This window comes from Maylandia zebra, linkage group LG6 (assembly GCF_041146795.1).
Source record: "Maylandia zebra isolate NMK-2024a linkage group LG6, Mzebra_GT3a, whole genome shotgun sequence".
NCBI lineage: Eukaryota > Metazoa > Chordata > Actinopteri > Cichliformes > Cichlidae > Maylandia > Maylandia zebra.
This window is the reverse complement of record NC_135172.1, coordinates 10,137,148-10,193,203: the sequence shown is the minus strand read 5'-3', so window position 1 is coordinate 10,193,203 and position 56,056 is coordinate 10,137,148. Positions and strand designations below refer to the sequence as shown.

Sequence of the window (56,056 nt, the reverse complement as noted above, 5' to 3'; positions counted from 1 at the left end):
GGTTTTTCTGATGTAAGTACAGTTTTAACAACTAGTTGCTTTTTCCCTCTGATTTCTCCACCCTCGGTTAATTGATAACTGACGATTTCAGCCACATCACAGTTAACTAGAAACGCTCTCGTTCTTTGTGATTCAGCCTGCTTATATGGGTGTATTTCTACAAAAAGTGCGTAGTGCAGATTTAGGGGAGGAGGGGTTGCTGGGGCAGACACCTGGCTTTTGCTGACAAGACATCGTGTAGATGAAGAGAAGACAAGGGGCCCTGAAGGAGGCAGAGCGGGGAGTTAATGATCTTTCTGTATGCAAAGGCCACGGTTCAAAAGGCACTGGGATGATAGGAAGTGGCAAAACCCCATTAACTCCACGACAGAGTCTGCCACGAGTAATATGCGGTCTTCCGGCTTTGTTCTTGTCTACTCTCTTTTGCCTGTTGCCCAGTCTCTGCCTCTCACTCCGATCCTCTCCCGTCCTGTCTCTCTTCTCCATTCTGTTCCTGCCTCATACTTCGGATGTGTCTCTGTGTCGTTCTTTTAACACCTCATCTTTCATTTTCCCCTAGTTTATCTTCATTACTTGTGTTTTCTTTTCTTTCTGTTCAATTCTGTGGCCCTTCAGTGTCTCTCAGTGTGTTTTCCACTTTTCCCAATTTAACCGTCTGCCCGTCTGTTCATTTCTGTATCAGGTCTTTGATTGTGGTCCTACTTTTTACCATTTGACTTTGAATAAACATGATTTTTTAAAAATAAACTGATGTCATGCCTCATCCTTAGTATTAGTGGTGTGTATATGGCTACACTTAGGAGAAAGCATATTTGTCATGTTTGCATATTTGTTAGACCTGAAGTATCTGCGAATTGTTAATACAGGTGTACATGTGGGGCTGGTGGGGATGCACTCCACGGAAGACCTTTTTATTTGAAGTTGGAGAAGTTACTAATATATTTACCTCAGTACTGAAATGAATCAAAAATGTATATAGAATTCCATTCTTTTGAAATCACTAACCCAAATCTCTCACCATAGTTTATATCATTGACTATTATAGGCTTCACCATGGGAAAAGTGCTTTTAAATAAATGTCATACAAAAGATCAACAAAAAGAATTTGATGTGATCAAATTCCCTTATATTCCATAGGTTCCTCTTGTGCTGCTGAAACAGTGCTGACCCGTCCATGGACAAAGGACCTCCGGGGATATCCTGCGGCACCAGGGTACAGGCAGCAGCTCGTTTGAGCCCTGGACTGAGCTGTTTATGCTTGATTGTATTGTGATGTGGTTTCTTGATCTTTTAACAGTTTTTGCAAAGGTGCATTGCTCTGCCGTTGGGAAGGTGGGCTATAGGTTAGTTGTAGCAAAGTTTAAAAGTAAAAAATATGTTGCAATGAGAAGATTATTGTTATTTACTTCACCTGTCAGTAGTTTTTGTTTTGGAGATAATCAACATACAGCATGTTACACATAATACTAACCAAATAAGAATATATTAATGAGAAAAATGCAGCTCCCAAAGTGACACATTGATACTGGTCCCAGTTACGACAGGATGTTTATTAGCGAGCTTTTGTGGCGTAGTGGTTTAAGAACACACATTTTTGTCTTCGGTGGCATGGAAAACAGTGAAAGGGACCTTTTCCATCTTTGTGGACGCAGGTCACCAGAACTTCTTGCTCTAATACTTACACAGCGTTAGAAAAGCCAACTATTTCCAAATTACAGCTATTGGGGGAGCACTCTGCAACAATTTCCTTGTCATATGTGAATGACTGTCTTTATCGTCACTCAGTTTTTACCTCTCGAATAAAGACTTTTTAATCCCCTTACGCACACTAGCTACATAAGTCTAACAGCCCAACAGAGTGAGCCTGGGACAGTCCAGTCTAAGGATAAAGGCTGCCCTATGCTGAGATATGTCAGGTTGGGTATCAGACGCCACCTCTCTGGGGACATCTCGGGCCCTCCAAGGTTTGGAGGCCTATCTCCACCCACCACCACTTCCCCTGCCGGTGGCGGACTCCCTCAGGTGTCGGTGTGTTGGTGGTTCTTTGTGTCTGGGGGTGGGCATCCGGGTACACACCGGCTCACTCCTTGGCGGCCGCTTGTCGGGGCCTGGGGCCTGGGGCTCGCTCGGGCCCCTTTGGAGGTGGGGTGCCCCCGGCCTCTCGGCCTGGGGCTCGGTCACTCAGGCGCAGCTGGGGGCCGGCGGAGCTCACGGGCGCGTCACTGCAACTCCCCCTGACTTCTGCTCCGCGGCTGCTGGGCGAGCCCTCATCTGGGACTCTCCTCAGCTCTTACTGGAACAGTGGCGCGGCTGCCCCTCTGTTGGTCTTCCTTGGTCTCTTGTGTTCTGGGGGCCTCTGGATGTCTGGAGTTTTGATCTCCTCCATACCTGCTTCACACCCTGGAGGACGGGGCTGTGGCCCCCCCACACTCCCTAGCAGATCATTACATGGAGAAACCTTTGGAATGCAAGCATGCTGATCCACACAGGTATGCACACATGGGTATTCACAGACGCGGACTAAAGCTTTCTTGGCTGCTACCTCAAAGCACACTGTGCGCTGTCTATCTTGCGTGCTGCACAATATCGTTTATTATTTAGTAAATATTGATATCTATGACTAGCTAGTTTATTGTGATGGTGCTTTGTTTTCTCTATTATTATGTTGCTCTTTGTTGTTTGCTGTCTCCTCTGTTTTTTTTTTTTGTTTGTTTTTTTTTTTTCTCCATACAGGTGACCCAGGAGTTCTTTTTTTTTTCTCTCTCTTCCCCCCCCCTTCTCACCGTCTCTTCTCCCCTTTGGTTTTCTTTCTTTCTCTCCCCCTCTTTCTCTCATTCATTCCCCCTGTCCTATTTATTAAAAAAAAAAAAAAAATGACAAAGGATGAACTGAAGCTCTGCCATCACGTAATGTCGCATACTGCTGTTTCTGATGTCATTTATAAAAAAAAAAAAAAAAAAAGGAATTAGGGCGGGTATGCTGTCACTTTGCACTGCTCTGGTGGCTGTATTCGAGAGCAGACTAACCGACACATGAACTCCACCAGCTGGTTAAAGAAAGGCTTCTCTCTGTGCTCTTTGTAAAACTCCTCAGCCATCTCCCTTGACAGCACGGTCTCCTTTAGCCTTGTTACAGAGAAACCTCGGCCACGAATCTCCTCCAAAATAGCCTCTGTCAGAATGAGGAGCAAAAATATATGAAAAATATGTCAAAACAAAAGTAATGTCAAGCATTTCTGTGTCATAAAAAGACCTTTGTGTTCCTCCATTGCATCTGGCTTGATCACTGCCACAGTCTGTTGTTTAGGGAAGAAGAAGCTGATCTCTCGCTCTGCCTCTTCGCGGCTTCCACTGCCGTGGAGCTGGTTGATAGGCTTATTTTCCACTGCAAACTGGGCCCTTAGACTGAGTACGAGGGAAACAAAGAAGAAAATTACAAGTGTGATTGTACTGTCTGGCACTATCCACGTCGAAAAGAAAGTATTGATGGTTTCCAGAAATTATTTTCAAAGGAAAGGATGTAATTTAATGAGTAATTTTTGTGTAATTTAACTGTCATTTTCTTCACTTCAGTTCAGACTGCCTTGTTTGATTCCACTCCAGTTAGAAAGAACAGAAACATATGGTGCATTGCAGACAGAGAAAGACAACAGACAATATTTAATTGTGTCAAAGCACTGCTGTTTGAAAATAAATACAGATAGTTCATGCGTCTGCAAAAGAAAATGTTCATCCTTTAACAATGTCTTGGAGCAGATATATATGGGTCAGGGAATGGACAATTTATCTAAGCTTATATAAAACAAAGATCTTTGTCACTGAGGCTACCACAATCCCAAAACAGATTTAGCTTTGCTAAAGTAGCATAAAGACACTGTAATGTCTGTATGGAGCCAAGGAGAGAGAAAAAAAGAAAGAAAAAAAAGGAGAGAAAACAAAGAAAAAAAAGAAAGAAGAGATATGATGGACAATTGCTATAATGGTATTTTAACTGTATTACTGCATATTCTTCTTTTTAATCACGGTTTGCCTAACCCGTTTAGAACATTGCTCTTATTAGACATGTACACAACGGGAACACAGAGAGGCAGATCTGCAGTGCTGCAGTCACATCAGCTTAAATGTGCAGTTGGTGTAGCAACAACCACCCACCAGACTTCATTTAATGAGGCCTGCTGAAGAGTCATTACAATAGCTCTGCATTACAGAAAGTTCTGTAACACTCTGAAATGAGTAAGTCTGGTTTACAGCAGAATCCAACAACTGAAATAAAACCAAAAAAACCAAAGAACCTTTTAGAAGGATTTTCTGAGTTAAGAACCCCCGCTGCTGTGAACCACACAGGCAAAGACTCTGTGATATTTTCCTGTAATTCACATAACACATGCTAGGTAAACATGGTCATTAAACAGCAGTTGCACTTTAAAAAGCAATCTATTTGTTGCATCTATATGTGTAGCAGTTAGTTCAGAGTGCCATATTTACATACTGTGTGCTACATATGATCTTGTCGGCCTGATTTGTGTTGACAATTCCTGATCAACTTGTTCTTAGGGCTCTCAGTCCCAGTGAGGCTACCAGTTCAGTGAATGACAGTCTTTGCCTGCTTGATGTGCTTTTATTTCTGCTTTTACCCTTGATGCCTGCCAATACGGTTTTCTGCCTGCTAGTGCCAGCTCCTGATTGCCTCCTGTTTGTTGGATTTTCTAAGCGCTGTAACCATGACTGGTTGTACCCTTCCTGACATGACGTCAGAGTTGAGCACTGTTAAAAATAGAAAGTCTTCAGCTGTTCGATTATCAGTCCACATTGATTTCAACTTTCTTGGACTCCTGTTGCTTAATCTGTGGCGATATATCACATAACAGTCCAGACTCAAAGGCAGGGCCACGCGCAGGGCATGATATGTCAGCAGCACCCAGCAAGACACATACTAATGGCCTGGACTTCCTGCCATTTAGTCCCTGTCATACTCAGTGAGCTTCAAAATGCCACCAACTGCGTGCATATAAATCATCAGAGGGAGGTGCAGAAAAGGGATAAAGTGGGCATTTTTAGCTCCAGTTGTTGTTACAGATAAGGGGAGGATTTACAACCATATATGAGACTGTCAAAATGTAATTATGCTATAAAGAGTGTAATGCATGTTGTCACTTTGAAGACTACTGGGGCAATAAGTGTCTGCTGAACTGATTAACCTTCAAGTGACCAAGTTGGTTTACTTTATCACCCCAGCCCTCTAGTTAAATGTGGCACTCAGATGTATTCTTCTTAGTTTGTTGTGTTACAGCATCACCAGTTCATCTACAGTGGCTTGCAAAAGTATTCGGCCCCCTTGAACTTTCCCACATTTTGTCACATTACAGCCACAAATATGAATCAATTTTATTGGAATTCCACGTGAAAGACCAACACAGAGTGGTTTACACGTGAGAAGTGGAATGAAAATCATACATGATTCCAAACGTTTTTTACAAATAAATAAAGTGGGGTGTGCGTAATTATTCAGCCCACTTTGGTCTGAGTGCAGTCAGTTGCCCATAGACATTGCCTGATGAGCGCTAATGACTAAATAGAGTGCACCTGTGTGTAATCTAATGTCAGTACAAGTACAGCTGCTCTGTGACGGCCTCAGAGGTTGTCTAAGAGAATACTGGGAGCGACAACACCATGAAGGGATAAAGTTACTGAGAAATTTAAAGCAGGCTTAGGCTACAAAAAGATTTCCTAAGCCTTGAACATCCCACGGAGCACTGGTCAAGCAATCATTCAGAAATGGAAGGAGTATGGCACAACTGTAAACCTACCAAGACAAGGCCGTCCACCTAAACTCATAGGCCGAACAAGGAGAGCGCTGATCAGAAATGCAGCCAAGAGGCCCATGGTGACTCTGGACGAGCTGCAGAGATCTACAGCTCAGGTGGGGGAATCTGTCCATAGGACAACTATTAGTCGTGCACTGCACAAAGTTGGCCTTTATGGAAGAGTGGCAAGAAGAAACCCATTGTTAACAGAAAACCATAAGAAGTCCCGTTTGCAGTTTGCCACAAGCCATGTGGGGGACACAGCAAACATGTGGAAGAAGGTGCTCTGGTCAGATGACACCAAAATGGAACTTTTTGGCCAAAATGCAAAACGCTATGTGTGGCGGAAAACTAACACTGCACATCACTCTGAACACACCATCCCCACTGTCAAATATGGTGGTGGCAGCATCATGCTCTGGGGGTGCTTCTCTTCAGCAGGGACAGGGAAGCTGGTCAGAGTTGATGGGAAGATGGATGGAGCCAAACACAGGGCAACCTTGGAAGAAAACCTCTTGGAGTCTGCAAAAGACTTGAGACTGGGGCGGAGGTTCACCTTCCGGCAGGACAACAAGCCTAAACATAAAGCCAGGGCAACAATGGAGTAGTTTAAAACAAAACATATCCATGTGTTAGACTGGCCCAGTCAAAGTCCAGATCTAAATCCAATCAAGAATCTGTGGCAAGATCTGAAAACTGCTGTTCACAAACGCTGTCCATCTAATCTGACTGAGCTGGAGCTGTTTTGCAAAGAAGATCGCTTGAACAGTGCTCCGTGGGATGTTCAAGGCTTAGGAAATCTTTTTGTAGCCTAAGCCTGCTTTAAATTTCTCAATAACTTTATCCCTTCATGGTGTTGTTGCTCCCAATATTCTCTTAGACAACCTCTGAGGCCGTCACAGAGCAGCTGTACTTGTACTGACATTAGATTACACACAGGTGCACTCTATGTAGTCATTAGCACTCATCAATCAGGCAATGTCTATGGGCAACTGACTGCACTCAGACCAAAGGGGGCTGAATAATTACGCACACCCCACTTTGCAGTTATTTATTTGTAAAAATGTTTGGAATCATATATAATTTTCGTTCCACTTCTCACGTGTACACCACTTTGTGTTGGTCTTTCACGTGGAATTCCAATAAAATTGATTCATGTTTGTGGCTGTAATGTGACAAAATGTGAAAAAGTTCAAGGGGGCCGAATACTTTTGCAAGCCACTGTATATTTAGGTGTTAAAAGGGACAAGCATACAATAACACGGACTTCCGGTTTAGGTGACTATGGCGTAGGTCGCACCGAGCGTAGCTCCTGCAGAGTCTAGTTATTATCTAGCATTTCCAGGCACATTTTGACGGGTTTTTTCTTTTTGTATAGTTCCGAGACAAGACTGTTTTTGCTTTTTGTGTTTACAATGTCGCGTAAGGTTAATAAGAGCGCAAGCACCTCTCAGCCAAACTTGCGGCCTGCTGCTAACACTGCATCCGCGCCTCGTGGTAAAACTTCGCCACTGCCTGGGTCACCCGACACGCCGCTCGTCGATACGGAAAAATTCACGAAGGCTGAACTCCTCTCTGAACTTCGTGAAGAAATTTCAGCACTGTTTAAAAAGGAACTGACGGCAGCGTTTGCGGAGAATCTCACGTCTATCAGGTCCGACATACAGCAACTAAAAACGGACCTTTCCTCAGATATAACTACCATGCGGCAGGAATTCGCTGGCCTCAGGAGCACAGTTACGGAGATGGAACAGTCTCTCTCCACATGCATGGATGATATTGTCCACCTCCAAGCCAAAGTGGATGCGATGTCAAAGGAGTTGGCCAAATTGGAGAATAAATGCGAGGATTTGGAGTCCAGGTCTCGCCGCAATAATATACGCATTGTTGGTGTGCCAGAGGAGAACGTCCTGTCCGCTACAGATGTGTCCGTGCTGTTGATGGAGGCATTTCAGCTTGGGAAGGAGCCGCTTGTAAATAGAGCCCACCGAACTTTGGCCCCCAAACCTAACACCGGTGAACGCCCCCGTGCTATGGTTGTGAAGCTGCACTATTACGCGGACTGTGCTAGGATTCTCCAGAAGGCCAGGGAGCTGCAGAGGGTGCAGATAAATAATATGACCATTTCTGTGTTCCCCGACCACACCGCTAAGACAGCGCGGGCCCGTGCGGCTTTCAATGAGGTCCGTCGCCAGCTTCGCGGCATCCAGGGAGTCCGATTTGGGATCCTCTATCCGGCAAGACTACGGATCACTTATCAAGGAATGCAGCGCGACTTCGTCTCGCCAGATGAGGCCAAGGTGAGTGTGAGTGTGTTTTTCCCACTTGTTCTTTCTTTGGGGGTGAAGAAATAAGTATTTTCTCTTTTATCTTTCTGCAATGACCAGTACTTCAGGTCAGTCCTTAGGCAATTGTGGTATTAGATTTTTAACTTGGAATGTCAAAGGTATGAATAGCCCAATTAAACGATCTAAAATATTCTCGCATCTTAAACGTTTAAAGAGTGATGTAATGTTTTTGCAAGAGACCCATTTGCGAAATCGGGATCATCTTAGGCTCAGGTGCCCATGGGTGGGTCATACTTTCCATTCAATGTTTAATTCAAAAGCCAGGGGGGTGGCGATCTTAATAAACAGAAGGGCACAGTTTACAGCCTCTGAGATTAAAGCTGACAAAAACGGGAGATATTTGGTTGTTGTAGGCACCATGTACAATGTACCCGTCCTCTTAGTCAATGTGTATGCGCCAAATTTTGATAATCCAGGTTTTACAGATGCACTTTTGAGTAGTCTCCCTCCCCTTGATACTCATCTTTTGATATTGGGTGGTGACTTAAACTGTGTTATTGATCCTGCCTTAGATCGCTCGAATCCTCGGACCCTGACCCAATCCTCTATGTCCAAGTCTATTTCAGAGTTTATGTCTCAGAATGGTTTTGTAGATCCCTGGAGGTTTTCTAACCCTACTACCAGAGCGTACTCTTTCTTTTCTCAGGTACATCAGTCCTTTTCGCGGATTGATTATTTTTTTGTGGACGGTTCCCTTATTCCAAAAGTACTGTCATCTACATATCATCCTATTGTCATTTCCAATCACGCACCACTTAGCGTTGACATCAAGCTCATAGCCCAGTCCTCTTTTTCCTCACCCTGGAGATTTAACTCTTTGTTGCTTTCGGATGAGGGGTTTGTTACCTTTATCAAATCCGCAATTGATGAATTTATGGTGTTTAACGACAGCGATACTGTTACGAGGTCATTGCTTTGGGAATCTCTTAAGGCATAGGTGCGTGGGCAAATAATTTCTTTCTCTGCCCATTCCACTAAAAGCCACAAAGCCAAACTTCAAACTTTGACTACACAAATTTGTGACATAGATAGACAGGTTGTTGACAGTCCCACTCCTGATTTGCATAAAAGACGACTTGACTTGCAGACCGAATTTGATTTACTTTCTACAGCAGATGCTGAACGACTCTTACTTCGTGCGCGTGCGACTTATTATGAACATGGTGATAAGCCCAGAAGGCTTTTGGCCCATCAGTTAAAACGTCAGGCCTCTTCTCGATTAATTTCTCAAATTAAAGATGCGGCAGGCAACTTGGTCTCTGATTCAAAGGAAGTCAACGAGGTGTTTAAGACGTATTATTCCTCCCTATATGAATCTGAATCTGCTGCTGACGCCTCTGAGATGGATTTCTTTTTTAACGGTCTTATAATGCCCACTGTCGATCCTGTTATAGCTGAACAATTAGATGCCCCTTTTAGGTTGGATGAAATTGTGCATGCAATCAAGACCATGCACAATAGTAAGGCACCAGGACCTGATGGGTTTTCAGTTGAATTTTTAAAAACATTTGTAGACAAGTTAGCCCCACTACTTCTTTCAGTGTATAATGAATCTTTTGAACGTGGTCTATTGCCCCCTACATTGTCTCAAGCACTAATTACTGTTCTCTTAAAGAAGGGTAGGGATCCTACGTCTTGCACCTCGTATAGGCCTATTTCACTGCTGAATGTTGATGTTAAAGTCTTGGCTAAAATTTTAGCAATTCGCCTTGAAAAGGTTCTTCCTACTATTATTTCAGATGAACAGAATGGCTTTATTAAAGGCCGCCAGCTGTTCTTTAATGTCCGCACGCTTTTGAATGTCATTCTTTCCCAACACTCGCCCACTAATTCAGAAGTAGTTATCTCACTTGATGCTGAGAAAGCTTTCGATCGTGTGGAGTGGAGCTTTCTCTTTGCGGTCTTGCAAAGATTTGGTTTCAAGGACAGATTCATTTCATGGATTCGACTGTTGTACAAGGCACCCCAAGCCAGTGTCTATACAAATGGTGTTTCCTCTGGCTACTTCTCATTGTCACGCGGCACGAGACAGGGTTTTCCCCTGTCCCCCCTACTTTTTGCTATTGTTTTTTTTTCAACATTATGTTTATTAAAGTTTTACATATATACATATATAAAGTACATACACAAACAAATTTACACAATAAACGAAACACAAGGTACATTCAATGAAAGCACTTGAGTCCATGAGACCTCTGACAGATTTTAAAGAATAATTTTCAGATTGCAGCATATGGTTGTGGTCCTGTACAGGGAATAGCTAGGCTGTCCCTGTCTCACACAGTAAACCAGATAGATCTTTATTCCCAATATACTGGATGTAGCGCCCCCAAATTTTCTGGAAAATTTCTTGTTTATCTTTTAGAGTATATGTAATTTTCTCTAATGGTAAACATAAAGACAATTCTCTGAACCAATGTGAAATACTTGGTTTGCCAAGACTCCTCCACGTTAGAGCTATCACTCTCTTTGCTTGTAGTATTCCCATGTTTATGAAGATTTTTTCAAAATGATCTATGTTACACCCTACAGGATATAATCCCAGTAGGAAAAGTTTGGGATCCATCACAAGTTTAATTGACAAAATCTCCTTTATCATTGCCCCAACCTCTTCCCAAAACTCCTTTATTTTTGGACATGACCATAAACAGTGGAGCAATGTGCCCTTATCTTCTTCACATCTATTACAGATATCAGGAATCTGCATATTAAATTTGTTAAGTTTTTCTGGTGTTATGTACACTCTCATCAACCAATTAAATTGTAGCAATTTTAGACATGTGTTCCCTGTCTGTGTTTGGGCTAGCTTACATGCTCTACTCCATTGTTCCACTGTCAAGTCCTCCTGTAAGTCATACCTCCAAGCTTCAAGCTTAGCAGCAGATGAATCAGGAGAGGATGTCATCATCAAGTTATATAATTCTGATATCATCCCTCTACCACTGGGGTTTTTGGTTCTCTAATGTGGACAGCGGGGGAATATGTGTAAAATCATTATGATAAGACCTGATAAAACTCCTAAACTGTAGGTATTTGAAAAAGTGCTTTCGGGGAATATTAAATTTAGAGATTAGTTGTTCAAAACTTAAAAGTCTTCCATCACCCCCGAAAGCATCCTTCACCAGTCCCAGCCCCGAGTCTGCCCACATTTTAAAACCACCGTCCGCCCTACCCGGGGCAAAATAATTGTTGCCCCAAATCGGGCTAAAAACGGAGAGGGGAGGTTTTACATTTAAATATCTTTGAGTGACATGTAAGATATAAATCATGTTTTTAACTATAGGATTAAGCGTAATGTCTTTGAGTTTATTATATTTATCAGAGTATACATATGTAGGAAGTGGAAGCCTAAGAGAGAGAGACTCAATAGTTCTCCATGCGGGGGGCTTTTCTGCAGCATAATAGAACATTATAGTTCTTAACTGGGCTGCCCAGTAATACCAAACCATGTTAGGACATTGCAGCCCTCCTGCATCAAAGGGCAAGTACAAAAGTGATAAGCGAAGTCTGGGACGCTTGTTATTCCATAAAAACTGATTAAACAGTTTTCTTATTTTAAGGAAAAAGTCTGAGGGGGGTGGCAAGGGGATATTCTGAAACAGATACAGAAGCTTAGGGAGCACGTTCATCTTTAGTATATTTATTCTACCAATCAGTGAAATTTGGAGACTCGACCATCTCTCCACTGATTTGGATATGTCAGTCATAATTGGACTATAATTATGGTTCACCACCTCTTCCAATTTCGGGACAATCTGAATACCTAGATAAGTAAACTGATTCACATTTCTAAAATGGCAGGTGTATTTAGGTGGATTCATCCTTTCTTCTGAGTTCAAAAGCATTATAGAAGATTTTGATTTATTGATTTTATAACCAGAAATATGTCCAAATTTTCCAATTAGGTCTAAAATGGCTGGAATAGATTTTCCCAGATTTTTAAGAAAGAGGATCACATCGTCAGCATAAAGAGCTATTCGATGGTCGAACCCTCCGATCTCTATACCCGTGATCACACAGTGTTCTCTTACAGCAATAGCAAGTGGTTCAATTGCAATTACAAATAAAAGGGGGGATAGGGGGCAACCTTGTCTACAACCTCTTCCAATCTCAACTGGTTTTGAGATAACATTATTGGTAATTATTTCTGCATATGGGTTATTATATAGAAGCCTGACCCAGTTACAGAATCCCACTCCCAAACCAAAGCGACCAAGAACCTCAAGCAAATAGGGCCATTCCACCCTATCGAAAGCCTTCTCGGCATCTAGTGCCAAGAAAGCTGTATCTGAAGACCCCCCTTGCTCGTGTAAAATATTTAACACTCGTCGAACATTGTGGAATCCCTGACGCCCAACCATGAACCCATTTTGATCTTCCTTGATGATGTCTGGCAAAAGGCCCTCCAGTCTCTTTGCTAGAATTTTACAGAGTACCTTTAAATCTGAGTTTAAGAGGCTAATTGGCCGCAGGTTTTCACATTTATCATTAGATTTTCCAGGTTTGGGAAGAAGTGTAATTAAGGCCCCTCTCAGAGTGGGTGGGAGTATCCCCTTTTGAGCAGATTCAGAAAACATTTCCAAAAGGGGTGCCTTTAATTTGGATACAAACTTCTTATAGATATCAATTGGCAGACCGTCTGGCCCTGCAGCCTTTCCAGAATTCATACTCATTATTGCCTCTGAGATTTCGTCCAGAGTCAATTTAGCCCCCAGTCTCAAGGATTCCTCTTCTTCTATTCTGGGGATATTCATATTGTCAAGAAAAGAGAAAAAATTGGGGTCTGGTTCACCTGGGTTTAAGTCAGAACTGTATAACCTTTCATAATAGGCCTTGAAAGAGTCACTTATTGCAGCAGGGTCAGAGATCGTTTCCCCTTTATCATTTTTAAGTGCAGTGATTGATCTTTCCAATTGGAATTGTTTTATACGCCAAGCCAGAATTTTACCTGATTTCTCCCCTTGATCAAAAACGGACTGCTTAAGTTTTAATAAGTTAGCTGTAGCTTTTGAAGCTGAGATTTCATTATATTGGGTTCTTAATAACAGCAAACTTTGGTGCAGCTTGGGACAGGGGTTCTTAAAGTACATATCCTCAGTAGCTTTAATTTTTGATTCCAATAATTTCAGCTCTTGTCTGGCCTTCTTAGATTTTGAGCTTGTGAAGCTAATTATTTGGCCTCTAATGAAGGCTTTGAATGCTTCCCATCTAATACACGGAGATGTTTCAGAAGTGAGCTCAAAGTAATCAGTAATTTGTTTGTCAAGGTACGCCAGTAGGTCTTTGTCCTTTATCCATTTTTGCTGAAATTTCCATTTTGGGGGATCTCGTACTAGCCCTGGATCCAAATAGACCAGACTGGCTGGGGCATGGTCTGAGATAAACCGCACCGGTTTGTCCTCGTAGAGTATTTGCTTTTTGATTTTGGTCGCTTTCAGCACCATTGCCTTATCCCTATCGCTCAGGAATTTCATGATCAGTGTTCTTGGGGGGGCGTTTGGGTCGTTTCTCGGGCCGATTCGATGCGCCCTTTCCAGGAATAGCTTTGATTTCAGCAGAGGGATGTCCAGCGTCTCCGGGATCCAGGTTTCCAGAAATGCGCAAGCATCCGTTCCCTCCACCTTCTCCGGTAAATTCACCAGTCTCAGGTTAGCCCTCCTGGCCCTTGTTTCCAAGTCCATTACTTTGTCCTCCATATCTCTGGTTTTCTTTTCGAGACTCTGGACTTTTCTCTGAAGGCTATCGACCGTGTCCTCAGTGTCGGAAATGCGTGTCTCGACATTTACAATACGCTCCTTACACTCTTCGACCTCGTTTCTCACTCCCTCAATTGCAGCCATTATTCCGTCAAACCTGTTGGAGAAGTCGGTTTTCAAGTCTTTGATAGCTTCAAGAATCGGAGCGTGACTTGGTCCTTCCTCTTCAGCGCTAATTGACTCTTCCGACATGGCGCTAGCTTTAGCTTTTCCACTTTGTTTAGTTGGTCCGAAATCAATTTTAGGTTGTGAGGGTTTACCACGACCCCTGCCCGATTTACCTGGTGCAGACGACATAAAAGAGTCCTAAGCGCGGATACCGTTAGAGTTTAACTTCAAAAGTTGATTTTACGTTAGGTGTCTTGGCAAAGATTCACGGAGGAGGGAAGTGTGCGTCTAGCTAACGCGCCGCCATTTTAGGAGTCTACTTTTTGCTATTGTAATTGAACCCCTATCTATAGCTTTGAAGGCTCTTCCTCATTTTCGTGGTATTTCCCGGTCAGGCCTTGACGTAAAATTGTCTTTATATGCAGATGACCTGCTTCTATATGTTTCTGATCCCTTATCTAGCATACCATCGATTGTGTCTCCATTAAACAAGTTCGGCTCTCTGTCAGGTTACAAAATAAATCTTCTTAAAAGTGAATGTTTCCCCATAAATTCTTTAAGTCTTACACTTAAACAATCTGACATTCCTTTTAGACTTAGCCCTGCCGGCTTTAAGTATTTGGGAGTTAACGTGACTCGTACTTTGTCTTCTCTATACTCTTCCAATTTCTCCCCTTTAATGACTCAAATTCAATTGGATTTTCAGAGATGGAAATCGCTACCTTTGTCCCTAATTGGTCGGATCAATGCTGTAAAGATGAACATTTTGCCTCGATTGTTATTTCTGTTTCAGAGTATTCCTATATTTTTACCTAAAGTTTTTTTCAAAAAGTTAGACCAGCTAGTTACATTGTTTTTGTGGGGAGGGAAACACCCCAGGGTGAGGAAATCATTATTACAGAGACTGACATTTGATGGTGGTCTTGCCTTGCCTAACTTTTTATTTTACTATTGGTCCTCTCATGTTCACAAATTGACCCATTGGCTTGAATCTCAAGATCTGCTGTGGTGCAAACTGGAACGCCTGTCGTGCACTTCCTCATCCTTAGAAGCTTTATTGTTCTCTCCACTACCACTTAAGCCTTCTCATTTCACCCAAAATCCCGTGGTACAGTCTAGTCTAAGGGTCTGGTCACAATTCAGGAGTCATTTTAAGTACATCTCTGCGTCAGTACACATGCCCATCACGCAGAACCATCTGTTTACTCCTGGCCTCATTGATGGTACCTATGTACAGTGGAAGCATCATGGTATTAATACGTTTAAGGATCTCTATAAAGATGGTACTTTCTTAACTTTTTTAGACCTGTGTTCAGAAACAAATCTTCCGGCTACCAATCTATTCCGTTATTTTCAGGCACGGCATTGCACTTCTGCTCTCTTCCCCTCCTACCCTCTTCTTCCAAATGTCCAACCGTGGGAGGAATTCTTATCCCTTAAACCCAATAAGAAGTCAATTATATCTTTAATATATAAACAACTTATGGATTTAAATGTCCATTCAGTTGCTAAAATTAGGGGGGCTTGGGAGCGGGAGTTAGGAGTAATTTTTTCGGATCAGCAATGGGAGAAGGCAGTATCCAATGTCCGTAGTGGTGGGCCATGTAAAATCATGGCAGAAGGTTGCAGAGGTCACAAACTTTCTGCAGAATCAATAACTACAGACCTCTAAACTTCATGCGGCTTTCAATTATAACATGGCGGCGCGTGTAGACTCAGCGACCTCACGCTCTCCTGAAAATGCGATGTTTTGTTCGTCAAGTAAGTGTCTTTCTGCAAGTGTTTCTCGCCAGTCCACGTCGGAATATGTGTACAGTCGTCAGGCTCTCTTACACATTCGGAGAAGCAAGATTTGCCAAGTTTTGAACACTAACGTTGAGATGCTAAGGGAGATAGGACTTCTGCGACAGCCTGCTAGCTGGCCTAGCAACTCACCGGACTCGCCTGCTAACCCTCCCCGGGCAAGGAGGTGTCGAAAGCGGTGCGCTAGGACAAGGAAGCGGGGCAAGCGCGGAGGTGTCCGAGTCAGGCTTGAGGCTAAGCCAACTCGCCCAGCCATACCATCGATCCTCTTAGCCAACGTACGATCTCTGGACAATAAAATGGACAACATACGACTTCTGAGATCAGCGAATCGCAAAGTAAGTGACTGTTGTGTGCTAGTTTTCACCGAGACATGGCTTAATGACAACATTCCGGAGTCGGCCATACAACTGGAGCAGCTAGCATGCTACAGAGCCGACAGGGCTCTCGTAGACGGAGGCAAGACCCGAGGTGACGGGGTCTGTGTTTACATCCGTGACGAGTGGTGTCGTGATGCCACTGTAGTACGCAAACACTGCTCATCACTGGCGGAGTTCATGATCGTGAAGTGTCGCCCTTTCTATCTGCCCAGGGAGGTAAGTTCGATCTTGTTGGTCGCTACCTATATACCTCCATCTAGCAACAACAGCGATAGAAATGCGGCGCTGAACGAACTGTATCAGGCCATCAGTGAGCAACAAACAGCACACCCAGACGGTTTCATCATCCTCGCAGGAGACTTTAATCATGCTGATCTTAAAACTGTTCTCCCAAAGTTTCATCAGCATGTACATTTTCCAACAAGGGGAGACAACATATTGGACTTGGTCTACACACAGGAAAAAGGAGCATACAAAGCCATCCCCCTCCCCCACATCGGCACCTCTGATCACCTCACTGTTATGCTAATGCCAGCATACAGACAGAGAGTGAAGGTCATCAAACCTGTTATGAAAGAGGTAAGAGTGTGGCCACAGGAGGCCACCTCTGCTCTTCAAGACTGCTTTGGGTCAACTGATTGGGACATATTCAAGGAAGCAGCCACCTACAATAACATCATAGACATCGAGGAGTACACAGACACGGTGAGCTCATACATCACCAAATGCATTGATGATGTAACACAAGTGAAAAGTATCACAACTCGAGCCAACCGGAAGCCATGGCTAACAGGAGATGTCCACAGGCTGCTGAAGGCCAGAGACAAGGCCTTCAGAGCTGGGGATGAAATAGGCCTGAGAACAGCGAGAGCCAACCTGTCCCGTGGCATCAGGAAAGTGAAACAGGACTACACACACAAGATAACCTCCCACTTCAATGATAGCAAGGATGCAAGAAGCCTATGGCAAGGCATCCAGGCTATTACAGACTACAAGCCTGTAGCGCATAGCTGTGAGAGCGACACCACTCTGCTCAACAACCTGAACAGCTTCTTTGCACGATTTGAAGCACAGAACAACACACGCCCACAGAAAACACCACCACCTCCACACGACCAGCCTCTGTGCCTGTCTGCTGCCAGCGTGAAGAGGACACTCATCACCATCAACGCCCGGAAAGCAGCGGGTCCAGATAACATCCCTGGTAGTGTGCTGAAAGACTGCGCAGAGGAGCTGAAGAATGTCTTCACAGACATCTTTAACACCTCCCTGAGGCAAGCCACTGTCCCATCATGCTTCAAGACTGCCACCATCATACCTGTGCCAAAGAAACCATCCCCAGCCTGTTTCAATGACTACCGCCCCGTGGCACTGACACCCATTATTATGAAGTGCTTTGAACGACTAGTCATGTCACACATCAAATCCACCCTACCTCCCACCCTGGACCCACACCAGTTCGCATACAGAGCGAAACGATCCACAGAGGATGCAATCTGCTCTGCCCTCCACCCGGCCCTAACTCATCTGGACAAGAAAGACTCATATGTGAGAATGCTGTTCATAGACTTTAGCTCAGCATTCAACACCATAATACCACAACAACTCATCTGTAAACTGGACAGACTGGGCCTCAGCACCTCCCTCTGCAACTGGCTGCTGGATTTCCTCAGCCAGAGGCCTCAAGCGGTGCGTGTGGGCAACAAGGTCTCAAACAGCATCACCCTGAGCACGGGGGCTCCACAAGGCTGTGTGCTCAGTCCTCTGCTCTTCACCCTGTTGACACATGACTGCACACCAACCTACAGCTCCAACCACCTTGTGAAGTTTGCGGACGACACAACGCTGGTGGGGCTCATCACCAAGGGCGATGAGACCCACTACAGGAAAGAGGTTGAGCTCCTGACCACGTGGTGTAGAGACAACAACCTCCTGCTAAATGTCAGTAAGACCAAGGAGATTATTGTCAACTTCCAGAGAGGCCACACCTGTCACCCCCCATTGACCATCGACGGCGCTGCGGTGGAGAGGGTGAGCAGCACCAAGTTCCTGGGGGTGCACATCAGTGAGGACCTCTCTTGGACCACCAACACAGCATCACTGGCCAAGAAAGCACAACAGCGCCTCTACTTCCTGCGCAAACTCAAGCGGGCAAGTGCTCCACCACCCATCCTGACTACATTCTACAGAGGAACTATTGAAAGTATCCTCTCCAGCTGCATCACTGTGTGTGGCGGTAGCTGCACTGACTATAACAGAAAAGCTCTACAACGCATTGTTAGAACAGCTGAGAGGATACAGTGGGGCAAAAAAGTATTTAGTCAGCCACCGATTGTGCAAGTTCCCCCACTTAAAATGATGACAGAGGTCAGTAATTTGCACCAGAGGTACACTTCAACTGTGAGAGACCGAATGTGAAAAAAAAATCCATGAATTCACATGGTAGGATTTGTAAAGAATTTATTCGTAAATCAGGGTGGAAAATAAGTATTTGGTCACCTCAAACAAGGAAGATCTCTGGCTCTCACAGACCTGTAACGTCTTCTGTAAGAAGCTTTTCTGTCCCCCACTCGTTACCTGTATGAATGGCACCTGTTTGAACTCATCATCTGTATAAAAGACACCTGTCCACAGCCTCAAACAGTCAGACTCCAAACTCCGCCATGGCCAAGACCAAAGAGCTTTCGAAGGACACCAGGAAAAGTATTGTAGACCTGCACCAGACTGGGAAGAGTGAATCTACAATAGGCAAGCAGCTTGGTGTGAAAAAATCAACTGTGGGAGCAATCATCAGAAAATGGAAGACATACAAGACCACTGATAATCTCCCTCGATCTGGGGCTCCACGCAAGATCTCATCCCGTGGGGTCAAAATGATCATGAGAACGGTGAGCAAAGATCCCAGAACCACACGGGGGGACCTGGTGAATGACCTGCAGAGAGCTGGGACCAAAGTAACAAAGGTCACCATCAGTAACACACTAAAACGGCAGGGAATCAAATCCCGCAGTGCCAGACGTGTTCCGCTGCTGAAGCCAGTGCATGTCCAGGCCCGTCTGAAGTTTGCCAGAGAGCACATGGATGATACAGCAGAGGATTGGGAGAATGTCATGTGGTCAGATGAAACCAAAGTAGAACTTTTTGGTATAAACTCAACTCGTCGTGTTTGGAGGAAGAAGAATACTGAGTTGCATCCCAAGAACACCATACCTACTGTGAAGCATGGGGGTGGAAACATCATGCTATGGGGCTGTTTTTCTGCCAAGGGGACAGGACGACTGATCTGTGTTAAGGACAGAATGAATGGGGCCATGTATCGTGAGATTTTGAGCCAAAACCTCCTTCCATCAGTGAGAACTTTGAAGATGAAACGAGGCTGGGTCTTCCAACATGACAATGATCCAAAACACACCGCCCGGGCAACAAAGGAGTGGCTCCGTAAGAAGCATTTGAAAGTCCTGGAGTGGCCTAGCCAGTCTCCAGACCTCAACCCCATAGAAAATCTGTGGCGGGAGTTGAAAGTCCGTGTTGCTCGGCGACAGCCCCAAAACATCACTGCTCTCGAGAAGATCTGCATGGAGGAATGGGTCAAAATACCAGCTACTGTGTGTGCAAACCTGGTAAAGACCTATAGTAAACGTTTGACCTCTGTTATTGCCAACAAAGGTTATGTTGCAAAGTATTGAGTTGTATTTTTGTTATTGACCAAATACTTATTTTCCACCCTGATTTACGAATAAATTCTTTACAAATCCTACCATGTGAATTCATGGATTTTTTTTCACATTCTGTCTCTCACAGTTGAAGTGTACCTCTGGTGCAAATTACTGACCTCTGTCATCATTTTAGGTGGGGGAACTTGCACAATCGGTGGCTGACTAAATACTTTTTTGCCCCACTGTAGTTGGTGTACCACTCCCCTCCCTGCAAGACATTTACACCACTCGCCTCACCCGCAAAGCCATCACAATTGTCAACGATGCAACCCACCCCGCGCACTGTCTGTTCAGCCTCCTGCCCTCTGGAAAGAGATACAGAAGTCTCCACTCCCGCACTACCAGGCTCACCAACAGCTTCATCCACCAGGCTGTGAGACTGCTGAACTCTCTTCCCTCCCGGCTCCCAGCCAGCAGAATCACCAGATTGGCAGAAGTATAGGAAGACAGAATTGGACTCTACCCCCCCCCCCCCCCCCCCACCCCCCCCCCACCCACGCACACTCTCCAACAAGGAAACACTCTCTGGACCAAGAACTGAAAACATTCCTGACTTGCATTTTTAGTATTTCTTTTAGCACTATTTATATTATTATATTACTATTTATTACTTTATTGTTAGGGCTGTTTTTGTTGTGCATCTGCACCTTATTGTTGTCAATGTCTACGCATGGGACAGTGTGAAACGTAATTTCAATTCCTTTGTATGGCAAGTAAATTTGAAGAAATTGACAAATAAAAGTATTCTATTCTATTCTATTCTATTCTATTCTATTCTAATTAGCTCAAGAACAGTGCGTAGAGAGCTGCATGGAATGGGTTTCCAAGGCTGAACAGCTAAATTCAAGCCTTATATCACCAAGCTCAATACAAAGTGTTGGATGCAGTGATGTAAAGCTCACTGTCACCGGAATCTTGAGCAGTGGAGACGTGATCTTTGAAATAACCGATACCACATCTCCATCTGAGTCTGGGTTTGTCGGTTACCAGGAGATCGGTGATTGTGCAACTGGATGTGCCAAGTGTAAAGTTGTGTGGAGGGGGGATTATGGTGTGTGGTTGTTTTTTAGGACTTGGGCTCGGCTCCTCGGGTCCAGTGAAAGTAACTCTTAATACTTCCGCATACAGGGACGTTTTGAACAATTTCATGCCTCTAACTTTGTGGGAACAGTTTGGGGATGGCCTCTTCCTGTTTCAATATGACTGCACACAGGTGCACAAGTAAGGTCCATAAAGACATGGATGAATGCGCTTGGTGTGGAAGACTTGAGTCCTGACCTCAACACCTTTGGGATGAATTGGAGCAGAGACTCTGAGCCAGGCCCTCTCATCCAACATCAGTGTCTGAGCTCACAAATGTGCTTCTGAAGAATGGTCAGAAATTCCCATAAACACTCTTAAACATTGTGGAAAGCCTTATAGCTCCAAAGAGTTATACAGTGGGGCAAAAAAGTATTTAGTCAGCCACCGATTGTGCAAGTTCCCCCACCTAAAATGATGACAGAGGTCAGTAATTTGCACCAGAGGTACACTTCAACTGTGAGAGACAGAATGTGAAAAAAAATCCATGAATTCACATGGTAGGATTTGTAAAGAATTTATTCGTAAATCAGGGTGGAAAATAAGTATTTGGTCAATAACAAAAATACAACTCAATACTTTGCAACATAACCTTTGTTGGCAATAACAGAGGTCAAACGTTTACTATAGGTCTTTACCAGGTTTGCACACACAGTAGCTGGTATTTTGACCCATTCCTCCATGCAGATCTTCTCGAGAGCAGTGATGTTTTGGGGCTGTCGCCGAGCAACACGGACTTTCAACTCCCGCCACAGATTTTCTATGGGGTTGAGGTCTGGAGACTGGCTAGGCCACTCCAGGACTTTCAAATGCTTCTTACGGAGCCACTCCTTTGTTGCCCGGGCGGTGTGTTTTGGATCATTGTCATGTTGGAAGACCCAGCCTCGTTTCATCTTCAAAGTTCTCACTGATGGAAGGAGGTTTTGGCTCAAAATCTCACGATACATGGCCCCATTCATTCTGTCCTTAACACAGATCAGTCGTCCTGTCCCCTTGGCAGAAAAACAGCCCCATAGCATGATGTTTCCACCCCCATGCTTCACAGTAGGTATGGTGTTCTTGGGATGCAACTCAGTATTCTTCTTCCTCCAAACACGACGAGTTGAGTTTATACCAAAAAGTTCTACTTTGGTTTCATCTGACCACATGACATTCTCCCAATCCTCTGCTGTATCATCCATGTGCTCTCTGGCAAACTTCAGACGGGCCTGGACATGCACTGGCTTCAGCAGCGGAACACGTCTGGCACTGCGGGATTTGATTCCCTGCCGTTTTAGTGTGTTACTGATGGTGACCTTTGTTACTTTGGTCCCAGCTCTCTGCAGGTCATTCACCAGGTCCCCCCGTGTGGTTCTGGGATCTTTGCTCACCGTTCTCATGATCATTTTGACCCCACGGGATGAGATCTTGCGTGGAGCCCCAGATCGAGGGAGATTATCAGTGGTCTTGTATGTCTTCCATTTTCTGATGATTGCTCCCACAGTTGATTTTTTCACACCAAGCTGCTTGCCTATTGTAGATTCACTCTTCCCAGTCTGGTGCAGGTCTACAATACTTTTCCTGGTGTCCTTCGAAAGCTCTTTGGTCTTGGCCATGGCGGAGTTTGGAGTCTGACTGTTTGAGGCTGTGGACAGGTGTCTTTTATACAGATGATGAGTTCAAACAGGTGCCATTCATACAGGTAACGAGTGGGGGACAGAAAAGCTTCTTACAGAAGACGTTACAGGTCTGTGAGAGCCAGAGATCTTCCTTGTTTGAGGTGACCAAATACTTATTTTCCACCCTGATTTACGAATAAATTCTTTACAAATCCTACCATGTGAATTCATGGATTTTTTTTTCACATTCGGTCTCTCACAGTTGAAGTGTACCTCTGGTGCAAATTACTGACCTCTGTCATCATTTTAAGTGGGGGAACTTGCACAATCGGTGGCTGACTAAATACTTTTTTGCCCCACTGTAGCTGCAAAAGGTGGGCTGCTGTCATTGTAAATGAACTAAGGTGGGATGTTACTCAGGTTCATGTGTGTGAAGGCAGCCAAGTGAATAATTTTGGTAATATAATGCAACTTGAGATTAACAATAATGATAATAATGTTTAACTTTTTATGAAAACTAACTTCGGTCAGTCGTGGTGAAGAGGGAGCTGAGTGTAAAAGCGAAGCTCTCAATTTACCGGTCGATCTACGTCCCTACCCTCACCTATGGCCACGAGCTGTGGGTAGTGACCGAAAGAACGAGATCGCGGATACAAGCGGCGGAAATGAGCTTCCTCCGAAGGGTGGCTGGCCTCTCCCTTAGAGATAGGGTGAGAAGTTCGGCCATCCGGGAGGGGCTTAGAGTAGAGCAGCTGCTGCTCCACATCGAAAGGAGCCAGCTGAGGTGGTTCGGGCATCTGGCAAGGATGCCCCCTGGGCGCCTCCTAGGCGAGGTGTTCCAGGCATGTCCCACCGGGAGGAGGCCCCGGGGCAGACCCAGGACACGCTGGAGAGATTATATCTCTCGGCTGGCCTGGGAACGCCTTGGTATTCCCCCGGACAAGCTGGAGGAGGTGGCTGGGGAGAGGGAGGTCTGGACCTCTTTGCTTAGGCTGCTACTCCCGCGACCCGACCTCGGATAAGCGGATGAAGATGGATGGATGGATGGATGAAAACTAAGAATTTTTAAAGAAGTAATAAGCAAGTATTTTCATGGAGATGGTGTTCTGTCAACTCCTTTTTGGAAAAAGGAAAGAGTACAAGTAATAAACACTGTTGTATAAAATACAATGACAAATCACAAATAACTCCAGAGATCTTTACTATACTGTGACTGGGTCAAAGAGGTATCAAACATAAAAATAACAGATACGAGACACAACTGTCACTGCTTTCACTCACAATAACAAAATCATCTCCTTAATTAATTTTTATCTGTGAAAAAACATTTGATTGAAGTTGTTCCTCAACACATCTTGTCCTTCACTGACACCAAGTTTACTCCAAATCAATTTGCTGCTGCAAAGCAAACCCAAAACTTGACAGCTTTCAGATTCCAACTCAACAACTGGCAGAAGAAAAAGAAGATTTAGGGACTGAGGCATTAGAAAAATAGACAAACGACTCACTGCTGGAGTGGTGTTGACAAATGAGCTTGGTAAAGGGGCATTAGCCTTTTGCTGTCACAGGGAAAATCCGCCAGTGCAAAATGACATCAAACCCTCACTGACTGTCAAATCGGCCTAACCATTATCTGTCTCACTTAGGGAACCAAATTAGGAGAGTGAACGTTCGGGTGCAAGGGAACTTTTTTTTGTTTCCTGCCATTATATTTCTACAGATTATCATTTCCTTGGGAAGTAATGGGAAGACTACCGAGGTGCTGATTAGTCGTGTAATCAGGCACCCTCCCACTAGCCTAAGCATCTAGCAGGGCTTCACACTCTCTATGATCCAGAGAGTAGGAGAGTGATATTTGATGACATTATATGAGGCTACAAAGGTGCAGCACTGACAGGAGGCATCCTGGTGCTCATATGTGCAGAAGAGTAGTGAGCTGTTGCCATCTACAGGCCAAATACGGAGCTACAATAAGCTATAAAACAAAATGGATGCAATGATGAATGTGTCCCATATATAAATATTAGATGCACATGTTGTTGCTGACTTTTAATTTGCACATGTGGGGATAGACTGTCTGCTTTAACAGCTTTTTGGTGCTTACCTTTTACCAAACCTGGCTGCAGAAATTTCCGATATTCAATTGCAACAACATGAGTGAGAAGACCATTGGTGGTTAATGAGGGTCTGGTCAAATTCTACACATATCTTTATGTTTTTTTCTATTTTTTTTTTAAACATATGAAGATCTGTTGAACAAAGTCAAAAGCCCCTCTCCCCCTCCCCCAAATAGCCACTTGCCACAAACTTAGTCTTTGTATCGTCTTCTCTTAAATAGAATAAAGGGGCAGAATCATGGTTCGAAACTCCTGCTTTCTGTGTTTCCTGTCAGAGACAAGACAACACTTATCTAGAAGGTGAAAAGGTGTTAAAATCAGCTGCACTTTGCTGTGTGCACTAACAACCCAAAACCTATATTCTAACCACATCCTGTTATCTCTACTCTTTTATGCTGGAGTAAAGATAACAGCATGCTTTAATATACATTTAAACTACAGTCCGCAGATTGATCCAACTACCAATAGTGTTGATACCAACTTACGATATTGGTATTTTAGGGGTTCAGTATGTAGCCCACTGAATAAATAAATCAATATTTTTTGGAAATGAAAAGATATGCCTCAAACATGCGCGATGAAAAATGCCTGAACCTTTTCGTGCTAACTGTCAAGTTTATTTTATTTACTGCCTATAGCAGATTTAAACAACAGAAGCTGACCCAAAGACCCTTTAGAGACAGGCACAGTTATATTCCATGTAAGCTGAATTGTGTGTTTTGTTGTATTACTCAGTATTTTGGAAAAATCACAGTGATTTATTGGTCATTAAAATGTGTGTGAATTGATACGTTAATGATGATTCATCTCATAAATCACAACACATTGCTTTTCCATACATAAGCTGCCATTATTAGTATCGGCAATACTGACTCTGTATTGACTTGACATCAGATCCAAATCTGCAGTGATTTACATTATCATTATTCACCGGGTAGGCCTATAATAGTCCGACAGGCGCTTTTTAAGTGAATAAGCCCTGTGTAGTTGGCGCCGGTGCGGTATGCAATCTAACCTCGAATTATGCGGAAAAGCAAGTTTCAACAACCTCTGTATTTCACTTCCTAGTGTAGAGTTTCATGCCATCCGCTCCGCTCAGCCAGTCCCAGACTGAAGACGCACCTGAAGAGTGCCACTAGTGGGCTTTGGGCTCAGCAAACAAAGAGAGATACTGGGACTTTTTGCTGTGGAAACTTTGTGAAGGACATTGAAGTTCACGTTCTTTCTTTTCTTTTTTCATCCCCTTCAATGCGAGGCATACCTCTGCGCTGAGGAGGCCACCTGTGCGGACTTGTCCGCACCCCGAGTAGGGGCGTGAAACCCAAGCAGACACACCTTTCCCTGTTTTTTTGGCTATTCGCCGCCCCAACCCAGTCTCTACCGCTCTCTGAAAGCGGAGGAATAACAGATCAGCTCGCTGAAATGTCCGCAAATGAAAGATCGACCCGAGCTTTCAGAGAGATCCTGCAGAAGCCTGGAAATGACGCCTGCGCAGACTGTGGCGCACCAGGTAGGTTGGGGGGGGGGGAAGAAAGTGGAAAGTCAGACTATGCGGGATCTATGATAACGTTGCTGATAAAGCCGTTTTTTAAAGTGCACCTTAATGTCTCCTTCGTTTTATGCTACAGTCACTACGGCATAGGATTAAATGCTTGCTTAGACCTTTAACATATTTCAAAGGGTTCCAGGCATGCTCGGCGCTGTTCTGACTGTAAGTGTAACAAGGTGAGTTAGGAACGGAGGGAGGAGTTTCCCTGAAGGTGTAGAAGATCGCAGCTGAAGCAGTGAAGCGATGTGGTGGAGCCAAGAGAAGAGAAGTTCAGCGCTGATCATGTCTCGACATGCAGTACAAGGGCCTGCACACACCCTTATCCACTCGAGCTCAGCAGTGGAGGGCTTCTTCGTGATCTTTTTTGTTTTAGTTGGTTATAGGTTTTTTAATAGAAACTATTTACACAATGGGGACATATGGGGAACTCCATTATAAAGAGGCCATATCTGTATATAAGATGTGTAGATAGTGGATAATTAATGATAATAATAACAATAGGTTTTCTTTTGGGCTGTTGTAATGGACTTTTCTTTGTTAAATATATTTTTAGGCTGATTATTTGTGCTAAGAAATGATCAGCAGACAATGTAGGTAAATAATTACCTCTGGCCTCTGCCTTTGGATGATGCAAATATAAAGGTATCTATGAGAAAACCAAGAGAAACTGAAGGCCTGTAAGGCCATCTTCCGTGATTGACAGATTATCTAGTCAGTGTGTGGAATGTGGAGCAGTAGTTTAGGTTATACAAGCTATCCATGTGTGAAGAAATAACCTGCTGTGGCAGTTAAAATGGCACAAAGTTATTTTTGCCCAAACATGCTGGCACTACATTTTGTATGTGTTACAGTATGCTGAGAGCCGTCATGCACAGCACATAATGTGTTTCAGTACATCAGAAGGAAAAAAACCAAAATAATCACTGAATGTATGCCCTGGAGACATGTAAGAGAGATAGTATCTCGCTTCCTAATCTTTGTATAGTGAAAAAAAAAAACTATTGAGAAGCCAGGCATGCATTGCTGGAGAGGAACTTCCTTGCTCAAAGACAGGTTTTACCGATTCCCAGCATCGGCTCTGGCTACGTTCAAGCATATTTACTATGTGTCCTCAGTTTTAGAGACTAAAGGGAATCCCTTTATGTTTCTGATGCCCCGTGCGCACGTGGGCTGGTTTCGTTTTACTCTGCTGTGTCTGCCCATTGTGAAACATTGCAAAAAATTAGGCATGAGTATTAACCAGCCAGGCACATTGTATTCCAATCTGCCTTCTATGGTTGGGAAATTAAACACTGCCCTCATTGCTCAGACATCTGTGATTTATACTGATAAGACCAAGCTTCCCTCGCGCTGGTTACTAGGAAATTCGAAAGGTTCTCAGAAAGATAAGACAGGTGTGGCCAGAGCAAAGAAAATGTTTCTCGTATCTTTGAGTTTAGAGGTGAGGCAGATAAATTGCCCTTATAGGTTTCAGGCTTGTCGCTTTGTACCATTTATCTGGTTGGAAGCTCAGAGATTTCAATATGCTTGCCGACATAAGGCTTGTATTGATTTGGACAAAATGCTTTCTCCTGTTTAGTGTGAGCCTTAAGTGTGAGGCATGTTGTAGTGATAACTGGTTTGTTATATGTTCAAATTTTCCAGCTGTCAGCTGTCTAGGTCTTGCAACAGGTGTTGGCTGATATTTGCAGTTTATGTCGCCTATTAAACATAGGCGACATAAACTCTGCCTAAATTTACAGTATTTAAAGAGCCAAATATGACTGTAAAACAATGTCTACAGTCTGGCACAAAAGAAAGGACTGTTTGGGTCTGTAAATTTTCTTTCCTAGCAAATTAAAGGTGGCAAATTCTATTTATTTATTTTTAATAGCTCACGTATTTAGATTTTCTTAATGATTAAGTTGAAGAGTGGCCACATTGAGATTACAAGTGGATGCTGACACAGGCTCTTGTAGCTAATAGCTGGCTGCTAGGCTTTACCTCTGCTAATCTGAGTCACTGAACTGAACCTTACATCTATATTTTGTGCTTTTTGATTTCTTTCTTTCTTTATTTGTCTGTTACTTAGGTAGATGTGTGTACCTGTGAAAAGCACACATATACTTAGAAGCTTGCTAATCAAGGTCTGCTAGCATTAGCTAACTTAGCGCCCCCAAATTAGATTATTTCTTGTCCCAAACCCCCCAAAAACTACATGGCAAGGCTAAAACACTAATACTGGGGCATCAAATGTCCATAGATTTTCAGGGTGACATCACAGTGGCTATGTTAATCTTTAAATTACTATTAAAATGTAGCAACGCACTGCTAGCTTGTGTTGGTACCTTGAAATATAGTCTGCACATTGGCATACTGAGAATCTCTGTCACAACAAAAATGAAAAGGAAGCCCCATCTTCTTATGCTATTAAGCAGTGATGCATTAAAAGTTGTTTGCTACGTTTAAATCTCAAGGAGATAAAACATAAATTATCAAGCTGGAAGAATGAAAATCATGTATGAAAACATTCCACAGAAGACAACTTAAAGACGTTAACCTGGATTTTTAAAATAAATTTTTTTTTAAATTTAGCTTTCAAAATGTAAGAATAATGTGCATTTTGGACTGGTTTGTTTTTTACTAGCCTTAAGGCTTCTATTCATTTTTCAGTAAATGTATTGGTTGGAAAAATTGACAGACAGCTAGTCAAGAAGTCATACAAGTCATTTAAAAAAGCCCATGCAGAAAACAAACAAAAGAGCAGTGATGCTGTGTGAATCCAGCTTATCAAATATAGACATACTGTCTCTTTTCTTATATCTGATGAAGCTTCAGATTCGGTCTGTTGTGTCTGACAAAGGTAGTGCCCTACCATACTGTAACTGTTCTCTCCATCTGTCTCTCTGCAGACCCTAATTGGGGCTCCTGCACCCTGGGAGTGTTCATCTGCCTGGCCTGCTCTGGAATTCACCGCAACATTCCTGACATCAGCAAGGTCAAGTCGCTGACCCTGTCCCGCTGGGAGGACCATGAGTTGGAGGTTCTTTTTACTTGTTTTTCTCCAGCCACGGCTGGTCAACCACCTGTTCTCAAGAAACGAAAGTTACCAAGTGGTTTCCTTATTCCTTATATGCTTAGACCAGAGCCTAATTATACATTATTTGTTGTTTTTTGTTTTGTACTCGTGTTTTTTTTTTCCCCCATGTATATCTCCATGTATCCTGAAACGATCTTAATAATGATACAGTGATTTTTGATCATACCAACCAAGATATCACCTTTTAAAATGAGCAATTGAGGGTTTTATTTACACTGTTTGTGCAGTTATTTGTAATCCTTAATGGAAACCAGTCATTTTTTTTGTCAGAGCTAGGTCGATGCCCATTGTGAAGTAAGGTGAACTTACCTGTGTAGTCTTTTTTCTTAGAGAAGCTTTGGCCTCCAGATCAGGTATGATGCCACAAGTCTTTGATGGGCTCACCTGTGGGCTTTTCACTTTGAGAAGAATCTAACATACACATTTCACAAACCTAGACGACCAAAAACCACATTTTTAAATAGACAAAAAATTAGCTTCAAGAGTTTTGCTTCAAAATGCTTTATTATAAATCACTATGATAAATCAGTCCTCGGGAATGTCAAAACACTGCATTCCTGCCCACAACATTTTTATACTGGATTCATGGAAATCAGATAATTAAGGATGTGGGTTCTCTGAACATCTTTATCTTAAAATAGTTGCCACATCTGTCATCTTCCCATAACTAAAATCGGTTCCCAGTAACATCAGTGAAGATTTATTCTAGGAATTCAATGCTTCTGCTGAGGAGATGAGAAAATGTGTCCTTTAGCCGTAAAACTGTCTATAGCTCTGCCAAGATGTCATTCATCCTCAAATAATATGTCTATGTCATGTATGTGTATGTATGTGTGTTTTCATAGTTCATGGCACAGAATGGCAATGAGCTCATGAAGAGCAAATATGAGGCCGCTGTTCCAGTCTATTACTACAAACCAACCCACAAGGACTGCCAGTGAGTAACCATAGTAACACATATATCACACTTACATAACTTATTTTGGACAGGTTTTTGGAAAAAATGTGCATGCAATGAGTTATTTTTTAGACCTAAGTGTGTTTTTTTTTTTCTTTAAAGAAAAATCTCCTGTTTTCCAGCCAAACTATAAGTATTAACTATAATTAATTAACTATAATTGACTAGAAGGGGAACACTGATATGCTCAAAACACTCGCCCGTGATTGGATGCAATAAACTTGATAATTACACAGTTTAAACGGTTCCTCCCAATAAATACTTTTACATGGAGCTGACTGTTTACATCCATGTTCTCATTTCCCTGCAAAGCTGACGTGTTGTTACGTTGCACTTTATCCCCACACGCTCAGCTTTGAAATCTTTCAGTGTAAAGTGAACAGCTATTCACTTCCTGTGGCTGAAATCTACAGGAGCTCTTGCAGGGCTCTAGAGTGCGACCAAATTGGTCGCATTTGCGACCAAATTTTTCAGTGGTGCGACTAAAAAAAATATTTGGTTGCACCTGTGCGACCAACTGTTCGGGTAGCAAAAAAAAAAAAAAAAAATCTGCAATCTTCCCTGTGGTCAACAACAGACACACATTTTGCCCCTATCGTGGACTAAACCAATCAGAGATAGTAAGGGGCGGGACCTCTCTCATTGGCCGTGGTCCAGTTGAAAGTGCAGGTGGAAGTGGGAGGTGAGTAGCTTGAATAAAGCGATATCAATTCATTAAATCCTGAATCGACTTTTAAATATAACTGTGTTTTGCCAGAAACGCCAGATTCTCAGATTAAAGCTCACAAAACCATTTCAACAACAACCAAACAGCAAATGAGAGCAGGTACACGGATTCCACACGAAGACGTAAACACAGAACGGACCCGGCGCATCAGAATCAGCTTTGTCTTTCTCGGGCGGCCCGTAGACGGACACGCTGTCGGAGCTTAGCGATTCTGATGCGTCCGGTCCGCGCTGTGATTACGTCTTTTTGCGCTGATTCTGAGCTGCAGGTTTTGTCTCTCTCCAACCAAAATTCACCGAGCCAGCAGCAAAAGAAGCAGCAAACTGCGCTTCACATTCGATCAATGTCGTCATGAATTTTGCTGTTTTGCTTCCACGACTATTAAAATCACACTTCATGCACAGCTAGCTCTCTCTCTATCTCTCTCTATACTTCAAGAACAGTTTCCTGTCTCCAATCTCTGTTTTCTGTATTATTCATTCGCTTATTACCCACCAGTCTACCGTTGTTTACAGCGCTGCTGTCTTTTTCTTTTCTTTTTTGAAGTAAGTTCAGTACTTAGCTTATGTATAAAACTCAGGCCAGATATTCAGCCTTTAGTTTGACCCTGTTGAGTCATTTTCCTGCGACATATAATATATATAATTGATTTATTTCTTGGACCGGTTGTAATTATCTAATCTAGCCTTTGCTCTGCAGTGATAATCCACAGGATACAGAGAATCCTAACAGCATTTATTTTTATTAGCATAGAATAAAAGTAGGTGGAGAGTCTAAATCCATTTGATCTGTTTCGGTGAATTGTGTAATTGTTTCAGTCAGCACTGCATCAATGTAATAAAGTTATTATGCAGGGTGGTAGTTGCATCAATACTTTTATTTACTTTTGGCTTTGTTATGTTTTTGTCGGCTTTCTGCTGTGAATCAGTTACTCTTGACCAAAATATTGCTCTGTCCTCAGCCTAACACAGACAATATCTCTTAAATAGGTGGTAAATTATTTCCACTCTTTTTGCTGCTATCTTTAAGACGCCTGCGTTTACATATGTTTTCTTCTGTGATTCTAATGTTACAGCGCTTAGTTCTTCATGGGTATCCTTTGACAGTGGGATCTTTGCAAATTCATTATGTCATTTAGAATATAGTGGAAGATAGCGGCTGGAGACCAATCTGTGACCAAATTACTGAAACTCTTGCAGTCTCCTTGCCTTTGAAATGTTGCTTTAAAGATGGAGTCCAAGTCTGAGACCACTCATAGTCAGTTGCTGTCGTCAAACTGACTTTGGTGGGTCAAGATGACGGTGAAACTGGAATAACATGGCAATAAAATGGAGTTAGTCTGCTAGTTTTTAAGTGAACTGGTCAACTTGGCACTTACATTCTGTTCGCAATTATTCTGCAATTAACTAAGAAAAAATGTGTTGCCTTCTGTTCGAATTCTGTTGGCATCTATATCTACAGTCAGTAGCGCTTTACAGGAGCCGGTATGGACTCGTCGTCAGTGGTTATCCACGGTCATGTGTGACTTTCTCAGCCACAGGCTGTGCCAGATTTAAGCTGGGCAAATTTATACATTTATAAACAAACACATGCAGCTAGTTTATTTAAATAATAACCAGATATCTGCCTAGGGAATTCTAAATTTGGTGCTCAAAATGGAGCCAAGTATTGCACCATTTTTCTTTCAAGTATAAATATGCAATGAGGCTGATGTCTCACATCCCATAGTCTAGGCAGGCACTGTGATGGGCTGATAGAGAGGAACAGCCACGCTCCTGAGTGAAACGCTAAACCATAAACTGGCCATCATTCACTGTGGCCCATGATGTTGTAAAACATGTTACAGAGCTATTGTCACATATTTGTTAGTTTTCAAACTCCAAATATCTGCTGTTGTAAATATAACACGATGTCCCATTCCCTATATCGAGATTACTCGAATGCTACACATATGAATTTAACCACCCCTAACATTTTGCAACATTTACACATTATTGTAGCACACTAACACAGACCCATTAATAGCTACAAACATATATTGTGTAATATGCGCCTTTTCAAGGGAATTGAAAGAAAGATGAATGTTGCTCTGTGTTTGCGTTGAGAAAAGATGGGGAGATGTTTTCATTATGTACTAATCTCTGTAAAAATGTGACTAAAAGCCTGAAATACTGGCATCTCTGCTCACTGTGGAAAGGAAAACAGGCTGTATTCTTGTATGCATCTTTTGTCAGGATTGTCCTCCTCCCTCAGACACAGCGTTAACTTCAAATTCAAATTCAAATTTTATTTGTCACGTACACAGTCATACACAGTACGATATGTAGTGAAATGCTTGGACAACTGCTCGTGACCTAAAGAAAAAAAAGGAAAAGGCTATGAATAAGGGTAAATTTAACTAGGAAGGAATAAAATATAAATTAAGGTTAAAAATGAAATAACTTCATTTCATTTCTGCTGTGTTTCAATAAACATTCTGGTATTATTGTTTTTGGAATATGTGGGGCTTGTGCCAAACAGATTATTACAGAGTAAAGGTTTTGGCACTGCGCTCACAACGTTGAGCCATCCAGGCGTGCCGATTGCACATCCTTTTTGATAACTCATTCTAATGCCAAATAAATAAACACTCCTAGTGGGAACTATCACACACATTATTGCTTTTATTGTTTTTAAATTAGATAGCAATTAATTGCAGACCTATCTGAGAGTGACTGTAATCAGTCTGAGACTGACTGAAACAGGCTGGAAATCAGGTGCCCTGTAACCACAAATGTTCGCTCAGTGGTTGAAGCCCTGCAGCCTCATGTTTTGGGCGCTCAGTTGGCAGCTGCAAGTACTCACAATCATTCCCAGCTGCGGAGGTTGCTGTCCTATTTTGACTCTGGTGTGACTGAAGCCTTCGATAGCTTTCTATGATTTATGAGTAAAATGATCCTCAATATTTGGCCTTAGCATTTTGCTAATGGAAAATGCTAACATTTTGCCGATAAACTTTTATGTATTCATTTGGAGATTTTTAGGATGCTTTAACCTGCTCAGTGTTGCTGTACATCTTAAAGTAGCATATGCAAGTTCTAATTGACACTGATGCAGTAAATTACAGTCAGACCAGGATTGATGTTTTCACTCAGGCGTGTGTCTGTTCATGTCTATCAGCCTAACGCAGCGGGTGCAATGCTACTTGCAAAGGCAATAATCTGCATGTAATTTCTGCAGGATATATAACTGCAGGATAGTTGCAATTTAACAAGCTGAAAGAAGATGCTGCCAGAGTCATCTTTCTAAAGACTTTAAATGTCACTGTTTAGGCATGCAGTTCACATAAAGTAGGAATATTAAAAAGGACTGTTTTGTGAGTCTCTCGTGTATCTGAATTGGTTTTCATTTTTGGTGTTGTGTTTACTGTTCACAAAATACACAGGACTATTAGTGTGCTTTTATTGCACAAGCACAAGCTTTGCAAGCGAGTTCTGTTTACACTTCATCTGTGTGCTCAGGGTGTTGAGGGAGCAGTGGATACGAGCAAAGTACCAAAGGAGGGAGTTCTCTGAGCCTGGAAACTTCACTTATGAAGAAAGTGAGTGCACAGGTGTATAATGACACAAACCGCCTCTGTGTTATAACAAATTCAAATTCATGATTGACCTTGTTGGCTTCCTGCAGGAATAAGAGATGGCATGTTGATGAAGAGAGGGCGGGACAACGGGCAGTTCCTCAGCAGACGATTTGTCCTTTCAGAGACGGAGGGGACTCTGAAGTATTTTACCAAATATGATGTAAGAATTTTTTATGACAAGGCTCTTGCAGGTACCAATTCCCATTCATAATACCACAACACAAATGCAGTATTTTGTTATACACACTCTTATTAATTATGTATACCTACCAAGAGAGAGCAAAATAAGTACTTGCACCCTCTGCTGCATTCAAGCGTGCTTAGACAAGCTTAACCAACAGTCTGTCCTCTCTGTCAGTGTGGCTGATTCACTAAGCTGTACACCACCCAAACCAATTAGGCCTTGAAGCACTGGGAGCACTTTGTTTGTCACAGTAAACCAGCTCAGGGGAAGAGGGAATAATATATTTTTTGGGGGGAAAGTAGGTGCCATGCTGAATATGCTATAGCAAACAATTAAAAAACAAATCTCATGCAGTGTGAGAAGTAGTAAAGGTAAAAGTGTCATTAGATTTCTTTTTAGATTTTCTATGCTGTTAGGTTGGTTGGAACTCAGGAAAAGCTTGAGGTATGCAAAATGTTCAGCTCCAACTGGCTGCTCCTCAGCCAGTTTCACATTTCTTGCTGATTTATCATGCTCAAGAGGCAAAACCCAAACCAAGTAGGGAAATTGTCATCAACTGTCAAATCTTTCATAAATAACCATAGCTGTATTTGTTCTTTGTGAAAGGCAAGGACAAAAGAACGGACATAGATTCGGCTTCTAAAGATGCCCATCTAAATTCAAGTCAGGGAAGATTAAAGCACAGCATCCACAAACATGTTTGCTGGGATTAGTGTCGGTCTTAGAGATGATGGTTATCAGTGATGCGGACCGATGTGTAGATAATAGCTTTGAATGCAGTGACACAACACAAAATACAGGCTTAGGGTGTGATGCCAATCAGATACTCACTGCATCAATATACATTTTTTCTGGTTAAGCAGTGATGAAAAAAAGTTATTATTTTTATTACCACACCTGTTCAAAACCGTAAAAGTGTGATTGTCCCAGAGAGAAATGTTTAGTCATTGAAGACCACAAAAGAAAATTGCAGGATTATTTCTTTTTGGAATCTCTGAGGCCTTTTCTATAAAACATGATTAAAAAGAGTGGATTTTCATGTGCTCTATATATTTATGATTTGAGATAGCAACACTTTTTTGTAGCACTTCACTCCCTGAATCCCAAATTAATTTCACTGTAGTAATTTATCAGAGTGTGTCCACAAGATGCATTAGGCATATTTTTACACATATAGCAGGAGCATGTAACAACAGCCTTGGTTAGAAAATCTTATATTTCAATTAATCATGTTAATTATTATGTTAAACAGCATAAAACATGTGGAAATAATAGGTCAAACAGCTCTAACCATGGCTTATTATGAGATCTATCTATCTATGCAAACTGCTGCATTTCATACAAATACACAGTCATTTCCCTCTTGTTTCCTGCAGGCTAAGGAGCCCAAAGCACTGATAAAGGTGGACAGCATCAATGCAACCTTCCAGCCAGAGAAGATAGGAAACACCAACGGCCTGCAGATTACTTACCTCAAAGACTACAGCACCCGAAATATGTTTGTCTACCATGACAATGGCAAGGTCTGCATTTCTGTAATCGCTGTTTTATAATCAATCGGCATGTAGTAAAAGTCCTAAGGAGAAATAGTGAGGAATTTTGCACTGAAGCAGTGTGAACCTCTCAGACTGAATGAATACAATACCTTTCTTACAGAAAATCTAAAGCTTTTTTGTGTATTCTTGACTGTCCACTAATTTAAACAGCAGAAGGTGGTATCGGATATTTGTCATCTGTCACAGAGACAGACGTGTTCGAAACTACCTGGCTCTTGTCATCGGGGGAGAGTCTCCAAACCTTTACAAAACCATCTGTACCAATTTGTGCAGGCTGACGGAATCCATTTGCAGATGACATTGAAGCACGGCATCCATTATTCTGTGTCACTCAGACCACATTGAAACATATGGAGCAGTTCAGAACTGCCATCAGGCCGAGGAGTTATTTGTAGCTGACTCGAGTCTCCTGCAAAATCACATCACTATCATAAAATCCCTTCTGATTTGGAAAGTCATTGTTCCAGTCTATACATAATATTGCACATTTTGGCATAAGAAAACTCATATATTACTCATATATATATTTATATCTGAAAACATATAAAAGATAAAAATTGAAAAAAATAATGATACAAAGTACAAAGAAGGAAAATCCACGTGGTAAACAGTGGCAAACAGGTAAATGCTAGTAAAACTGTCTTCAGTGTGCTTTCCTGAAGTGTTTTACTGATTTCTCTACAGCTATAAAACCTTATAGTGCTTTTATTCCTCATAATAACAAATGTACACATGTCACAACTATGTTTTAAATGGTAAATGGCCTGTATTTATATAGCGCTTTACTAGTCCCTAAGGACCCCAAAGCGCTTTACATATCCAGTCATCCACCCATTCACACACACATTCACACACACATTTTATATAACTCAGCTATTTCATTTGGGTTTTGGCTAACAGGTAGATTCACACAGCCAGTAGCTACCTACTAGCTATTATATATGCCAACTGTCGCTAAACTGAACTATTTGTGCTCAGTTGGTGTATTTTGGATAATTTTAATGCAGTTACAGTTATTGTACTAACAGACAGACATCTGTTCAGTTCAGCTAGAGGCTTTCATCTTTTTAGCATGTTGTAGCTTAGATTATATGCCAACAAGCCCAACTTCACTAATCCTCCAAACATTGCTGGTATTTAGTCTTCTTCGCCTATGTCCAAAGTGAAAGCAGAGCCATAGGTTTTAGGGGGGTTTTGTGGGGGTTTTTTTTTCTTTAGAAATAGTTCAGTCATAACATGGTATATCATCTTTAGGTTAAAACTAGCTAGGTAACCACCTGCTAGCTTCTTACTGCCAGAGTTAGCATTGGACCCAGAAATTGTTGATGACATTAGACTTAACAAATGGATAGGTGCTAACAAAGCTTGCAAGCATTAGCTAAACACTTGCCCCTCACACTCTGCTTCAGACTTGTTCACTTTTGACTCAACACATCAAAAAGGCAAAATCTCAAAGTAGAGGCTTCAAAACTGGATTTGACAAACCATTTCATGTCATAATGAGGGCGATAATCATCCTATAGTCAGTGAGGTTAACATTTTTGGCTTTAACTGTTCCTGGATTTTCCTATAATTTGGTCCAAAAAATAAAAAATGTACCTCCTCTTTTCTAAATGACAACGACAAGAAAAATAGAGTAAGAACTAAATACTGTCTTTTTTATCCTATAACCTTTCAGGAGATTGTAGACTGGTTTAATTCAATTCGTGCTGTTCAGCTTCACTATCTAAAGGTGGCCTTTCCCGGGGCAACCGATGCTGAGGTAAACACACACATGCACGCCCACCTACCTTAAAATAAATATTTACATTGTTTTTAGGTTTCTTTTAATAGGCAGGCTCATGAATATTATGTCTGAAGTGTAGAACTCCATTACACTAAAACAATAATATTCTTATAATATTCTTTATTTTTAATCCCATTGTTTTTTCTTTTTGCTTGTTGCTCTTAGCTGGTACCCAGACTTACCCGAAACTTTATCAAGGAAGGATATATGGAAAAGACAGGTCCCAGGGCAAGTAAACATTTATGGATTCATACCTCTTTTTGCTTTATTTAGCCTTTCCATTTCCTTCTATTTCTCAATGCAGCCACTGACCCTTACAGTGGCAGTCTCAAACACACGGGGATATTTTCCACAAGTCAAAAAATGTAGATTTAGAGATACTGAAAAAAAACCTTACAATTCATTAAAAAAAAACAAGAACAACAAAAGAATAAAAGCAGATTTTGCTAAATATACTTAAAAATAAGGAAGAGCTGTATACTTGGTGTTGGTGGTGTCTGCTGTTTCTTATTTTTTTAACCACATGCTTGCAGTTTTTGTCTCAACAGTGGGTCAATAGACCCGGTTAATAATCTACATTAAATCCACTGTACTTTACTTGTTAATAGCTCTCACGTAGGTAGTAGGAACTGTGCTTTATACCATTACATCAGCCTACAAATTATATACATTTCTCTGAGCCATAATCAGCAAGCCTGCCATTTTGCCAGAGATACAGACAAGGTTATGTAGACGCCCTAATGCATCTGTCTCTGCAATAGCGAGAATACTCTCAGTCCCACCTCCTCACATAGGAAGGTTTGGGAAGCACTCCTTATGGTCATAATGTCACACTCTGATGACCAAGTGTGGGACTTCCCTAAATCTGTCTTTAAAATGGCTTCAGATTTGTCATTGCTATCCAGCCATCATTTATTGCTGATAACCAGACCTCTCCTGGAATCTAGAGAAAGCATGTGATTATGTGCTATGAAGGTCCCAAGAGAGGAACTTCTACTGCATGAGGAAGTCAGGAGTAGCGGAGAGATTTGTTAGGCTGGTGCAGGACATGTGTGAGGACAGCACAGGACAGTAGGAGTGACAGATGGGTTAAAGGTAGGAGTGGGATTACATCAGGGATATTCTCTGAGCCCCTTCGTGTTTGCAGTAATGATGGATAGGTTGACAAATCAGGCCAGGTAGGAGTCCACGTGGACTATAATGTTTGTGAGAGTAGAGAGCAAGTCGAAGACAGCCTGAAGAGGTGGAGGTATGTGCAGGAGACAGAATGAATAAAAAAAGACATTATTAGTGTGACAGATGAGGGTGATGGAGATAGGGTGAGACGGAGGGAGGTGATTTGTTGTGGTGAATCAGGAAACGACCTCCTCTGGAGCTATGCATACATCTTAACACAGAGGCAGGCTCGGTAAAAATCCTATTTACAGCCGGCAAATGTCAGGTGGTGTTCTTTTAGTAGTCATGTAGTAATGATGCAACTGTAGTGCCTAGATGGTTACCACTTTAAAACAAGAGTTTCAGTTTAAATAATCTAGAAGAGATCTCTATTATAGATAACTTCTTAATGTGGCAATTCTGATGTTACCTATAAAGGGAAAAATGTTAAAATCCCTTATTTATTGAATTTAGCAAAATAAATACCTCAGCCAAATTTGAGTACTAAACCAGGATCGAGACAAACTTTCTGTTCAACAAGTCAGACACAGTTCCTTCCTTTAAATCTTCAGTGATCCCAGCTCTCACTCTCCCATCGTTAATTGAATAGGAGCTGGGATAATAGGCTAACGAGCTGAGCCGTCAGCGCGTCTGCCTTTCACCTCTGCCTAACAGGCTGAGTGGCAGCTGAGAGCACCTACTTGCATCTGTGCGACAGGGAATGAAGGGCTTCCAGCTGAGGCTGGACTAAATTCCCAGGTGTCAAATGCACACATGAAACACAGACGTGCAAAGAGGGGATTTGTACACAGGCACGTACTCACACACGGTTGCACAGACAGGAAGCTGTTGTCACACAGAGGAATCATTCAGACACAAGTACCTGCACAGGAAACAGCAACCTGATCCTCCGCGAAACGAGCGACTCTGCATTCAGAGGCATGCAAACGCAGACACTCGGTTTAATCTTGGTCTGTTGGGCTGAGAGATGAAAGAAGGCACCAACTTGCTGCGTTGGGCTGATTTACTAGATGTCATAATTCATTTCCTTCCTTGTGGAAGGAGTCGGCTTGCAAAATGAGAAGGGAACAGTCAGTTGTTCAGCACAATGACAATATCAAACACTTTTACGAGCACAGTTTGGCAGCAGTCGGGGACCTGAGCGTCCTGATTATTTGAAAAGAGCTCAAGCTGCTTGTGCACTTCAGTAAACTCTCCAAAGGTGCCGTGCTTCGCTTTTCTTCGATAGCTGCTTTCACAGTGGATTTGAAAATGCAGCACTCGTGTAAAGTTTCAGCCGTGACAAGTTTTCAAATTAAACATGAGTGCTATGAGAGAAGTGCGATAAACATTCAGATGGGAGTTGTCAAGAGGAAACCTGTTTGACAATGTTAAGTGCCTAACAATAAGGAATGCTTTCATATCACCGTTGAAATCTTGAGATCAGCTTTAACGCACATTCATGGCTAAATCACAGATACGAAAGCAGGCTACACCCCTCATTCATGAAAAGTAAAATACCCTGCACAGTTGGGATAAAAACAGTCATTGCATGCTCTTACGGTTTCCATCAATTTTCAGTATTTAAATGTTGTATTTGATACAAATTTGTTTACAGCTGACATGATTCGTCTCCAATGAGTAACAGCTCCATTTTTATATATTGCATATCATAGACTATTGGTCGGACTAAATTTGAAGACCTTGTTTTGAAGTGTCGGAACTTACAGTCTTGCAAGACTACACAAACGGGACAGACTCACTTTTCTTATTTAAAAGCACAATGCTGCATTGTATCTTTGTGCAGTCTTTCTCAGTCTTTGTCTGTCTTACTCACTCGTCTGCCTCTTTGTCTACATAGCAAACAGAAGGTTTCAAGAAACGCTGGTTTACACTGGACCAAAGGCGGCTCATGTACTTCAAAGATCCACTGGTATGTCTTCTTTACAAAGACCTGCACACATCTGAAAGACTGCTGTATTTTAGGCATGTGGTTGGTTCACTCTGACCACAAATTGTGGAGCACAGAGGTGCCTTGATGCAGCCTGGAATGTGCTACACTGACACTTCTACACACAACGCTGTGTGCAGACACCCTATTTTATCAGATAGCTGATGTTGAGTAATGCTGAGATGTTGTTTGAGAAAATCCTGAATGATTACAGACAATTTTATTATCATACAGACTTGGCCAAAGACCTTAAGAGGGGGTAGCTCAGATTGCCCAAGTCTGAGTTAAAAACATTAGATAACCAAAGCAGATTATCTAAGTGTTGCTGGTGACGCAATAGTTCAGTGGAAAGGTGTAATAATTATAGACGTATAGAAGTTCCTGAATTGTCCAACTTACCCCAAGAGAGACAAGGAAATCTAGAAGATGAAAGAAAGAGGAAGTCTAGTGATAATCTTGTGTGTGTGTAGGTGTGTGTGTGTGTGTGTGTGTGTGTGTGTGTGTGTGTGTGTGTGTGTGTGTGTGTGTGTGTGTGTGTGAGCTTTGCAAAACATGGTAGTTTTAAACCACCATATTTTACAAGCTCAAACTTTGACACAAGATCACACATTTCAAACACTTTTTAAGTAAAAATGCTAATTTTCCTCAGCCTCAGTTCAAGTGCTTTGAACTGAGGCTGAAATGATTTGCTGCTTTTTAGTTCAGGTGCTTTAGAGCCATCGTGATGTTAAATCCCATAACAAAGCATCTGAAACAGGGTCAGCTTCATTTCAGAAAACTTCTGGTGATGGCTTGGGGTTCCTAAAGTGGCTAAGATATGCAAATTAACTGAATGTCTTGCAGTTGAAAGATGCACATTTTACTCCCTTGGCCTCTACCACATGCTTTCCTTAAAGCATTATGCCGTAATTCAAAGGCTGTATTTGTGTGAATGCAAAGCTTTAAAAACAAAAGCGAAGCAAAATGCCCGTTCTTAGATAGGTGATGAGGAAAAAATAAGATGATGAAGAAAAGAAAACATGCAGATAATAATGAGCTTTTATTTTGAAGAGAAAAAAGAGGAAATAAACTAAATTTGAAATATTCTTCCAATTTTGCATTTTCACATAACAAACATTGCCACTTTATCACTGTTGCTCCCAAAACGAATCACTGAAACCTACAACACAAACACTTGAAAGTGACCAGGTGTAAATATAATCATTGTTTTACACTTTATATTGTTACTGTGGGGCAAATGCTTGGTTACACAGTATTACAAACCGTTTCGATTTGGAATCATAATAACATACTAAAATAAATAATTTGGTTTATAGGATAGCAGATTATTGTCCTATAGTACTGTGCAAAATCTTTAGTAACTTCACATTTCTTTATATATTATCTTGAGTAATAGTTCTCCGGCTTTCTGAGGGTGTTTCATAGCATGTCTTTGAACTTTTCACTCATTTTCAGGCCAGTCTTTGTACCTGACCATCAGAGTCTTACATTTGAATCATTCAAGCATAAAAAAGGCCTAACTCATAGGATGAACTAACTTTGTGTCCACTCATTATAGAGAACCACATTTCTTCAGTCACTTTTACCTGTCACATAAACACAAGATTTTTTCCAATTTCTTTAACTGAACCCATAAAAAAGCCACAGATAACACAGTTTGACAAGCATGATATTGTACTTTTGCACTAAGAGTTGTTAGGTGTAAACACGACATATCTCAACCGGGTGTGCAGTGTGTCCTTAAAGAAATTGAGGAAACCTGACAAAAGACGAAGCGGCAAGCTACAGTAGATGAACAGCATCTGAAAGTCATGTTGTTCAGGAATAGCAAGAAAACAAGATCTGATGCAGGACCTGAAACATGCATCTGGCCTTTCAGCTGAACCATCTACTTTTTGATGAAGCCTCAATAAAACTGGTCACAGTGTAAATGAGGCTATCAAGAAGGCATTCTTTGGCACAATGCACAAAGGAACACTATTAGTCATTGACTGGTCTCCTCGCAGAGTCTGGTTCTCAACACTGAGGCAATGTGGAATCGCCTCATCAGATAACAGAACAAAAAGCAGTGAAAATAAAGATATTACAATAAAGCTTTGAGAATTCTTAAGAGACTTCAGGCTGTTAATGAATAGAAATATTGACTTTCAAGCTTGTTAGAATAGTAGAAACTCTGTTTTTGCCTTAAATACTGTATTTCAATGTATGTTTGTGCACATTTTAAAAAAAAATGCTGCACCTACTTCCCAAAGAAATAAGGGGTGTATTTCTTAATCAACACTCTCATATACATGATGACAAGTCTATACAGCTGACTTCTTTTTCTCTTATTCTCTACGTGAAGGATGCCTTTGCCAAAGGTGAAGTTTTCCTTGGGAACAAGAACTATGGTTACAGTGCCTCCTCCGGCTTGCCTGCTGGCACCCACTGCAATGGTGCCTTTGAATATGGTATCACCATACAAACACCTGACCGCTGCTTTCTGTTTACTTGCGAGACAGAAAGTGACCAGCAGGACTGGCTGAAGCACTTCAATGATATCATGAGTGCTCAGATGTCCCCACAGGAATATACAAGTAAGACTTTTATATTCTAAGTAAGACTAAAATTCTATTTATTGCTTTTTCTTTTTTTGCAAATGGCTTTTCATGTTATTTAAATGATCGTTATTAATTACAGCACCAACTACAGTTTGTCTGTAACAAACACCATGTTTTAGCATATGGTGCTCAAAAGTGCACGTGGGATTGGGATAGATTAGGTTGATAATCAATTTTGTAATTATAGATCTTCAGTCATATCTGTGGCCATGTATCTTGGACATTCGGTGAAGTAATGGAGCTGCGCTGTCAAATCATTATCACTTGATGGAGAGTTGGATCAGGCGATGAGGGAAGATGCTAGACAGGCGTGGTTTACCCAAACGTATAGTGAGTTTGAGCTGGGAGCTAAAACAGAGGCCACAGTTCGTGAAATCTTCAATTCCCACCTAACAAAACGTTAGCTTTCTGAGGGAGACTGGGGACACTAAGTATGAGCGGACCAAATCTGCACCACCATTGCTAAGTCAATGTAATGTAGCTTTGCAGTGGGTAATGGGACTGAACAGAAACCTGTATGCAGATGGACACCAATCTTGTCCACCTAACAAGATTTGTGCTGAATTAATTAAGGCTCTAGGTGTTGTGGGCCTGTCTTAAGTTGACATGTCTCTGAAATGTGTTTGGGGCTGTGGCTCTGGATTGGCAGACTGGGGGTGATGGCTCTCCTTTTTGAGAAGGGTAACCAGAGGGTTGCATGGATCACACTTCTCAGCCTTCCAAAGAAGGCCTATGCCAGACTGCTCGAGAAGGACTTAGATCTAGAGAAAGCATTTGATCACAGCCTCAGGATCTCATCTTTACCATTTGAGGATGATGTGTTTATGTTGGTTTCATTATGTGGCTTCATCAGCTTACACTAGGGCAATTTTCAGCCGTGTGTACAGTGGCAGGAATGGGAATTACCACCTTTAAGCCCAAGGGTACAGTTCTCACCTGGAAAAGGGTGGAGTACCCACTCAAAGTCTGAGATGAGTTACTTGTCCAAGTGGAAGTACTCCAGGCCAAATTCACATGTGAAGGGAGAGTGGACTGACAGAGAGATTGGTGCAGGATCAGCAATGATGCAAAGGTTGTAATCTGTTATGGTGAAGAAAGAGGTGAAAGCAATTTACCAGTTGATCTATGTTCAACCATGGCCACAATCTTTGTGTAGTGATTGAATGAATGAGACTGCATATAAAAGCTGTGGAAATTAGTTTCCTGTGAAGGTTGGCTGGACTCAACCTCAGAGATGGGATGATGAGTTAAGTCATGCAAGAGAGAATTCTTCTCTTCTACATCTAAAGCATAGGTGTCAAACTCTGGCCTGCGGGCCAAATTTGGCCTGCAGCCTAATTACATTTGGCCCGCGAAGCCATACCAAATTACTATTAGAGCTGGCCTACTGGTATTATACAGCTAATATATATATATTGTTTAGTATTATGCTTTGCTTGTTCCATATTCAGTTTTTCAGCAAAACTTATTTGAGTCCATAAGAAAAGATTCATTCTTATATCTGGAGGAAGATTTTTTTTTCAATAAATATTAATGTTAGCTCGCGACTTTGTTCCATTTTGAATTTTGGCCCACTGTTTATTTGAGTTTGACACCCCTGATCTAAAGGATGTGGACTGGTTTGGGTATTTGACTAGGAAGCCTCATGGATGCCTCCTGAACAAGGTGCTTCAGGCATCTTCATCCATGCATGGATGAATGCATGGATGGATGGATAGATGGACAGCGACGGGTCCCTCAAAAACACCTGCCAAATCGTACATACTTATTTTGTTAAAGGTACATTGCTATAGCCTTTGTTCAATTTCTGTGTTAATTTGACTGTTAACATGCTTTTCCTTGATGCTTGAATGCTTCCCAGACACTCATAAAAAGAGTAGACTAATTATTTTGCATCCCTTTTACATCTCAGTTTTAGAAACAGTTTTCAGGTAAGCTTATTGGTTTGTATCATTTTTCTAAATCAACTTTGTATTTGAATAAACATGGTGGCCAAATTTTTTTTAACTTTTCTGGTCCGAAATTATTGTTCCAGTCTGCCACATCAGACTTTTTGGCATTATTTGCTAGTGTTTGATTTTACAGCTTGAGAAGGACCAAGCCTTCATTTTAAGAAATTGTGTTTTCTTTACATAAATTGTGTAAAGAAGGTAAAAAACAAAATCCTCAGAAATATTAGTATTAGTAAAAAAGCTTTGTGCATATCACAGATACTCTAGCATTTCATTTATGAAAGTTTCAAACACACTAGTTAGTGTACTCATTTCCACAAATGTATCCTTCTAGTTTATGGATACACATACATGGGTATTTTTTTTTAAAAACAGTGATTTTCCGCTTTGTTTTTGAAAATATCTCCATGCATACAAAAGTACAAAAAGCAGCATCAGGCACAACCAAGAAAAACCAAAGTATAATACAATAATACAATATAATAAAATATATAATACAACATGGTGCACTGTCTGATGTCAACAAGTTTTTATAAAGTTTTGAGTGACTTCTCATTTATATATTGATGAAAGGCCAAAGTGTGTAGAAAAAGCTGAATTTTCCTTAAAGTCCAAAGTTTGTATGTTAACATTAGTAGTCTAATAAGTAGATGTGTTGTCGTGTTAACTGACTGACAGTAATAATAACTGCATATTTACTGTGTTCTTGGGGCACGTGTTAGCATACATGCTAATTAGCGCTGAACATAAAGTACATCATGGCAGTTTACATATGTCAACAACTCAAAGTTTTAATGACAATACCAACAAAAACCAGTCATACAAATTGACTGGTCTTTATGGGTTAACTGAACATCTTCTTTCCTAACTTTGGACTTTCTTTTTTTTTTAAGTGGAGGCCACATTCAGGCATAAGCACTGATGGATCAGAAGCCTGAAGAACCACCTCCCCTCTCAGTTCATGACCAGTGCGACAAAAGACCTGCTTCGCTTCTGCGTCACGGACCTGGAGTCTCAGCTTCTTTGTTACTGTGGTCACACTGGAGCTTACTTCATAATTCAAATGGGATGACAGGATATTAAGAATGCAAATAAGAGAAAGTAATGACTGATAAGACCATTGTATTGTCAATGATATTAGCTTTTATTGGTGAAAGTGGTAAGATAAAATTACTTACGGTTCAACCAAATTTGTAATATTTTTATTTTTTTAACTTACAAATGCATTCTTTGGGCTCATGGTCATGGTGGCCACTGCCCATATAAAATACTATGTAAACAAAATAATACTATCCATTGTTTCTCGTGGACCTGTGGTATGCTATGTAAATACTGCTGTACAAAATAGGGACAGTAGAATTAAACGTATGTCAAACATATATTCTAACAAAAAACACTTTCAAAGTTAGAAGTATTTGCTTTGGTCCTCTTGTATTAAGTATAATGTGTTGTAATGATTGGGTAACACTAATGAGGTGCAGGTAGTCAAATGTGCCTGTTTTCACTAAAGACATTTTGACATGTCACAGTGAGAAAATCACAGGTGAAAATTATACAGTTAATGACACCTGAATTTCATTTTCTGACTTGGTTTGTTCAGTTACTGCTTGGTGCTTTTGGTACTGTGATAATTCCAAATGTCTGCTGTGAAAAAAGACATAGTCAAACAGGAACATATCATTTATCATCCAGTTACTGTGGGTACAATCAAACTGAGGTATGTGTAGGGTTTTTTGTTTTTTGTAATTTTATTCTTTTAATTAAAAGCAATATAACGTACTTAGGCATTTCTTTAATCATCTATTCTGCAAGCAAAGCAAACACAAATGTATATATTTTTAAAGTCGTCTGTCAAAGATCTGTTGGAAAGACAGTAAAGCAGGTTTGCAGAAAAGCTGTTAACACAACAAAACCTTGGATGGTGTAACAGCTCCTTCATGTGGCATAAAGTGCATATATATTCAAATCTTTTTTTAAAATAGACAAGAATGCCATTAAGTTATTTTGTCTACATTGTCATCAGTGTCAAAAAACCCCCAAATCAGACATTTGAGTTGACATTTTTTCTTTTTTCGCTTCCTTCATCTGGTTAAAAGGTACTCGTCTATGTTGATATGTGCATTTTTAAGCATATGCTTGACTATGGCTGCCATAGAATATGAAATTGTTGCTGACCATGAATAAAAGAAATGTTTAAAATGTTGTCAAATGATCTCCGCATAGATTTGTGTGTCTTTATTTAACCATTAAACTGTTTTAATTATGTCTGCAGTGACGTGTTAGAGCTTAACACCATCACTTTCTTCAAATATTTCACTAAGGATGAGGTACTTATGAGTAAAAGTAAAATAAATAAGTGTAAAAATAATGTGATGCAAGTTTTGAAAAAATAGATGACTTTTACATTTAAGCATTAGGCTAAACATTGATGAGGTTTGGTTACTGTGTAACTACACCCTCACTACACAGACTGGAGGTTGAGGCCCACGACGAATACCACATGAATCTATAGGTCCCTGCTATTTTTTCACCGTGGTGAGAAGGAGGGAGCACTGAGGAGAGACGGGAGGAGAGAAGTGCAACCCTGCAACTTCAAAGACACAGCACAGCAGTATCAAAACTTGGAGATAAGGGTGGGCTCAATTTTCAGGGAGAAACTGAAGCTTCATCTGTCACCAAGTGGATCCGCAGAGGTCTGGAAGAGCTATGCAGAAAAAATATGGATGACTTGGATAAAACAAAGGATATCTTAAAGCTCTGTATGTCAATCCACATTAGGACAGAAACATAGAAGACCAAAAACACGGAGAATGTGAATGGATGTACTAAAGCTGCTGAGTGAATCTTTCTTTGCACAAGCAAAGCAACTTTTATTTTTAAGAGCCACACAGCACTCTATGCTAATATAGGAGAAAGGATTATTTTTTTGCCCTGCTGTGGAGACTGCTCTGGAGGTGTCAGCCAGTTAAGCCTTCTCAAGCACATCTTAGCACAGGAGGGACTTTCTATCAGGGACTTTGAGCACAGTTTGTCCAGCTAAAAGGCAGTGCTGCTCCCCACTGCTCTTAAATGACCCAGCTTGGATCTGCTTAAGTTCTACGCCCAACTAAAAACATCTCTTAAGTCTGGGGTGTTCATATGACTTAAATCTTTGCTGGAGTCTTTATTGATCACGAACTTATTTGGGAATAAGCACTACAAGTTGGAAGGAACTGTGTTGAATGTTTCATTTTAACAGAAATATTTGACTGTAATGTCCACTGGCATCTTCTTTCTGCAGTTCACCTCACACTGTAATGTTTCCACAGAGATGAAACCTTTCCTGTGAGGTAAGAGTCAATAATCTTGTGTAAACTGGCTCCTCAGTTTTGTAGCCTGACCTCTGACCTCTCTGAACTGCACTGAACTGCATGAACTCAAAATGAACTGCACTTTTAATGCCACCTTAACTCCCCAGCTGGGTCTTGGATTGAGCCCAGGGACAGGAGCTGACGAGTCCCAAGGGAGTGGTACTGGTGCTGGAGGTAGTGGTGGCTTGTGGGTGACATTCCTGCTTGGTACTACACTGATTATCATGTGTGTCGTGGGCATGTCCGGCAACACATACACACTTATTGTTACACGCTCAGCTGCTTTGCGACGCACAGGTTCTATGTACGTTTACATCATTAATTTAGCTCTGGCTGACCTGCTGTACCTCTGCACCATCCCTTTTGTAGTCTGCACCTACTTTGCCCACGACTGGCTGTTTGGTGAGGCCGGATGTCGCATCCTACTGAGTCTCGACCTCCTCACCATGCATGCCAGTGTCTTCATTTTGGGTGTTATGAGCTTGGAACGGTATCGTGCTGTGGCTAAACCCTTCAGTGCACACAAGACCTCGTCCCGCAACCGACGGCTAGTGTCAGGAATTATTTGGGGGTTATCTTTTCTGCTAACGCTTCCCATGATGGTGATGATCCGACTCAGGGAGGGCAAACCCACTGTGGCTGGTTCAGTCAAGAGAATCTGCTATCCAACCTGGACCCCTGAGGCCTTCAAGGCTTATATCATTGCCCTGTTTTTCACCAGTGTTTTAGTCCCTGGATTGGTAATTGTTGGACTGTATGCAGGGCTAGCTAGGCGCTACTGGGTAGCACAGGCTAACTTAGGGGGTAGCAGCCACTCTGCCAGAAGGACACGACTCAAACAAAAAGTCGTATCAATGATCTTTAGCATTGTGGTAGCTTACTGGACTTGCTTCTTGCCTTTTTGGGGATGGCAGTTAGCCAAACTGTTCTCTCCAGAGTCCCTCAAAGCTTTGTCTCCAGCTGCTCATAATTATGTAAATTTCTTTGTCACATGTCTCACGTATGGAAACAGCTGTATAAATCCATTTCTCTACACTCTACTGACTCGGAACTACAAAGATTATTTAGCACAGAAAGGACAGTCATCAGGATCCAGCAGGGCTGATCCCGGGTCAGCTGTGACAACCCCACTGCAGGACTTTTAGTGAATTAGCATTAACTGTTACTTATAGCCTGCGTTCAAGCGATCTTCTTCTGATCAATGTTCCATTTGCCAGAACTGAACTGGGAAAGAGGGCTTTTACTTATGCTGCCCCTTTTACATGGAACATGATGCAAAAAGACTGGAAGATAGCATATCTTATTTCATTAAATGCTTTTAAGTCCAAATTGAGAGAGCCAGAGAAAAATGTTTTTTAAAATGTAATTGTTACTTATAACATGTATGTAACTTTGTAATTTTAACATGTTGTCGCCTCTTGGCCAGGACTCCCTTGAAAAAGAGGTTTTTAATCTCAATGGGACTTTTCCTGGTTAAATAAAGGTTAATAATACTAAACTGTCCAGTCATAATATGTTTTGATTCAGAGAGGCCATTTTTTATTATCTACATTGAGTTGACCCAGCTAAAACCTAACTTCCTCTCCTGTCTTAAAGAGAGAGTTAACTAGTCTTGTTAAGGTTTTGTGGGTTTTGAGAAAGTAGAATTAGCTGAATTAACCAAACTTGACTGAATGCATTTAATAAACTAGACATTTAGCTGAATCAAATGCATTTCAATCACAATGACAAACATGGTTCTGACTCCATTTACATTTCCTCAGTCTGACGAATCAGGTTAGGACGAATCATCTTATCAACTTTGTTCATTTTGTACCAAATTACATGAGATATCTCAAATGTTAAATAATGAATAAAATTATAAGTGCAGAGAGGCATGGACTAAACTGACTAGAATTCACTGTGTTCATTATCTTTCTATTTGTTATGTTCTGTTGAGCAGATAGACATCTATGATTTACTGATATAGAGGTTGAAATGTGAGTATTTTATCTAAAAAGTATTTGAATTGGCAGTTTAGTACAAAACAGAAAAGTTTTGAAGGCCTTTTTTTTGGACAAAATACTGAACACAAGAAAATGACCAGAAAATGTTCTGCAGTACCTTATCCATTTTAAAAAATCATAAATACTCTTTATATACATTATCCACAGTTTCTGTAATTGATCAAATACAATGTGTAGTTTACAATAATGGAAAAAGTTGGTACCGTATTTTCACATATTTTTACTGTGTAACAATTAAAGTGAAACTGCTGTAAAAACAAAACAATAGAAAAGTGAATGAGAACTGTTTTCATATTTTTGTAATGGCCCAATTTGCCAACAGCTTTACAGACAAATACTTTTCATCTCTATCTATGAAATGTCGTTGCACTGTGCCACATTCCTCAGCCTCCAGACGCTTGTCTTTTGAGTCCTCCTGTAAATTGTCTGTATAAGTGTGTGCTACATCTCCCACCTCACCTCCTTTTCCATGTCGACCTTTATTCTTTTTTTAACCTATTTCCTCATCACATATTAAAGATAATGACCAATACAATTCTGGGTTTTCTTTTTTCTCCCTCTTTTTTAAACTTTGCATAACTTTAAAAAAAGAGGCAAAAATAATAATTCTGCTTTTGAATTACAGACATTGACAAAAATGCGTTGGCATCTTCTTTTAGTGTTTTTAAACACCCACTGCTTTTACTCTTGTACGTTACAATGATATAAAAATTAAACCCTGAAACAGGTCTGAAATATGTTTTAGAACATGTAGGTGTAAATTACATGTGGTGTTTCGTATTTCAGAGGAAGTAAATGAAGAAGACTCTTTTCTTTTAGGGTTTTATTAACAAATCCAGCTTTGCTGAGCTGTCCTCCAACCATAGTAAGGTAAGATGTGCCGGGGCTCCATCTTAAGGCCATTTCCTCTAATTACAACATCAGCAATCTAAAGCAGTTGACATTTCCAGAGTTACTTTTCAGATTTCATATTAGCAGTCAAGCCTAATTTCAGCTATTGAAAAACATGAGAATGTTTTAGCAACAAGCAAAACGTAGAGAGGTGAAGGGATGGGGCTTAAGAAGAGGTCAGCCTCTACTTCAGCTTGAGGCCGATGATTCTCGCATCACCGCTCACATCGAAGTACTTGTACTTGACATCACCCAGGCGGTTGGGGAAGGTAATCATGCTGCCGTCAGGAAGCTTGATGTAAAATTCCTCGTTGTTGAAGTTGATGTAAAACTGAAGAAGTAAGAAAAAGCAAGAGGGAGAAAAAGAGGTGAATGACATTTATCGTTTGGTTAAAAGGATACCTTTGTTTTTTTGAAGCTTGGGCTCAGACACGGACAGAACCTAAGCTGCTGTGGATGCAGTCAACTGCAAATTTATTTTAGCCATCTATTAAAAAAACAAAAACCCAGGTTATAAATATCAATATCATATCAAGGATCAACTAGGTGACATGAGCACGACTGTGTGTGTCATCCAAGCAGATTTTAAAAATACATGTGGACACAAGTGCTACCCCTCAGCCTCCTTGTAGATACACCTATGGTATACACCTATATCGACCCTTTCTTGAGTTATCGCATTTACAGTCTTGGGTGTCCATGCCGCCTGGCACTCTGGCCGCCTCTGTTTAACAGCGCCAACCATCTCCGGTTGTGTACATGGCTGAAGGCAAGCTAAAACAGTAAGAATCTTCAAATTAAAAAACAAAACAAATCAGATGCTGATATTATATCATTTGCTTCTGACTCTGTCCACAGTATACTGCAGTTAGATGCTTTAACTCCTGCCTCTCCCAAACGTGGCCATGCATGCAGCTATCTACTACAGATGATTCACTGACTATAGATAAGTACTTCAAGCAGATCCCCTTCCAAGAAAGTAAACAGTTCCTTGAATTTCATTGTTACACAACTGTAAGAAAGCTGCAGTTTCGACAGAAAATCCTCCTCCAGAAACATCTGGGGCAATCTTTCTCAACAGCTATTAACTTTCATGGGCCCATAAAGCCTGTCGTGATTACCCGTTGACCTAGCAGCTTACAGCGCAGGCACCAAACCCATTAATTACACCCTGATAGTCAAAGAAATGATAACAGCTTGGAAATGCAGTTCATTTACCCAGGGTGTGCTTTACCTGAATACTCTTTAAATTAAAGTGCAGCAGGTGTGTGTGTGTGTCTAAGAGTACAATTACATTTTTTAAAGCTATCAGCTATAAAACCTTGCCCATAGAGTGACATGCAAAGATGTTATAAATCAAAGGATCAGCAAATCAAGGCCCTGTCTTAGTTAACGTTATCATCTGACTGATATACACAATTGAGACGTTGTAACTTTTATGAGCTTTCATTTATATTGTGAAATTGGCACTCAGTCCAGTAACACAGATGACTTTGTTCTCTGTCGTCTGGAGAACTGTGTTTTAGCATTTGCATTGATGTTAAACTGGTTATGTCAGTGTGTAAAAGCCTTGCTTCTTAAACCATTCGAACCTCTTCAGAGTGTATTGTGTGTTGGTGACTACACTTTTCAGACGCCACACGTCTTCATACAAACCTTGCATTCTTCTCCACGTCTGAAAGGGAAGTTTGATTCGTGGATCTCGTCACCCCAGCTACCCCCGGATAAAGAGTTGAAGACGATGGTGTTGGAGTCTAACCGGGGGTTGAGGTGCATGGCGATGTTCTCACGATCATGACCGATGTTGATGGCAAAACTGCAACAGATGCGGGAAGGAGAGGAGAGGAAGGAACATGAACTCGACTCGCTGCTTCCTGACAGATAACTAAATCGACTTTGCTGTGTGAAATGGACAGGACACTCTCAGCATGAACATCTTAGGAGAAGGTCTCACCTGTCACCACTCTCACCAGGCTTGACACGGACTTTTAACTCCAAGCCCTGCTTGATTGACATATCCTGGATTTTCTGTAAAGGAAAGCGACATAGGAATAGACACATTGAAAGATAAACCAATTCTTGCATTCTTTCAGAGCTTTTTGGTGGGAACTTTAGTTTGCTTCTTAGAAGGAAGACAGGATGAAATAATGATAATAATAATAATAGGAAGATTTCAGTACTCATGCTCATTCTTGGATGATAAAACTCTTCCTTGTAGAAGTGTGTATAGATCTGGTCTATCAGTTTTATTTATTAAATTTTAGGAACTATCTACATGATGGTTTGAGACAGCGGAACTGCCATGAGCAAACTGATGATTAGCGCTTGTCTTATCTTAGCAGTTGATGATCAACCGAGGTAAAACAATGTACCCACGGTTGTAAAATTAACAAAACAGGAAGGTGTCGTATTTGTTCACTGACGTGGTCGCCATAAAAAAAAAAACAAAAACACCCACACAGTGATCTATAGCTCTTCAGACACTAGTCATGTCTAGCATGTCTTTGTACAATATGTGCCCATTAACAATTATACAAACAGAGAAATGAAGTAAGGCTAAATTGATTTTATGTGTTTAAAGATCGATTTCACATGTATACAAATGAGAAACCCAACATGACATTTAAACAATGTTTAACAAAGTCAGTGAACCTGTTCACCTGATCAATAAAGCAATAAACTGTTCTTCTTTTCATCTAATCTTCCTATTTATGTGCTGGGCATCACCTGATGGGCAAACGAGAAGTTCATCATGCTGGACCCTATATTCCAGTCCTCCACCCACAGATTCCTCGGTTTAATCTGCTCACCCATTTCAGATTCATGCTGGTTTATCACTGACTTCACAGGGAATTTGATGGAAGATCATTAAGTCAAGCTATACATTATTAATCCCTCTGTGGGATTTGAATTATTCAGATTATTCAACTGTGACATATGGTAAATCTTAGAATAGGATTTTTCTTCTGTTACCAGGCTGTGACTTGAGAATTATCTCTTATATACTTATAACTGTAAGGTGAGCACAATCAGTTTAAGGGTTGCGTATTTTCTTGACTGTTACTTAAAGCCTAAATTTGGTTATAGCCTCAGCAAAATCAAAATCAAAGGGAGATTCTCTATTGTATACAAAACGCATGTTCACAGAATATATGTAGCCATCATCACTTCTATAAAACACGCTCTATTAATATTACTGGTTGATACACAAGCTTTGAGCTTTTTTATTCCTCAGCCTCATTAATATTGAGTCTATGCGTTTGAAATATATGACTATTTGACTACTATATATGCAACGAGAAAAGTAAACCATGGAATGGCAGAGTATGAGGTTCAGCCACAGAATCAAAGCAAATGGTCACATACATCAGGATAGAATATAATGCCACAACTAAGGTAACAGATGCAGATTATTGTTCACGCAGAGAAAGTCCACGTACCATGGTGATGGTGTTCAGTGGATTGTGCTGAGGTCTGATCTTCAGTGGGTTATGCCTCCAGTGACAAGTCTGCAGGCAGGTGAGCGGTTTATATGGGGCAGGAGGGCTGTAAAAAAAGGGTATGGCAATAACTGCCTGTCACTGAATCCACTTAGTAGTGCTGTGCAGTACTGTGATAAATGCAGCACCAATATTGCTGATACCAGTACCAATAGTTTAAACTCGTAGAGGTAGCTTATGCAGGGGAAAGGAATGTGTCAAGACTCATGAAATTAATCATCATCAATCTGCAAATTCTAAACAGATTTTAATGTTAAATCACTGTGATTTTTACTTTCCACAACAGTTAGTTCATTTAACAAAATGTACCTTATGGTCGAATAGCTGCTAAGAAACCACAACTAAGGAAAAGCAACAAGCAGAAGAGATTTGTTTGGGCTAAGTAACACAAGGAGTGGACATTAGACTAGTGGAAATCTGTGCTTTGGTCTGATGAGTTCAAATTTGAGATCTTTGGTCCACCCACTGTGTCTTTGGGTGATGC

General features: G+C 41.4%; 3 protein-coding genes across 3 annotated transcripts; 2 read left to right on the top strand and 1 right to left on the bottom strand.

Annotated features, from left to right (window-relative positions):
* Positions 1-25,799: 25,799 nt before the first annotated feature.
* Positions 25,800-48,037, top strand: zgc:92360 (arf-GAP with dual PH domain-containing protein 1). Its single transcript, XM_004571289.4, has 11 exons — positions 25,800-26,219; positions 29,150-29,280; positions 30,183-30,274; positions 34,523-34,602; positions 34,689-34,801; positions 36,202-36,348; positions 38,060-38,143; positions 38,333-38,395; positions 41,184-41,255; positions 43,618-43,849; positions 46,719-48,037. The coding sequence occupies exons 1-11, from the start codon at positions 26,132-26,134 to the stop codon at positions 46,745-46,747; spliced, it is 1,131 nt and encodes a 376-aa protein (XP_004571346.1). The 5' UTR covers positions 25,800-26,131; the 3' UTR covers positions 46,748-48,037.
* A 1,209-nt stretch (positions 48,038-49,246) lies between these two features.
* uts2r4 (urotensin-2 receptor 4) lies at positions 49,247-50,320 on the top strand. The gene has a single exon (XM_024802676.1). It carries the CDS (start codon positions 49,247-49,249, stop codon positions 50,318-50,320), a length of 1,074 nt encoding a protein of 357 aa, XP_024658444.1.
* A 1,651-nt stretch (positions 50,321-51,971) lies between these two features.
* lgals2b (lectin, galactoside-binding, soluble, 2b) lies at positions 51,972-55,618 on the bottom strand. Its single transcript, XM_004571288.4, has 4 exons — positions 55,513-55,618; positions 54,027-54,100; positions 53,729-53,888; positions 51,972-52,403 (listed from the first exon to the last, which is right to left on the bottom strand). The coding sequence occupies exons 1-4, from the start codon at positions 55,513-55,515 to the stop codon at positions 52,257-52,259; spliced, it is 384 nt and encodes a 127-aa protein (XP_004571345.1). The 5' UTR covers positions 55,516-55,618; the 3' UTR covers positions 51,972-52,256.
* Between the last annotated feature and the right edge of the window lie 438 nt (positions 55,619-56,056).

What these genes read in the sequence shown, in the direction of transcription:
- zgc:92360 (XM_004571289.4), top strand. Translation starts at nt 26,132, where the DNA reads ATGTCCGCAAATGAAAGATCGACCCGAGCTTTCAGAGAGATCCTGCAG. An exon ending in CGCAGACTGTGGCGCACCAG is followed by an intron (nt 26,220 to 29,149) that starts GTAGGTTGGGGG and finishes GTCTCTCTGCAG; the next exon opens with ACCCTAATTGGGGCTCCTGC. An exon ending in TGTACTTCAAAGATCCACTG is followed by an intron (nt 41,256 to 43,617) that starts GTATGTCTTCTT and finishes CTCTACGTGAAG; the next exon opens with GATGCCTTTGCCAAAGGTGA.
- uts2r4 (XM_024802676.1), top strand. Translation starts at nt 49,247, where the DNA reads ATGAACTGCACTTTTAATGCCACCTTAACTCCCCAGCTGGGTCTTGGA.
- lgals2b (XM_004571288.4), bottom strand. An exon ending in CCTGGTGAGAGTGGTGACAG is followed by an intron (nt 53,889 to 54,026) that starts GTGAGACCTTCT and finishes CATCTGTTGCAG; the next exon opens with TTTTGCCATCAACATCGGTC. An exon ending in GACGTGGAGAAGAATGCAAG is followed by an intron (nt 52,404 to 53,728) that starts GTTTGTATGAAG and finishes TTACTTCTTCAG; the next exon opens with TTTTACATCAACTTCAACAA.